Raw genomic sequence first — 52878 nt, 5'->3', positions numbered from 1 at the left:
AAATGGGGTCAACCTAGTGAGCGTATCCCGTCTGATAGTGCTCATATGACTAAACCCTTCCTTATTTTTAAAAATCATTATTTAAGAACAATTTATGGGAGCTTTAGAAGGATCGTCGGCAAATGATCCATAGTCCAGCTACGGAGATTTCCTGCTGCCTTAATATAGCAGAGTCTACAAAAGGAAGCGTACTGACAACAGTCAATGCCAAAAAAATAAATCATTATATACATACATATATTTTTTTATCATTATTATTATTTATTTTTCTTTCTTTTTTTTTTACACACACAAAACATGTTTGAGAATGTATAATAAAGGATGTTTATTAACAAAATGAAATGAGATTTTTGTTTATTTTTACATTAATATGTCAATAACCAGGAAATGTGTACGGAGACATCCTTTGTGATAATGATGTGACCTAATCTCATTTAAACCTAATGTTTTTTAGGTGATCGAAGAGCTCAATAAATTAATGGCCACCCTGAACAATTAAACTGCTGTCGGGCACCGATTATTGCAGATCACAAAACCCAAGAGTCTTTGTACAGCTGTATAGGACAGAATCATTAATGCAACTAATACACAGCTGACTATATAATGTTGTATGATTTATATTGACATATAAAGTATAAGGCGTGTCTATTGGTGGTCTGCAATCCTACCAACATTTATTTTGGGATTTCCCTTATAACTATTTCAAAAAATCAACATTTAATACTTGGCCCGCAACATTGTTCACACGAATATGTGAGAATAAGGGCTGTATTCAATCCGGGATTTCGTCTGTAGGAACGGGCGTGAACTCGACAATCCGTGGCCGTTTCCGACAAAACAGATCTGACTGGACTTAAAGTCGGATCTGGTTTGTCGGAATCCGCCTTTAATGTTGTTGGAAACGGCGGCCAAGATTGCAACACCTAGGGGGATATTCAGACACAGGGTTATGCCATACCAAGTTCCATTGTGCTCTATATACAGTCTTAGCGCAACTACCTCAACGTCAGCGCTGTGACTGAATCAGGCCTGAAGTGTGCGCCTGAGCGGTCAGTAGGAACACAGGGCGATGACATTCGCCTAGACGTTTATACTGGTTATACTTATCACATTTAAGCAGAAATCATGTAAGCGCTTCACACAAAAAAACTTGAGAAATAAGATGCACATTATTCAGTGTTATAAAGAGGACAAATTAAATATACAGACTACGCAGAAACACAACAGACAGAAGGAAGCTTGCAGACAAAGGGTACACAAAATGCAGATTCAATGGCACACTGCATATACTAAAGGGGTGGGTGGAGGGTCTTATATACGGCCTGAAGATTCCGCTCCTTTGCGGCTATTCCATTCCTTGCGTTCTCTTATCCACCCGGGTAAGGAACCCTTGGCCATTGACAGTGTAATCATGTATTGCTTTCTCTCGTCTCACTTGCTGCAGAATGGAAAGTTGCTGCAATTCTTTGGGAAGCGCTGAGCAGATCTGTAGATGGAGAATCAGCAAACGTCGGATCCTTTGACATTACACAAGAATCATACAATTACATTTTCACCAATTAAACTAGTATGAATTCAATCATTAAAAAAACGTAGACTAGAGATGAAACTTCTGTGCCAAGGTAATAAATATCCAGGAAAAAAATATCCAGACTAATGGGGTGATTCAGGTTGGTTTGCAAAGCACATTTGGTTTGCTACTGGTCAAAACCATGTGCACTGCTGGTGGGGCAGATGTAACATGTGAAGAGAGTTAGATTTGGGTGGAGTTTGTACTTCAAACTGATATCTATATTGCAGTGTAAGAATAACGCAGCCAGTATTTACCCTGCACAGAAACAAAACAACTCACCCAAATCTAACTCTCTGCACATGTTACATCTGCCCCACCTGCAGGCAGCATGGATTTGACAATTAGCAAACCAAATGTGATTTGCAAACCAACCTGAATCACCCCCTTAATTGTGTGCATATTCCAGGGGCGAAGTAGGTGTTGTTGGTATCCGATCGACAGTAACTAGGGTCGATCACCATTGGTCGACATGTTTTCACTTTTTTTTTTGTAAATAGACGTACTCTTACTTCACGATCCAAGCGTGCGACGAGTTCACAAAAAAACCATAGCAAACTTATGTCAACATTTTGCAGATGTTGACCATTTTCAAGTGCCGACCTATGACTGCCGACCAATAGTGGTCATCCTAGACACTGTCGACTATACCACAACCGTTTTGTTGTCAACATTCAAGATCTAAATTCCATGTTGACAGGTAGTACATGTCGACATGCTCATGATGTTGACAAGCACAATGTCGACTTGAAACATGTCAACTTTGACAAATTCAACCTTTTAAAAATGTTGGCAATCATTGTTAATTTAAACGTACATGTTTTGAAATTTACGACCATAGGAACAGAACGTACAGAACAAACAAGAGACCTGACCAATGTGTAGCAATGCCGGGAATATAATAAATGTGCCAAGGCTAGCAGGTACCACATCAGAAGACATAGGAAGGAGAGAAACTGGGGCAACTACTGTCAGGTTTTCAGGGCTTTGTTTGCGTTGGACAGTCAGAGTCTGAACAAGGACTTACTTTGGGAGACTTTGCGTGGGGGTGAGGATTGAAAACCATGCCACAGGCGGGAGACATTTGGGGGACCCCATAGGGAAGTTATAAGAAGATGACATGCTGACCAATTTTGGTGCAAGGCTGAGCGAACGGTCTGGGGAATGGAGGCTGCATTACCAATGGTCAGACCCACTGTGTGTCCATGAGACAGCAGCAGGGAGGAGCATCAGTAATAATTATTCACACAGAGCAGGACACAAGTAACACCCCCTCTTCACCCTCAAAAAAAAAAACAGGGGCAGCTGGGAAGCGTGGCTCAGGCAGAGCTTCCTTGGAGTGCTGCAGCGCGGTTGTGTGTGAGAGCACAGAGAGGAAGCTACCAGCCAGGTTCTATTAGTACTTGAGCTTCTCTGAAGTGAATGTCAGGTGATCGGAGGAGCGGTAGCTGAGTGACCAATCCAGAGAACAGGGGGCTGAGACGGTAAAGTGGACTTTCCTCCGCTGCAGGCAAGCGGTGGTTGTGTTACAGAGAAGGCCCAGAACAGCAGTGGGGTGGATCTGAGCCTTTAGCAGATTCCAGCAAGTGCATCTGCAGGCAGCCAATCAGGAGCCGCCGCTGCAGCAGATTCAGTCTGGTTCTCGGTCACCGCAGCTCTCCTGCTCCTCGGCTAAAAGGCAGACCGTGTCACTGGGGACCCATTCATTTAGTAAAATGGAGTCACGGGTCCACATCTGAGGGTAAAATAAGGCACAATAGGGGGTATTTCTGAGCACTGCCGATGTTACAAACAAATAAGGATATTATAATGATATATTAATTACTTCTTTAGATCCACAGAACTGAATATTAACTAGCTATAAAATGGCAAAACAAATGTGTGTATCACAAGACAACAAACCTAAAGCTGGCCATACATCTACAGATCGATTGTCAGATTCGGCTGGTTGGAACAAAATCCTGGTAATGGATGAAAGCAAATGACAGTTGACCATTTGCTTTGAATTGCAGGAAAACTGCCAAAAACGGTCATTCCGATATTACCAGGTTTTTGTTCCAACCAGCCCAATCTGACAATCGATCTGTAGATGTATGGCCACTTGACATTACAATTCATCCTACCTCAGCGCTGGCCAAATCATCCGCCGCTCCTTGGCTAAAAGTATTTAAATACCCATCAACCAACGATGTGAAATCAGCCAACATGCCATCCAGCATTGCTAGGCGCAGAGCCAAAAGGTGCAAGACTTCCAGAGCCAACACTTTAAGCAAGTGTGTAGACATTGGACGATCAAGCCATATATTGGGGTTCTCCTGTATAGGAAAGTAAGGGGCATGACGTTACAATCACAAAACAGAACATAACGAGTGTAAATTGATCATCAGCGACAAGATAAAAACCAAAAGGTATCCTTAAAGAATAACAAGCAAACACATTTTCTAAAGGCATCTTTGGAATTTTGGGCCTGATTCACAGTTAATCGGATGACTGCACATGCGTGAGCCAAAACAGCAACAACATTTTTTCCTGTGGGGACCAATGTGTTTTGCCCTGTGGGGATCTCATGGTCCTATGTAGTGAGCCGCAAGGTATGAAGGCTGAAAATCACTGCTATAAGGAATGCAAATAAAAGTACATTTATCAATCAATCCCCATGAAAACGCTAAGTACGCTATGCACCAATGCCTGCCGAAGGCTGGCATCACAGGACGTCATTCGCCCACCCAGTCTTCGGGCAGGCACACGCACATACGTCAGTTCAGATGGACGTCTTTGCAAAGCCAGGAGAAATCATGTGCGGGTCGACTAATTACTTCTCCTGCAGCGGAGACGTGCAAGGGGACATGCTTGTGTTACACATCCCTGGTACTGAGGGAAATCGGCGGCTTACCAACCAGAGAATTCACCCCCAGAATGTGTTTATTAGACTAAGTTAATTGGAAACTTCCCATTGGTTAATGTGTCCCTGGCTGGGGTTGGAGGGATCATTTTAGTTTAGGGAAATTAGACTCGCCGCAGCTCTCCCTCCCTGAATAGGATAAATCCAGCGGTTCTAGGTTTCTCCATATTTCACCCCCAATTGAATACGCCGCTATATACCTTTCTTCACATCACACTACTATGAGGATATGCATCATTCTGATACGTACAGAACTGTGGCAGCTATTACAGCACACCACAATGCTACGGTTGCATCTCACCTTTATTAACGTTTGCTTGTCAGTCAGGAATGAGACTTGTGATGACGGCATGTTGAGATGTCGAGTCAAACATTCCTTAACGGAACATGTGCGGTTGGGCAGGAAGCCTCCGGTTTCCATGAAAAACAGGTATACATCCCCAACCTGATGGAGAAGTACAGACACAAATACAGGATTTTGTTCTGTTACTTTTGATATTACAACAACGTATGACAATGGTCCTGATTCAGATGCAATGCTGACGCAGCAGTGACGATGGTCAGTGATAGAACTGCAAGTACGCAAGTGTAGCAGATGCCCACACATTAACAAAGACGCTATCGCAACAGACTTAGCAACTGCGTAAACCAACACATCTGCAACGGAGATGCGAGGAACATCGACTCCCAGAGTGACACCATGGCCATGCAGAGTGGCCATGCGAGCGGAGAAGCTGCGATATCAATGAATGATAAACAAAATTTCATCCCTGTACTCTGTATATTATATATATCCCTGTACTCTGTATATCATATATATCCCTGTATTCTGTAATGCAGTGGTTTCCAACCCTGGTCCTCAAGTACCCCCAACAGTGCATGTTTTCCAGGTCACCCAGCAGGTGCCCTCATTATTCACACACATTTTAAAAGAGCCACAGGTGGAGCTAATTATCTCACCTGTGATTCTGTGTGGAGACCTGTAAAACGTGCACTGTTGGGGTACTTGAGGACCGAGGTTGGGAACCACTGCTGTATATCATATATATATCCCTGTACTCTGTATATCATAACTTCAGCTGCAATATGGTAAAACAGATACTGAAGCATTACAGATGATCCGCAGTATCGGCGCAGGTACAAAGGCTGCCAGTTTGTACCCTTGACAATTCGTACGGGTCCAAATTTGGCCCAGTTTTTTAAGTTGAGGGAGTCTGTGCAATGTGCATGTGCAAATCCCCTGTGCCAACACCTTCGGAGAGTATGACACTTGCCGAGGAGCTCAAACTGGCATTGCCCTGCAGTCGCCGGGGGCGACTGCAGGGGAATGCCCCATGAAACCACTGGGCATTCCCCGGGGAACACAGGCAGTTTGATGGCTGCATGGAGTGGGCGGTTAATGTCAGATTAAGTCAGCGCGCGCTACATTCGGACTGTAGCGGCCATCTCAAAAGTAAGTACTGACTTCAGAGCGAAGGCTGCAGAAATCATTCGATGGTCAGTGGGCGTTCCCATAGGCAAATTCCCCGGCCCGCCACTCTACTCCGCCTCCTACCGGACTTCTATGTGCGAGCACTGTGGGAACTGCTGCACGAGCGCATAAAAACTTTTGCGCATGCGCAAACACACAGGGGACCGATTGAATAAGAATAACCCCACAAAGCAGACTAATTGAGAGCGTTTATTGATTATAATATGAGCACCTACAATTTGGAATTCAAAGTGAAAAACTAGTAGAATTTCCTGATTTTTGTTATTAAAAAAATTTCGCCATCCATAAAAGCGGTCGCTGCCAAAAATTTGATTCCAGCCACAAGTAATGGCCACCATAAATGGCTGGAAAACGCCAGCACCCCTTCCCCTCCGAGGACCTTATTTTTGTAATTGAATACCCCAGTTATTGTGAGCGTAAATAACCAACGGACGAAAGTTTTAGTTTTGGTTTACCTCGTTCCCACTTAAATTCTCCCCAACCCCCTATTTATTTATTCTAGCTATTGATTTGTATTACTCCACAACGGTAGACAAACCTGTGTATCGAAGACATTGCTCAGAACCACCCCATATTGGTGGGACAGGACATCCCCCAGCCAGCGACAGTCATGGACAACCTAAGATGAAAAACCACAATGATATTTGACCACAACGAGGGGTAGGTGTGCAGATGGCCTATCGCACACCTTATATACCCACCAAGCCAGCGCATGGCAGCCTTCATGAGCTACATATTCCAGCTACATAACAGTTGTCTTATTACCTTTAGGATGCTTTTGTCTTCAAGCACCATTTGTAGCCCGTTCCTGAAAACCCCTGGCCCCAAGAGAAGGATGTCAAAAAGGTAAACGCATCTTTTCGTTGCCACCTGTCAAAGATGCAAATTCAAAACAATCAGCAGGCAAATAGAATGTCAATTTGACACTTTACAGTACGAAAAAAATCTTCTCATGTCCGGTTATTGGAAGGTGAAGGACAACTGGCCACATTTCAAGAACATCAAGAGCATGGGTCCTCAAACTGCGGCCCTCCAGATGTTGTGAAACTACAAATCCCAGCATGCCTTGCCACAGTTTTGCTATAAGGGAGTGTTAAAACTGTGGCAAGGCATGCTGGGATTTGTAGTTTCACAACATCTGGAGGGCCGCAGTTTGAGGACCCATGATCAAGAGTGATGTACGTTCATGGCCGAACAGGGTCCCAGTGGTGAAAATGGTTTTTACGCCAGAAGCCTTTATCCATTTGTTTGTGCTTTACCTAGATCACTCCCAAAATGTCTACGCAAAAAGTTCTACCAAGTGATAGCGGAAAGGAAATAACCAAATCTAGTGAGAGATCATCTCCCATTGCAAACCTTTGGCGGTGTAGCATTTCCATTTGTAGGAGTCAGGCCAGATTGGATGAGGTGGTGTTGGAGTGTGTGGTCTTGCGCTTACAGCAGGCATGTCCAAACTGCGGCCCTCCAGCTGTTGTGAAACTACACATCCCAGCATGCCTTGCCATAGTTTTAGCATTCCCTAATAGCAAAATTGTGGCAAGGCATGATGGGACTTGTAGTTTCTCCTGGGAAATGGAGATCTTCTGGGCCATATTCCACTATCGGAGGTCCGGTTCTGGGCCCAATTATTTAGCTATAGAAAATGCGGTACAAAAAGACACTGGCGTTTTGAGATGGCTGATGGCAAACATTCTACCTGTGCCTCATCCTCTTATATGAAGTTGTCCAAAATAACGAAATATAATAATCTATAATAACAGCCATTGGCCTTCGCATTGTACATGGAACTGACCTGGCTCATGAGGGGTCATGCTGCACTACTGTTGTGTAGTGCGATATATGGCTTCGGACCCATAAAGTTCCCATATCATATTTCTTGTGTGTGTTCTACCCTGACCCTCACTTCGGGACAAATGCACTAAGCATCAAAAAGTGATAAAATGGAGAGTGATAAACAGCCAGCCAATCAGCTCCTACTTGCCATGTCACAGTCTGAGTTTGAAAAATGACAGGTAGGAGCTGATTGGCTGGTTGTTTATCACTCTCCATTTTATCACTTTTGAAGCTTAGGGCTTTATTCTAGTTCACTCTTTCTGACAAAATCCTTCTTAGATGGACAAAACCATGTGCACTGCAGGGGGGCAGATGTAAAATGTGCAGAGAGAATTAGATTTGGGTGAGTCATTTTGTTTCTGTGCAGGGTAAATACTGGCTGCTTTATTTTTACACTGCAATATAGATCTCACTTTGAAGTAAAACCCCACCCAAATCTAATTCTCTCTGCACAGGTTACATCTGCCCCACCTGCAGTGCACATGGTTTTGTCCATCTAAGAAGGAATTTGTCAGAAAGAGTGAACTAGAATAACCCCCTTAGTGCATTTAGCCCCTCATGCGTAGGCCCCTGGCAGGAATAAACACGCCTGCATTTAGGCAGATCCACCCCCAAACCCCCTGGTGCTGGGGGTGTACAGCAGACATCAGCCATAGTCCGAATTCAGACCTGTGGGAGTAGGTCTGAATCAGGCCCTTTATCACCTGCTATGAGACAGACGGATAATAACACTGTAATGAATCCCTATGGGGCGTTTGTCATACCTCCCAGTCTCTAGAACAGGGGTAGGCAATAGGCGGCCCTCCAACTGTTGTAGAACTACATATCCCAGCATGCCCTGCCATAGTTCTGCTATTTGGCCATGATAAAACAGTTGCAGGGCATGATGAGATGTGTAGTTCTATAATATCTGGAGTGCTGCTTATTGCCCACCCCTGCTCTTGAAGCTAAAGCGGAGTTTGGTTGCATTACGCAGAGACGGCTCATGTCCATTCCCGCTGTGGTATTTCCCAGTATCCATCGCTGCCACGTACCACAATGCATTCCTGGAGAAACCACATTAAGAACTAGTACGGCTGATGAAATCTGGGCAAGGGAAATGTCTATTCTTGTAAGGAATATTACGGTCCTCTTGTTTCTAAAGCTCTGACGTATTACACTATGCTGCACACTGAGGGGACTATTATACAAATCAATGATGTAATCACATGAAACTAAACCTAGGCCATAAAAAGCACAAACAGTATTGCTCTGACCAATCAGTAATTGTTGGTATTTTGTACATGCAGCGTGTCTGACAAATCCTCCAGATCAGCCACATGTGGCAGCATATGAAGCACTGTGGCGGCCTGCTCAACATTCCCGCTCTTCCTTCACAGGATAAAAACACAGTAACGTCCTATCATTAATGCAGATATCTCAGTATATAGCTACGTTTTCTGATGCGTCTCCGTGTGTAAAAACAAAATGGCTGATCGTCCGACAGACATTTTATGTCACAGTGTCTGCCCAACTTTAGATCAAAGAGGTAAATCTTATTTATTAATGACAAAACACAAATCTCTAAAGCAGTGGAACCAGACTGGGGATTACTATAAACGGGGCATTTTTTCAAACCCAGGAATTGGGATTAAAAAATGCTCGATCCCAAGATTCCCAGGATTGACATCCCTAAACAACCGCCCCCTGTCCACCACATTGACTTACTTGGGGGAGCAGTGAAGAAGGGCAGGCAGCAGCAGAGTGGAGGAGATGGAGGTGGGTGTGATGCTGGAAATGCCTGTGGGAGGCTGGGAGAGGTCAGATGGAGGAGGGTTCCGGCAGTGGAGGCACAGCGGTGCGGCCTGCGCAGCATGACCTATGACCAAGTTACGCTGGGTCGGGAACAGCTGGGCAGCGTCTGAAGGGGCTCACATGCTGCCAGGCATTAGATTGCACATGCGCAGTCTAGTCACGAAATCCCAGGATTGGAATCCCACACATTTTAGGGCCAAACCCCGGGCTCCCACCGATGCTGGGATTTGTTCGGTCGATAATTATCCCACCTGCTACCACAGATAGACATGACCCATACTTGTCTACATGTGAGAGAGCATCTCAGGGAGATTGTGAAGGAGACACCTAGAGGCGCGGACATGTACTGCGACATGCAAGTCATATAATGGACTTGCCTCTAAATGTACATGAGCCCCAAAGCAGTCAGTAAGATCCACTGTACTTATTACAGAAGTCACTGACACGTGTCAGGGCTTGTATTGTGTTTTACATTTAAGTGGCCATTAAAAACCTTATTTAAAAAGCATGAAACCATCGGAATCACTGGGGCAGATGTATTAAGCCTGAACAAGAGATAAATGCCAGGGTGATAAAGAGAGATAAACGGTTTTGCCCATTTTGAGAACAAGGGGCACATTCTGGTTGGTTTGCAATAGAAAACGCCTTCTTTAATGGACAAAACCATGCTGAACTGCAGGTGGGACCGATGTAGATTTGGGTGGGTTATTTTGTTTCTGTGCAGGGTAAATACTGGCTGCGTTATTCTTACAGCGCAATTTAGATTTCAGTTTGAACACACCCCACCCAAAATGTAATTCTCTCTGCACATGTTACATCTGCCCCACCTGCAGTGCATATGGTTTTGTCCAATTAAGGAGTTTGCTTTTGCAAAGAACCAGAATCACCCCCCAATCAGGTCTGAATTGGACCCTAATGCTGTGGACATACAGGGAGGGAGGGAGGGAGGGGCGGCGCGGTGAGGGAGCAGCATGGCCCTCATTCCAAGTAGAAATAGTCTGTGCTTAACAGTCTATACCTCCATTCAATTCCGATGCCGCGCAGATCGCACTGTATGTCCACAGCTTCAGTGTGTGTGATGTTCCACTCCTTAGGAAACAGCAAACTGCCGTATTGTAACGGAATTGCTGTGTTTGGCATGTGACCCACTGTACAATTACCTACAGGTCAGTTATTACTAACAGATATGAGAAACTAAAAACATAAAAAGGATAGGCACAAAATGTATTAAGATAATAAGCCAGGATTGTCACTAAGCACACCTCAGATGTATCCCCCAAATGCCCAATACTCAGTCAGTGCACCTTCAGTTCCTATTACATTATTGCCAGTGGAAATAGCCCGTCTCTATTATCTCAGCATTATTTCCTTAAATCACAGAAAGACCGAGGAGCAGGATGGGTCCGCTGCGGAAGTCAATTATATACTTTTTTGCATGTTTCATTTTCAACTAATTAAATCAACACATCCCATCAACTTTTCGATCAGTTGTTTTAAAACACATTTCCATCCATAAGAGATAAGGTGATAATACATTTTATATTTCAACAAATTTTATCACAGTTTGAATTGCCTAGATGTCATCATCAGCTCCTTAGCATAAATAACGCGTCACAATCAGCATGTGATGTCACAATGCCCAGTGTAAGCAGAGAACACCTCTGACCAACCATTTGGAATCATTTGCTGCCTTGGACTGACCCAGGAAGCATCATTCCCAACGTGCTGGAAACAGACCGTTATTATTGGATTATTATTGGCAATCAGAACCACCACAGACCACAACCAGTGTCATAAAGAACAGGACACGGAATAACAATGTGGAATTGCCTGTCATTCCCGTGCTGCCGGAAGGTGAACCGTCCAGATGAAGAATCATCAAGTGGCGCCCAGCGCACGGCTACCCAGAACACAACCACTGGAGAATCTACTGAGAGACGCTCACTGATTGGGCGCTTCAGAAATTTCATCACTAAAAGAAGAAGACAGCGCATAAATGGCCAGGTCGATATTAGCCATCTCGTGCATGAGAGCCTGAAGACTTCACTGTCATGTGTTGATTTAACAGCCCACACACAGGTCTCACAGGATACCTTGGCCAAGGAGCCTGACATTGAGCCTGCTGAAGAAGAGCAAGACCTCTCACCACCTGAATCCAGGACGGTGCAGGCATCCACCAGCGAGCTGCTGGCCTGTCTTGCAGAGTACCTCTGTCGCAGGTGTAAGGAGAAGATAACACCAAAACTTCTTGTTGATTGGCTGATCGATATAGACATTTCCATCAATAAACTCGATCAGACCATGGGCTTCCTCAATCCGGCCAGTGTAATGTTTCTGTACATGCTCTGCCGTGAAGTGATGACATCCGAGCTAGACACTCAGAAGGAACTACTGGTATGGCTGTCAACATGCCTCTATATAGCCTATTCCTACATGGGTAGTGAGCTCGCCTACCCAATAAGGTATTTCCTAGTCTACAGCTCCAGTGAAGACTTTTGGAGCCGTGCCTGGTCTATTACCATGCAAATGAGTGCAAAGATGCTCCACTTCCATCCTGATCCCAAATATTTCCTCCAGCTCTTTGAGGATCTTATAGCTGAAGGTGGACAGCAGGACATTTCTGTTGCAATGATTTAAAGCAACAGCTCTGGCTTGGGAACCAAAAAGAGACCCACACACAGGCTTGGGAACCGAAGACAAAGAGACCCACATACAGGCTTGGGAACCGAAGACAAAGAGACCCACATACAGGCTTGGGAACCGAAGACAAAGAGACCCAAACGCAGGCTTGGGAACCGAAGACAAAGAGACCCACACACAGGCTTGGGAACCAAAGACAAAGAGACCCACACACAGGCTTGGGAACCAAAGACAAAGAGACCCACACGCAGGCTTGGGAACCAAAGACAAAGAGACCCACATACAGGCTTGGGAACCAAAGACAAAGAGACCCACACGCAGGCTTGGGAACCGAAGACAAAGAGACCCACACGCAGGCTTGGGAACCTAAGACAAAGAGACCCACACGCAGGCTTGGGAACCAAAGACAAAGAGACCCACACACAGGCTTGGGAACCAAAAAGAGACCCACATACAGGCTTGGGAACCGAAGACAAAGAGACCCACATACAGGCTTGGGAACCTGAGACAAAGAGACCCACATACAGGCTTGGGAACCTGAGACAAAGAGACCCATCCCATCCCATCCCACTTCCCCTCCCCTCCCCCCCCCCCCCCCACCCGTGGCTGTTATTGCATGGCTATCGGGCGTGGCCCCTTGGCGATGGGGTTATCAGTTCTTTAAGAATTGGTAGTGGCAGAGCCACCATGGACCAACGCAATATTCATTGTTAGTGTTACGTTACAACAGTGTAATGTGGGGTACACACCACGACGACCCGCTCACAATGCACATTGTGAGCGGGTCGTCAGTGTTTCTTCAGACCCGCTCACGATGATGCGGGGGGGCACCGTGAGCGGGTCCGATCTGATGGCGACCCGCACCCGGCAGTATGGTCGTTATTCAGATCCTACCTGCAGCAGGTAGGATCTGAATAATGACCGACCCACCCGCGGGACCGCGCATCGGATCGGTATCGGTCCACACCAAGACAGAAAAGGGCCCAATCACCACACAATCTACATCCAATTGGTCGGAATTGGATATAGATTGAGGGGATCGGGCCCTAGTCGTCCTGGTGTGTACCAGGCATAAATATGCTGTCAGACTCGCTGTGCGATGTTACGGACAACTTTCAACTTCATTTGTAAAACATCTCTTATTCCATATTAAATAACACAGAAATCACCACCAAGAGTTGTGCAAAGATCAGGGGCCATTTCTAGGCCATTTGGCTCCCAGTAAAAAGGATTACATTTCCAGCACTTTTATGTCCCAAATGTCAACATCATACCGGAAATTTCTCTCATAACTTCTGGAATTGCAGATTTGTTAAGAGGTTTTGGTACAAACTTGTATACTTCATAAACCTTAACTTTCCTATTAATATTTGCTTTAACCCTATACCACTTCTTTTCGGAAACTTTGATGCATGGTCCCTCACACCGTCACAGGTCCATCTGATTCCTATTTTAAAGCTCACTGTCACAGTGGCCAAGAAAACCATTTTAAATGCTTGGGATAAAAACTCATGTACCAACCGTAACAGAGGTGGAATCCGTACTCCTAAAATATATGTATTACGACAGATAGGATACCCCAGACACTCTCCTTCAGCCTCATGGACTCCCCGACCCCCCTCCCCAACCGCCCTGACCCCCACGCTTGCCGTCCGTACAGGAAGATGGCGCCGCTGATGGCTGCCTAGGAACTGTGCACTCAGCCATATGTAACCCCGTGTCTCCCGTGTGATAACTGTACTGTCTCTGCTATAACTGTTACCGACCAGTGGCGCCGCTGATGGCTGCCTAGGCGCTGTGCAGCTCGGTGGGTATGTGTTCCCCACATGTAATGTATGTAATGCCCCCCTCCCCGCTTGATGCTGCACTATAATCCGCAAAAAAATCCTAGTGTGCGCAAGCATACATGGCCAATAAAGTTGATTCTATTCTATTCCAATATACCCTCTTCACGATTCTACTCGGTTTGGGGACCATTCATCAAAAGCCGTGATCCTACCCTAAGAGATTATATTTGTAAGCTATTTGAGACAAACATCGATGAATGTGAATTCAATTATTATCAGTGCCACCTTACACCACACTGGAAAGCTATTGGAAACCCCTTCCCCCCTTCTTCTTCCCATCCCCCCCCCCCCCTCCCTCTCGTTTGAAAATGAATAATAAAAATGAAGATTCAACGCGTACACTGGTTATATTTCTGGTGCAGCGAAGTTTATTACTGTCATTATTTGCCAAGCGGATAGTTATTACCAGACTTTGTGTATTGATTTAGTGCATTCTCTCCACTCTATCGTGGTATCTGTACTTGCTCTGTTGTAACAATACATGTTGGGGGTTATTCTGATTCACTCGCAAAGGCACAATCACTCTAATGGACAAAACCATGTGCACTGCAGGTGGGGTTGATGTAACATGTGCAGAGAGAGTTACATTTGGGCGTTTTAATATTTTTGTGCAGGGTAAATACTGGCTGATTTATTTTTACACTGCAATATAGATATCAGTTTAAAGTACACCCCACACCCAAATCTAACTCTCTCTGCATAGGTTACATCTACCCCACCTGCAGTGCCCATGGTTTTGTCCATTAGAGTGATTGTGCCTTTGCGAGTGAATCAGAATAACAACCGTTGTGACAATGTTCTTGATTTCACGTTGAGTCTGAATAAACATAAAAAAAAAAAAGAGACCCATTGGGAAGACTTGGGGTTTGAGGGGGGAGAATCACCGTTTATGGGCTTCAGTAAACAGTCTATCAATCAGCAAAATGAAATCAGCCCCTGAATGTCTGACCTGCAGCCAGCACAGCTTTCCATGGCGACACAAGTTCATCCCCACTGCGCCTAGGCTCAGGACTTTCTGGCTCTGTAGATGTCGAATCTAATAAATTAATAATAAAACAGAGCTAACCATTACAGTATGTTTTGTTATTAACATCCTTACATTTATGTAACGCCGGAATATACAAATATACCAATAAAACATTACAAATGTAAGATAAATAAGGAATTTGCCGAATCAGGCACTCCATTAAGATGACAGTATTATAGGTTTATAAATGCCATCCTGTTTCTATATAAAATCACAGGGGAGAGAAGATATTACCCTCAGAAAGTCATATGCCATTATAGCGTTCACGCTAGGCTGTTTTAGCGGGGCGCTGCGCCCTGGCCGATTTTTGAAGAAAAAAATGTGCCCTGCCCTTCTAGCAGCGCCCCCCCTAAAACATCCTGCTGCCTGTCCACACCGGAAGCCCAGCGCCGCTGTAGATGCCCAGCCCGCCACCTTCCGCAGCTGCGGCGGCCGGACTGGCCCCCTTTTGTGATGTCGGCGGCAAATGTTGGTGGGTCCGGCCAGCCACCTTTCGCAGCTGCGGCAGCCGGACCCGCCCCTTTTTGTGATGTTGCCGGCCATACACGCCCCCTTTTGTGATGTCAGCGGCCGGACCCGTCCCCTTTTGTGATGTCGGCGGCCGCAACCCACCCCCTTTTGTGATGTCGGCAGCCAGGCCGGGCCCGGTCTGCTACCTTTATGCTGTCCCCGTGCAGCACCACCCTGCCTAGTTCCAAGAAGGAACACTACATTATACATAGCCATTTCTTCATATGGATTATTCATATTCTCAGAAACCTCAATTTAAGTTGACTACAGTTGAGGGGATACATACGGATGACCAGCAGTGGGGATACCGGCATTCAGAATACCGACGCTACCATCCCTGCTCTCGCCCCTCCCAACCCTTACCCTCCCTGCCCACAGCCAAGCCCCGTACACATGGGGCAACCTGCTCAAGTACGATCGCTCAGTGTCCCACAATGCTTTGTGCTGAATGACCGTGCGCAGCGGGGCTTTACCAACTCCGCCAATGTTTCACAGAGTTGGTGATTGTGGATTGCATTTGGACCCCCCCTCTAGAAATCCTGTGCTTGCCACTGGTGGGGGCAATACGGTTTCACAGCGAGACCTTACCGGATGGAGCGGGATTTTGTGATCTCAATGTTATTATATACTTTGCAGATACCATGTAATGCGTATGAACTGTAATAAATTAGGATCAGAACTTACTGCAGGGCCGAGCATGGGCTGAAACTGGTCTATCACAACGTAGTTTATCTCTTCGTCCTCAACTGAAACAATAAAATACACATACTTTACATGAGAAGCCCAAACATGGCGCCACATACGCAGCACTGGAACTTTATCAGCAGAAGCACTTTGGCTGGCCAATTAATAAATCATACCTGACGGTCTGGTTGTGAACGGTAATCTCTGACCAAAGTTCTTGTGCAATATCCAGACACAGAGCCGTATATAAAGCAGCACTGTGCACAGAGGAAGTCCGCATATTGACTTCCTTTACGCACTCTTTATGAAGCTCAATAGTGACCATGACCACCTACGACTACGAGAGCGGTCTGCTCAGGGCTGGATATCCTACTAGGCCTGTGAGGCACGGCCCTAGGGGCGCCACCTGCTACGGGTGGCAGCTGCTGGTTCCAGCGGCTCACCCCACACATCGCTGCCACCTGACATTCGACACAGTTGGCAGCGTTTTGCCCCAAGCTAAAATGGCCACGGGAGGGCTGCTGCTCCTCCCATGGTCCTTTGCGGAGCGTGAGTGACGGCTTTCACCTTTACTCGCGGCTCCCTTTACCGGACTCCACATCCGCAAGATAACCAAGCAACTGTGCGGAGCCTGTACAGTGCCAGGCCTGCCATCCCAGAGAAAAAAGTTGTGCCTGGGGGCGGCCTGGCCCCTAAATCTCCCCCTGGAGCTGCTTTTCCGGATGAAGCAGTGTCCTGAACCACTGTGTATGAGGGGTTTGTAGAATTTCGGTACAGGACACGGTCTTTGGAAGACCAGAAGCGCTGCAGATGACCTGTGGTGGGGGTTGGCACACGGCTGCAATACTCTGGTGTAATATTTGTTTAAATGACTGCTTCAGAATATTGGGCATGATTCAAACAGGTGAACGGAGCTGCCCGCATCCCCTCGCTGGAATGCGAGGGGATGTGTACGAGAACACATGCGGCCGAAGGGGAGACAAATCACCCGATGGTTGCTGACCATCGAATGATTCCTCTCCCCTTCGGTAATAAAAGTTAGCTAGAACTGACTTTTATTACCGCCGTAGATCACCGTAAAGGGGGTGGTGCTGACGCCATGCAGGCCTCGTCCTGCCAGTGTTCCCGGGGGACCAGCCCTTGCCCGCCCCCCAACAATATAAACGCCTCGGCAAGTGCGATACTCGTCAAAGGCACATGCGCAGAATCGAGCGCGCAACAACCTTCAACATCAGAAATGGGGCCGAAGCAAATATCGGGCTCCAATTGTACAACTTACTGGCAAAGTACTTGGGGTATGACTTAATGATACACGATTCTACAATCACGTACCTGCCCGTTTAATGGCCTGTAGGACACCGTCATAAATCCCGTGCGGAGCAGGTATATCAGGCTCTCTCATCTCCCGGGCCGGGGTCCCAGCATCATCAACGCTCTCTTGTAATAAGGTTTTAGCTCTGCAAGAAATAGGATAAAGAACCACTGACCCGCACTGCTGATACTTCATGGACTAGATCACAGGAGTGCTCACTCACACTGGGGGGCAAGGAGATCCACTGAGGGTACAAACGGTAATGTGAGCGGGCAAAGTTATAAGGCAGCAGGATGCCGACAGTTATATTGAACCAGGAGCGGCACAAGGGATGGGGGGGGGGGGGGGGGGGTGCGGGCCGAAACTCGGGTGTCACTTTTCCAGGGGGCGACACCACTGAGTGGGTGTGAGAATTGAGAAGGAGTGATGGTGCACATGTGGCAAAAAAAACGGGGGATAAGGTTGAAATAATTATAGAGACAATGGGCCTGATTCAGCCATGTTCCCAGAGAGCCGTATTCCACCACCGTGCGAACAGGTCAGTACACGCCCCCTACCCCACAAAATCCCACCTTGCAAATTGGTTTGCAGGGGCTGCGAATGGATGTGCACCATCCGTATCCGGCCGCCTACAGGAAAATCCATTCGATCTGAACTCATCATCGAATGACTTTTCCTCTGGTCCTTGCTGTTTTGCTGCCGCCGTGTAGCTCCCGGACACTCCCAAAGTTCCATTGGACACGCCCACGTTTTTTTGCGGGCACGCCCATTAAATGGCGGAATCCACACGTCCACCCCAACACTCACCCTGCGATCGGCTTACAAATAGAAATATCTGCGGCAGCCGCACAGTGTCCCAGAGATCGGCCAGTGTCCGGATTCGCAGCTAACCGATCAGGTCTGAATCGGGCCCCATATGATAAAGACACAGCGCAGTTACAATGTCACAACACCTACAATGGCGCAATAACGTTCGCACCTCAGCGATCATGTCTGAATCGCCCCCTTATTACAAAGATGTTTAGAACAATTCAGACCCGTTTGTTCAGGTTCCAATTCTGCCTCGTTTTCGATGGTGGGGGTCTGCAGTTGCGCAAACACCTTAGACAAGCGCCACACTCACAGAAGTGTTTGCTTAGTAAGGGGAGTGAAGGGGGCGGCACCGGGGAGCGCTGGGAGTTTCCCCTGAGAACGCAGGTGTGTTGATGCCTGTGTGGGGCTCGCGGCTGACATCACATGACGCCAGCACCCGCCTCAAATTCGGAGTACAGAGGCCATCTGACAGTATAGACTTACTTTTCAGACCGAAGGCTATAAAAATCCTTTACCTGTGTGCTAGGCTGGGATTGGACGCAGCCCAGCGTCTCAATCCGGCATTAAATCCAAATTATGCTCTAAAAATCGATTTACACTTTAACCCCTTGAGTGGTGGGTTTTTCTGGGGCGGGACATACCTACCAGGGCAGAAATACCCACCACAGACTGGGCACCACTCCTTCTCCTCCACCCCCCAGCTTCGCCATTCACAGCAATGACCAGGCGGCAGGCTCGGGGACGGGGTGCCACGAGAGGTGATGCGCCGAGACAGCCCGCGGCGGCAGCGCAGCTGAGGATGGAAAATTTCCGGCCATACCACCGAAGAGATTAAACACACAGATGTTAGTGCACTACCTGTCGTCAGCTGTATTTTCTGGCTCCTGACTTGTAGGACCGGATGATTCCTCTTGTGGTTCCACTACAGAGAAAACACATAGAGAACAGGTCAGCGGGAGCCTCATCTACTTCTTATTCTTCACTGGAATTAAACTACAGCAAATACCAATATATTACACCACGGCTGGGGAACTTCAGGCCTTCCAGCTGTTGGTGAACTATGCATCCCAGCATGCCCTGCAACAGTTTTAGCATGGCCAAATATCAAAACTGTAGCAGGGCATGCTGGGACGTGTAGTTCAACAGCTGGAGGGTCAAAGGTTCTCCATCATCCCTGCACTGCACAATGGATGTTTTGACAATATGTCATCGTGATTTGGTTGAAATGATATGTTACATCTTAACCTCTGGGGGTGCTCCTCCGGTATACGGACTTTGGTCGACACATTGTCAACATGCATTGGGTCAACATGTAGAAAAGATCAACATGCCTAAGGACGACATGGTTGGAAGGTTGACACAAACATTAGGTCGACATGGGGTTTTAAACCTTTTTTTGAGCGGGCGTGTGCTGACAGGCGGTATTTCATGCCCTACCATCCACTAGGACGTGGAGGGAGAATAGAAAAGTGCGCCCGAAGCATTGTGATCGCAGCGAGTCATGTGAGGGGACGCTACACACTTTTATGGTGACATGTCAACATTCAGGGGAGAGAAAAAAAAAACCCTGAAAACCCCCTGAAAACCCCATGTCGACCTTTTGACTGTCAACCTAGCCATTGTCGACCTTCCAACCATGTCAACCTTAGGCATGTCGACCTATTTCATGTGCCGGCCTAAGCCATGTCAACATTCAGTGGTCGACCCAATGCATGTCGACACAAGACTCCTACCAGCTCCTCCTGATGTTATTTATTAAACACAGGGCCTAGTTTATGTTTGTAAGTAAACCCATGGTGCCCTGCAGGTGGCGCTGATGTAATACAGGTTACACAATGCCAGATATATCGCCGTACAGTTGACCAGCAGATATATTGCTGGTCCGCTTTCCAGTGTGCACCAGCAATACGTTTGAACAACATTGTTTAATAGAGGAAGGAATGGATCCAAGTGTATAATCTGAGCAGCTAGAGTCAGGGTGGCGGCGCCTGAAAGGATATAGAGTGGAATCGTTGGGCTCTCCAGTACAGTAGTACAGTATACACTAGAGTTGCTGCGTCTGATGCATTTTACTTCCTGTTGCAGTTTACTTTAAAACAACTGGGAAATGTTAATCCTCTTTCTTAAGGCGCGATGGTACCCAATTCGGATGAAACCAAGCTGTGAAATCGTATTAAATCACACATGTAGACATCCCGTGCGCATCAGATCGGCGTCATGAGATCGGACGAGATGCACGTAACATTTGCTAAAACTTATGTGCAGCCCAGAATCGGGTGGGGGGCGGCAATGGGCGGGGGATGTCTGCTACCAGAGAGCCAGGCAGCACCAGAGGCCAGAGCAGCGCACTTTACACTGAGCCCATACAAATTAATAGGAATCAGCCCCCTCCGCCCGGCTCTTTGGTCGTGGGCATCCTCCCTCGACCGCCGCCCTCCCGGGAGTTGCATGTGATAAAACGCATGCGATTCATCACAAGCAAAACTTGGCACATGAAGTGCCTAATCGCATGTGACCCCTGCAGGGGAGCTGCCGGGACAATAAGGTCTGACTTGTCCTTTACTTCTAGGAAAACCAAAATAGGTTGTTAGTCGACAGGGGCAAGATAAAATTATGATGTTGGGCTTTTTTTTTTTTTTAAAGGGCAATCATTTACAAGGCATTGTTTTGCATTGTAAATGATCGTCCCTTTAAAAATAAAATGTCTAAGTTCAGCAGGCATCCCCCCACAGTCGAGGAACACGGACTTAATGAAATCCAACCGTGGAACGTACTTTTTAGCTTAAAGCCAAATGACGTGCAGAGAAAACAATATGGTGGTATGGTGACAGGAATTCATATCGCGGAAAAAAACAAAAATATTAAATGGGTGGTTTCTTCCAGCATATATAATATTACCTTTCAGGATGGTATGCCCAAAGAAGATTTTTGTTCCAGGCACTTCTCTCCCAGTTGCTAAATCTTTAACTAAAATAAACAAAAAGTTAAATAAAAATAATTAGGGGACATTTATGAGTTACATCCCTAAGGGACACAAAGGGGGAAATTTACTAAGATGTGTATTCTACTTCACATGTAGGGGGAAATTTACTAAAGGAAATTTGTAAAAAATAGGTGTATTTGTATCTAGAAATACACTTATTTTTGACATTTACTATCCCGAAAATACGGCAATTCGTATTGATAGCACATCAATACGAATACGAATTGCCGTATTTTCGGGATAGTAAATGTCAAAAATAAGTCTCTTTCTGGATACAAATACACCCATTTTTTTTTTTACAAATTTCCTTTAGTAAATTTCCCACATATTGTTGCTATGGGCAACCAATTATATCCTGACTACTATCTTCTAGAGCCTTGATGGCTAACCTTGACACTCCAGCTGTTGTTGAACTACACATCCCAGCATGCTCTGCATCCAATTTAGCGTGGCCAAAAGAGCAAAACTGAAGCAGAGCATGCTGGGATGTGTAGTTTAAAAACATCTGGAGTGTCAAGGTCAGCCATCAAGGTTCTAGAGGTTGGTTGCTATGGGCAACACTATCTCTTCATTTTTTTTTTTTTTTAAATTGTGAGTTTTTATTGAATTTTTCATTAAACAATAATAGATAAAACAAAACAAAATACAATACAATAAAGTAAAGAAAACAAATAAATTTCAAGTGTGTGTGGAGTCTTTACAGTCATGTCAGTACATCAGGTCATATATATTAGTAGATAATAGCAATGACAAACATAAATAGTATGATCCGTGGGAATATCATCATGTCAGGCATTAATAAGACAAGCATTGGAATAAGCCCTTATTACAGTAAATAAACCCTACTGTATAAAGTATGACAGGCTATGTGCTAGATTCTTGAATATATAACGGAGAAGACGTCCAGGGGTGCCAGACCTTTTCAAATTTAGCTGAACATTTACGGTTCTTGTACATGAATTTTTCATGTGAAATAGTAGTGTTAGCAAGCGCTATCCACATATGTATAGAGGGTGCATTAGGACTCATCCATGCCCTTGCAATACACACCCGGGCGAGCATGAAGAGATTATTCAGATAAATTCTCTGAAATTTGGAGAAAGTCTCCTCCATTCCTAATTCAAAGATACACAGACGGGGGTCTAGGGTAGGTATTTGCACCTCTGTACCTCTAATCCTATCAAGTACCTGACTCCAGTAAATCTGTAATTGTGGACAACTCCAAAGAAGGTGTCAAAAATTCGCCCCTTCCTCCCCGCATTTGGGACACTCGCCACTTGCAGTACCCCCAAGTTGAAGCAGCCTATGTGGAGTCCAGTAGACCCGATGCAAAATATACATTTGGATCTGCTGGAATCTGGCATACGCCGTGGCTCGCCTAGGTGACCCGCACATATAGGACCAGTCCTCGTCATCCAAGGGTCCCAGGTCTACCTCCCATCTACCCCGCAATGCATCCAGCTGGCCAGTCCCGGCAAAGGTGAGGAGAACGGAGTATAGAGCAGAGACCCTTCTCCGGTCTGGGAGTTCACGGACCAATGTGCGAACCGGGCTGTCAGCTAGGTCAGGGGCAGTGTCCCTCCACTGCGTGTTTACCGCATGCCTTAACTGTAGATATTTATAGAAAAAATGTCTTGGGATACCGTGCGTGTTTTGCATCTGTTCAAAAGAGCATAGCACACCCTCTCGATAAATGTGTCCAATTTCAGTGACCCCATATTCCACCCATTCCCTACCCGTTCCCAACTTGCAGAGTTCAGGGAAATCTCTGTTACGCCATATGGGCGATCTGGAGTCCGTGACCTGGCCGCCTCTCACCATATCTCTTCATTTTTAGAAGTTTTAGTAAATGTACCCCTTAGGGGGGGTATTCAATCTGAGCTCTATTTTCCCGCTGGGGGAAATCGCGTCCGCCGTCTATTCAATTCTGCCCCTTCCGACAGCACTGGAGGCAGATTCCGACAAGACAGATCAGACTTTAAAATGTTTTGAGAGAAACGGCCGTGGATTGTTAAATTCGCGGATGTTTTCCGGCAATCCGCAGCAGTTTTCGCCGACATGCCCACTTTCCAACACTGGACCACTGGAACATTGAATTCCCGCTGTCAAACAGTGAAAACTGACGTTCCGACAGTCGGAATCCCGGGTTGAATCCCGCCACTCTGACCTATTGCTTTTTCCTCTACTTCCCGCTAATAGTTACCTCAGCCAATGCCACCGCCTCTTTCTGTATGGGTGGTATAAGCTCACAGCCTATTGGACGGTGCAATAGTCTTCTCCAAGCTACTTGTGGACTGTATGAGATATATAATTCCGCTTGCATCTTCGGTATACAGAACGTTAGATCTATATGGCTGACGTCAGCGTATCGGTCATTTGTTTTGTATAATTACCTTTTCTTAAAAGGATTGTACGACTGGCATCGATACTCATTGGCACGCCCTGAAAGCATCCATTGATGGTTGTAAATTTCATCATCTTCCCAATGAACTTGGTTAGGAAGCCGGTATCCGTTACTACCTCCATGCTGAACGTGTATTACCCTAGGGAACAAAAACAATGTATCAGCTCATGTGTGTCGGCCTAACCCAAAGCTGACTAGAGATGTGCGGATCCGGATTTACCCGGATCTCAAAACGGCATCTTATTGGCTGTCAAAAACATGACAGCATATAGCCAATAAGATCCAAATCCGGATCTGCGCATCTCTACTTATATGATCCACACCCAAAGTCATAACGATAAAAAAGAGAAAGTAAGTTTAGCCATATGCCCTAGATTAGCCCATGCCCATTTCTAGCTTATTTTTTTTTTTAAATATAATCTTTATTCCTTTTCAATCTTTCATACATTCAAGTAACATTTACAAAGTCTTAAAAAAACAGGATTTATACATTTATAGCTGTCAAAAATGTCACAAACATATTACAACAGTCCCATTTCTAGCTTATTTGGTTAAAACTATTTTTGTCAAAAAAAAAAAGTTTTCCTGCAAGATTTTATTTTTTCATAGTTTTTGGGGGTGGGGTATTCAATTAGCCTCCATTTTTCTCACCTTAAACAATATGAATTCTGGGGTAAACACACATTCTGTGTTAAGTTCACAGACCTATGGCTTTTTCGTGACTGAAAACTGGCATTTATCTGGGTTTTTTATGTTTTTGGTTTTTTTCTACAAGCTTACTGAGCTCCAAAAAAAAATAAAAAAACTCCCTAATAAATGCCAGCATCGGGCTGATTTCCATGCTAATTGTATAGCCCCAGGGAATCAATTAGTCCGTTGTAATTTGCTGCTAACTGTATTCCCCCTTTAGGCTGATTACATTAACTGCACGAGATCATATTAATCCACTGGGCTCCTACATTGTGGATCCACGCTCTGTAATATTCTGGTGAATTTATACTCTGCTGATTGGACATAATAATGTATTGCTAGTAAGGGTCTATAAATAGACAGACCTTAATTATAGGATTTGTTAATTGGGACATATTATTTATGATCAAGGACAATATTAATAAAATGTTATCCAGTCTGCGCACGCAGTTGTCACCTACCATAAGTAGCGGCTTGAAAGGGGAGGCATCTTCTATATAAATGTGTGTATATATATGTCACTTGCACTTTGGACACTGAGGAGGACACTAGCATCACCAGACCAGGAACTACAATATTTCCTGCTCAGGTCCATAGGCATACTATATGGTCAACTTGTCCTTTTAAGGACACATAGAAAAAGGCTATAAGTCTAAATTCCATTGGAGTATATATAAAAAAGAGTGATTAAGACCCACTCCACTCCACTCTTACATCTGGGCTACAGGAAAACACCCCCTGAATGGTCTATAAGTCTATTAGGAAGCGACACAAATAAACAGGGTCACGTCCATTCCGCCATATGTCTCGACTAGATGAAAAGGTGGACCACACTAATTAAGCCAAACATCTAGCACCCTATTACAGGAACAAAGTATATCCCTATATAAGATCTACTCTAATCCAGAGGTACCAGAAAGATCCAAAAAGAAGACACTACTTTAAAAGTCGTCATCCTTTTGAACAGAGATTACTGTTTTAATGTCTGTACCCCTGATGAAGTCTTGTTAAAAGACGAAACGCGCTGGGATTCATCTGTAAAAACAAAGAGTGTACTCCTATGATAAGAAGAACCTGATTTTAAGCAATTCGTGTTTTAATAAACAGCATTTTTATACACGTAAATATATGTATGGTTCTTATGGAATAGTATTGTGCGTATGGAAAGACAGAAATAATCATTGTAATACAGGGCGCCTGACACTATTGTGGTAGTATATATATATATATATATAGTGCACGATAGGCTGGCACACTCCCCTCCTGTTGCATCCGCCCGGGTGCCGGCAATTGTAGTAACACATATATTGACGAAAGAGCCGCACAGCACGGGACTTATTCTCCGCTTACAATAAATCAATAGGCAGAAGCCAGCTGTCTTGCAATAGGCAAGACAGCTGGCTTCTGCCTATTGATTTATTGTAAGCGGAGAATAAGTCCGTGCTGTGCGGCTCTTTCGTCAATATATATATATATATATATATATATATATATATATATATATATATATATATATATATATATATATATATATATATATATATATATATATATATATATATATGTAGAAGGCGGACTGGCGAAAGACAAGATCATCTTACTTACACGGTATATAGATGACCTCTTTATGCTGTGGAATGGGAGTGAAACTGAATTCATAGCCGTAATGAACAACATCAACCAAAGAAATTCACCTATTAAGCTCACTTTCCAGTCCTCTGATACAACAATCAGCTACCTGGACGTACAAATACATCTGGTCGATGGCAAGTTGCATACGGGGCTGTTTATCAAACCAACTGATAAAAATAATGTCCTTAAAGCCAGTAGCTTTCATCCCATGGCTCTCAGGAAGGCCCTCCCAAAATCACAAATGATCAGGGCCGCACGCATAGTGAGTGACAGAGAAGTCTTGCCCTCAGTCCTGGATGGGATGATCACTAAATATGAGAATCGAGGCTATAAGAGCCAATTATTACAACTTCAGAAAAGTGAAACCCTTGAAATTTCAAGAGTCGCTATTATCCAGTGGAAATTCCTACACCAAGAAAATGAAACAGGAACATGCATTACCATTTGTTTCACGTTATTGTACATCCAGCTATGTCCTCCCAAGAGCAGCCAGAGCCCTGTGGCCCATTATAAAGACCGACCACAGCCTACCGGGACTTAGACAGAAACAGCCACTCATCTGTCACACCCGAGGCAGGAACATCGGTGACAGGATCATAAACAATGATGTTACAGGATTCTCCAGTGCAGTTAAACCACCTCCTGGTAACTTCCTTACACGTGCAAATGGATGCTACAAATGCATCAATTGCACTACGTGTCAACACATGACAACTGGTTCAGCATTTATACATCCTGTCGATGGAAGGTCGTTTCCCATCAGACATGTACTGACGTGCACTACCACGCACATAGTATATGTTATCACATGCCCGTGCAGATTACTGTACGTTGGCAAAACGGTAAGGACACTCCGTACAAGGATGGCCACACATAGGTCCGCAATCAGCAAAGCGATAGCAGGGATGTATAATGAACAACCGGTGGCCAAACACTTCGCCTCTAAACAACACAGACTGTCTGATCTTAAGCACATCATCGTGGACCACATCCCAGAAGCATTACGAAGGGGTGACCGTGCCGGCACATTACTGAAACGAGAATCAGTCTGGATTCACAAACTCAATAGCATCAAACCGCATGGACTTAATGAGAAACTATCATTTGGGATTTTTCTCTGACTGTTTCTATGAATTTCTTTTGAGACACAGTGCCACTGATAACATACTTCTGGTGACAGTCTTACCCATCACTCTCCATCGTTCAGGACCACTGGTTGGCTTGGCTTCCTTCATCCACTCGCATCTTTGCTATCCCTTTTTGATACTTCAGACTGAGGACCTCTGGGATAGACACCCTTACAGGGAATTTTGTGTGCTTTTGTTTCCTCTGCTTAATCTCTTACTATCCCTTTACTTTTCTCATATAGCTTAATTGATAACAGATCTGCTAATATAGACAATAGGTGCTTACCCTATCACTAATATTTTTGGCTTATAGACAGTATGCACCGGATGGCATCAATAAAATAGCCACATCAGGCTCCTCAGACGTGCCTGACAGGCGAGCATGTTCCATTGTGTGCTTTTTCTTCCCTCCGCTTCATCTCTTTCTATCCCTTTAAACTTTTCTACTTGTTGTTTGTCAGTTATGAGACATACTTAAGACCAGACTAATCTTGACTTAAGCGACCATATACGATACCCAATCACTAAACCTACATTGCTAGAGACTGCACAGATCTCCGGTCCTTGTATCCCTAGATAAGCATCCAACGCATCAGTGACATTGGCCCTTATTCTGGTTGGTGCGGCCAGAGCCGCACACGGGGCTCCGGCCGCACAAACCAATCCCCGCCCACGAGACGGATCGCCACGGCCGTCCGTACACGGACGGCTGGCGATCCGCATAAAAATGGTGGAGGCGTACGCCTCCACCATGGTGGGAGCTGCCCCCTGCATTCGATGGTCGTCGACCATCGAAGGCAGGTCCGCACGCCCCAGCAGCTCCCGCAAGCTGAGACCACACGGACAATCGTCCGTGTGGTAGCTTGTATGGGGGCTGAAAGCTGACATCCGGCGACGTCAGCTTTCCGCCCCCATGAGCTGCGTCATGCCCTCATTTCCATGCATACGCCCCGCGTTTGCATGGGAACGCCCATGAAACGCGGGGCGTACACATAGGGAAATGAGGGGATGAAGCCCCTCACGCCCCTATACGCCCCCTTTGCGGCGGACGAAATACGTCTGCGGCGAAGGGGGCTGCACATGCGCAGAATGACCTCTGCGCATGTGCAGACTGTAAACATCGGCGGTACGGCCGCACGCGGGCCGTACCGCACGAAACAGAATAAGGGCCATTGTGCGGATGTTTAGGAAGGAATTCTGTACCCACTTGTTCTATCTCGCGCTCTCTCTTTCTATTCCACCTATTCACCTTACGGTGTTTCTCTTTATGTGTATGGGGTATTTATTTCCTTTTCACTTTTTTACAGTTTTACACCCAATAGCGACCACTTCATTTTTTATCTTTTTATATGCTGGCTCGCTTCTTATTGAATGCACGATACCCAATTAATTACACAGTTTTTGTACTTTATTGTCATCCATTTATGTGGTATACATCATGTACAATTTTATTCTGATATCTGCGATGTTATTCACGTTTTGTTATATCTGTTACCAGGTTACCGCGGTCTTAGCCAGACACACAGGCTGCCGGAGGGATTACACAGGCAGAACGGTGAGCGTGGTCACCTTGACTACCACACGGCGTGCGTTCCGTCCTGCGCTCCATGTACCGAAAACACGTCCTGATGACGCACAGGGTCAGTTCCGGCTCCCCCACTTCCGGACTCCCGGCACCCGTGCTCGGGCAACAGACGCGGTGAATGGCTAATCACTTACACTGTGTGCTATATAAGGTAAGCACTATACCATTTACAATTGTCTTCACTTGTACCTTGACAAAGGGGTGATCCGATACCCCGAAACGTTGGTTCCTGACCTATGATTTGAATACACTTTTTTGAAAAACCTTTGGAGTGCCGCTGCCTGTTTCCTGTTCGTTTATATATATATATATATATATATATATATATATATATATTTATTAACAGTTTCCTATATAGCGCACACATATTCCGCAGCGCTTTACAGAGAATAGTTGAACATTCACATCAGTCCCTGCCCCAGTGGAGCTTATAATCTATGGGCCTTATTCTAGTTCACATCCTTCTTAGATGGACAAAACCATGTGCACTGCAGGGGGTCAGATGTAACAGGTGCAGATAGAATTAGATTTGGGTGAGTTATTTTGTTTCTGTGCAGGGAAAATACTGACTGCTTTATTTTTACACTGCAATATAGATCTAACTTTGAAGTAAAACCCCACCCAAATCTAACTCTCTCTGCACAAGTTACATCTGCCCCACCTGTAGTGCACATGGTTTTGCCCATCTAAGAAGGTCCTATGTTCCCGACCACATGTACACGCGCACACAGACATTCTAGGGTTAATTTTGTTGGGAGCCAATTAACCTACCAGTATATTTTTGGATTGTGGGAGGAAACGGGGGTACCCGGAGGAAACCCACACAAGTACGGGGAGAATATACAAACTCCGCACAGTTAGAGCCATGGTGGGAACCGAACCCATGACCTCAGCGCTGTGAGGCAGTAAAGCTAACCATTACACCATCCGTACTGCCCCGTATATATAACACATGGTGGGGATAGAACCCATGACCTCAGTGCTGTGAGGTAGTAAAGCTAACCATTACACCATCCATACTGCCCCGTATATATAACACATGGTGGGGATAGAACCCATGACCTCAGTGCTGTGAGGCAGTAATGTAACCATTACACCGTCTGTACTGCCCCGTATATATAACACATGGTGGGGATAGAACCCATGACCTCAGTGCTGTGAGGTAGTAAAGCTAACCATTACACCATCCATACTGCCCCGTATATATAACACATGGTGGGGATAGAACCCATGACCTCAGTGCTGTGAGGTAGTAAAGCTAACCATTACACCATCCGTACTGTATGAGATAAATATATATATATTTTTTTTTTTTTCGAAGGACTTTTAACTGGTTTCCAGATAATTGCTTTACTTTACTTAGTAACAAATCTCTGCCACTCACAAAAGGAAATGTGATTCAGAAGAAAATCCCCAAACCAATGATCAAACACAATCAGAATCTTCAAAGCATTCATCTTCATATTTCAGGATTAGGGAAATGTTCTTCCTAATTTATGTTTAAATACAAGATAAGTATAATGTAGGGAATTAGGTTCTGTGTGCATCAGTTTTTCCTATGTTAAATCCGGTACCTTCTGTAGGGAAGATTATAAATGCCATCAATATGTAATTTGTTATATCAAAACGTGCGGGGGCTATGATCAAAGCAGTGGGACTGGATTTATGGTTCTATTAAATATCACAGAAAAGTTATATGCTAAACAGAACAGGAATTATCTCTAGACACAATAATACCACTTTAACACCTGAAATAACCCACGTTTTTGCACGGGAGTTGAAATATGACTGGTGGAGAGTATCTGCATTTCAATCCGGCTAGCGAGTCGGTGACGAACACTGATTCAACCCGGCTTGCGGTGCAGTGTAAACAGGTAAAACCTGGGCTGATGCAACCAAAGACTTCCATTGCAATTAAATGGCCAACACAGGGAGATGATCTCAGGCGGGTGTGCCCAGGCATTTTCAGGGAGGGTCCGTGACATCAGCTCTGGCCTCGATTAGCCTGACTATCGCACTGGCAGAATAGGTTCGGGGTTACACAGACTGGTACAACCATTTGATAGTGATCAAATTGTGAATGGATTTGCCGCTTTCTGCCGAGTGGTGATATTTCCGCAAACCATTCGCAGGCTTGCATGGGGCAGGTTTTCACTTGGTCTATGATCGCATGGTGCTGCAAAACTGCGCCGCTTTGACTAGGTCTGAACAACCTTCATGGTTAAGAGCCTCTGTGTTTGGACAGTACACTTGATATTTGCCCAAGTGTATTACCACTATACCACCAGCAGGGACTGCTGCCACACCGTCTTTATTCCCTACAATCGGCTTTGCCTAATTGAGATACATACATTATTTATTTACAGTTTCTTATATAGCGCAGCAGATTCCATTACAGTGTCTTATATAGCGCAGCAGATTCCGTTACAGTGTCTTATATAGTGCAGCAGATTCCATTACAGTGTCTTATATAGCACAGCAGATTCCGTTACAGTGTCTTATATAGCGCAGCAGATTCCATTACAGTGTCTTATATAGCGCAGTAGATTCCGTTACAGTGTCTTATATAGCGCAGCAGATTCCGTTACAGTGTCTTATATAGCGCAGCAGATTCCGTTACAGTGTCTTATATAGTGCAGCAGATTCCATTACAGTGTCTTATATAGCAGAGCAGATTCTGTTACAGTGTCTTATATAGCGCAGCAGATTCCGTTACAGTGTCTTATATAGCGCAGCAGATTCCGTTGCAGCGTCTTATATAGCGCAGCAGATTCCGTTGCAGCGTCTTATATAGCGCAGCAGATTCCGTTGCAGTGTCTTATATAGCGCGGCAGATTCCGTTACAGCGTCTTATATAGCGCGGCAGATTCCGTTACAGCTTCTTATATAGCGCAGCAGATTCCGTTACAGCGTCTTATATAGCGCAGCAGATTCCGTTACAGTGTCTTATATAGCGCAGCAGATTCCGTTACAGTGTCTTTTATAGCGCAGCAGATTCCGTTACAGTGTCTTATATAGCGCAGCAGATTCCGTTACAGTGTCTTATAAAGCGCAGCAGATCCCGTTACAGTGTCTTATATAGCGCAGCAGATTCCGTTACAGTGTCTTATATAGCGCAGCAGATTCAGTTACAGTGTCTTATATAGCACAGCAGATTCCGTTACAGTGTCTTATATAGCGCAGCAGATTCCGTTACAGTGTCTTATATAGCGCAGTAGATTCCGTTACAGTGTCTTATATAGCGCAGCAGGTTCCGTTACAGCGTCTTATATAGCGCAGCAGATTCCGTTACAGTGTCTTATATAGCGCAGTAGATTCCGTTACAGTGTCTTATATAGCGCAGCAGATTCCGTTGCGCGTTACAATAGTAGACAGTGATAAAACAAACTGGGTAACAACAGACAGACTTGGAGGTAGGAGGGCCCTGCTGCAAGCTTACAATCTATAGGGATACATTACATAGTTTCTTACTGAGGTGGGTATGCTGGTTTCTACATACATATACCCTATTAACGTCATACATGCCAAAATCCCATAGATGCACTGGGGTTTAGCCTATTGGACTTTTCTCCAATACCCGCTGGTATTGGGTGTTCAATGTTAAATACCCGATAAGCAGCTGCCTGGTCACCCACCTCTGCATCTGCCACTGCCGGGTCCAGCAGATCTTCCCGTTTGTGGTCCCGGTGCTCCTCCTGTTTGCATTAGAAATGTTTCTCACAAAATGGCCGCCCAATCACAGTAGACAGTTATTGAGGATGCTAGAGGAGACGGCCATTTTATGAGGAAGAACTGCTGAACCTGGCAGGTCAGCAGACGAGCAGCAACAGACCCAGTGACGGCCCCATTAGCGGACCAGAAAAAGCTCCCAAATTTACCAAGCGCTTTATTGTTAGGCCACTGAGGCTATCCAATAATTCAGTGGATTGTCACAGAGCGGGCATATACCAGCTGGCCTAGTTTTAGCTTGAGGCCCGCAGCAAGATGTCAATGTCCTTGAGCAGTTGTTTGCTACATTTTATATACAGTAGCACATAAAGTTTTATACAGCACTTTGTACAGAGTTCCCAGTTATAGTGTCACGCACAGAAACATCAGTATGACGGGGAAGTTACAGCTGAAAGCTGCGTTATAGTCTGATGCCCCATCAAAGGCCGGTTTTGGGGTTCGGGGCGATGTTATGGCAGTGTTAAGTTATTAATCCAAGTAGTTGGTCATTAGAGAACTAGCGTTCAGTGGTTATGGTATAAAGGATCCACAGCGTCAACACCTCCAGCAGTTCCAACCCGGGTTCTCTACTAGAGCGGTCCTGCAGTTGAAGTCGAGGTCCCTGGTACCCCATTCTCTGTACTGCTGGAAGCATCTGGTGAATTACATTATTTATACCCCTTTAACATCGCAATTATAACTCAGGTTGCTGCCTGGTTCAAGGTGCGGTGTGAAAGCACTACACTGAATGACCCGGGTTATAAGGTTTAAACCTGGGTCACCCTGTGTATAATGGGCAATCTGGAACGGGACCGAGATCCTAAGTCCGAGCCGGCGCAGTGATGTGAAAGCGGTAATTATCACTGGAAACTGGTGTATTGTGGCAGTGTCCAAGTTGTCCCTCTGTACCCCCTCTCTCCCCCATTGTTTAGGATTTGTTTATTTAGTACTTGTTTTGAAGTTACAAATTAAGGAAACCCCCCCCCACACACACACACACACACACACACACACACACAGTGTCCTTGCACTGCACTTTCATCCGGGGCTTCACAGAGGGATCAAATCAATTAGGGGCAATATGTTGGTGATGTATCAGTGTGACCGTGTATGACAGTCACAGCTCCCTACATTGCCCCAAATACACCCACACGTCATGAATTTCAGTTCAGACATTAGGGAATTCTGATATAATGCAGGGATTGCACTAGTCGGACAGAAGTGAGGGGTAGAGGTATGCGCTAATAACTCAATGTGTATTGCTGCTGCTGAGTACGGGTATACTACAAATACCTTAGGAAAAAAAGTGCGTCTGGTCAAGGGGGTGTACTCTGCGCCACAATGCACATGTGCCAGTAAAAACAATATACTCTTTGGTAATTTCAAAGTAAATACGTTTTATTTGGAAAAAAATACATATATATATTTTCTAAAAATCTCCACTGGGGGGTATATTTACAACAGTTGCTGGGGTGGGTTTAATAAAACCAAATTTTAATACCGGTATACACACTGGGGTGGGTTTTAGACAATACAAGACAAACAAACAGGAAACATGAATAATGACAGTCCAGAGTTGCTCCTCCTTTATAGGTGGTGGGTAGTAAAGTCTTTATACGGGGTTTGCTTTTCCCTTTTTAAAAGTCCCTTTTTATAGGTCTATGGAATCTGGTGTTCTCTGTAAGTTCAGGGAGTTCACCCGAATTGTGGTAGCTTACCAGAGTGCTGTGGGTGGTTTGAGGGTCTGCCGGCAGACTTCCCAGATGCGCTGTGTGATGCTGCACAGTTCCAGTGGGATCCAAACCTCGTCCAGGTCATCATGATCAGCGCATCTGGGAAGTCTGCCGGCAGACCCTCAAACCACCCACAGCACTCTGGTAAGCTACCACAAGTCGGGTGAACTCCCTGAACTTACAGAGAACACCAGATTCCATAGACCTATAAAAAGGGACTTATAAAAAGGGAAAAGCAAACCCTGTATAAAGACTTTACTACCCACCACCTATAAAGGAGGAGCAACTCTGGACTGTCATTATTCATGTTTCCTGTTTGTTTGTCTTGTATTGTCTAAAACCCACCCCAGTGTGTATACCGGTATTAAAATTTGGTTTTATTAAACCCACCCCAGCAACTGTTGTAAATATACCCCCCAGTGGAGATTTTTAGAAAATATATATGTATTGTTTTCCAAATAAAACGTATTTACTTTGAAATTACCAAAGAGTATATTGTTTTTACTGGCACATGTGCATTGTGGCGCAGAGTACACCCCCTTGACCAGAGGGATTGCACTAGCACTGGGTTTCTGCGCATTGCCCATACATTCAGGGGGTGTGGCTTAACGAGTTTCTCAGCTATGTCCCGTTACATCATGCCCAGCCCAGGTGAAAAAAAATAAATAAATCTGCACAGGAAATCCCAGGATTCAAATCCCAGCATTTATGGACCACAATCCTGGGACTGGCCACCCGCATCATTTTTTGCATACTTATCCCTACTACGTACTTAGGGCCTTATTCTAGATCACTCTTAGAGGCAAATTCCTTCTCAGATGGACAAAACCATGTGCACTGCAGGGGGGGCAGATGTAACAGGTGCAGATAGAATTAGATTTGGGTGAGTTATTTTGTTTCTGTGCAGGGTAAATATTGACTGCTTTATTTTTACACTGCAATATAGATCTCACTGTGAAGAAAACCCCCACCCAAATCTAATTCTCTCTGCACAAGTTACATCTACCCCACCTGCAATGCACATGGTTTTGTCCATTTCAGAAGGAATTTGCCTCTAAAGCTGGGTACACATATATACAATCCCTGTTTCTTGTGACCGTTGGACCGACCGTACACCCGTCGGACCATCCACAAACAACAGCTGATTACGCGCATACACACCTGTACAATTTGACTTGCGACGTCCGATGTACTCCTGTTCAAACCGTCGCAAGTAAAAGATTGTATCACCGTACACACTGTCTCGATTTGGGCTAATGACACATCATATGTGAACAAAATTATCATAATGGGCTGGGTTAGTAATTTTAGTCACCCTTTTACCCATTAAAAAAAAACAACGTGGGGTCCCCCCCCCCCCACTGCCAAAACCAACACCAGGCTGAAGAGCCGGGACTGGTAAAAAAAAAAAATCAGGAAACCCGACAAATAGGGCTTCCTTTATTGGGGAGGTCCCCACTCCCCCAGGGCCCCTGGCCAGGCTGACTGGTCGGTAGGTTAATGCTTTGGCCGCGGGACCTTATATAATAAGTGTCCCCTGGCTGTGGCATTACCCTGCTGGCTGGTTTGGCCTGGGGCTGGTTCTTAAAATACAGGGGACCCCTAGTCATTTTGTCCCCTGTATTTTGGGAACCAGCCCCGGACCTGGAGCTGGTTTTAAAAAAAATCAGCGAAGCCCTATTTGTCGGGTTTCCTGATTTTTAAATACCAGCCCCGGCTCTGTTAGCCTGGTGCTGGTTACGGCTGTGGGGGCGACCCCACGCCATTTTTTTTTTTTAGTCACCCTGCCAGAGATGATGCAGCTATGGAACGCCCACATGGGCGTTCCAGCTTTGGCAGTATAGTCGCAAGGACGGCAGCATATCGGTCGAACGTGCGTACACATTGCACTTTTGTCCCGATATGGGGCCGTCCTGTCGGATGAAAATTAAACTGCAAAGAACCATCGACCGACCGAGTATGGACGGACAAGACAGTTTTTTGCCGTTTATCGCTCGTACGGGACAGCGTACACACATATACACTTGAACGGCTGTCCGACCCAGAACGGAAGAACGGCCCGACAATTGTATATATGTGTACCCAGCTTTAGAGTGAACTAGAAAAAGGCCCCTAATGTAAACTCGCAGGGACACCCTGGTGGTATTGGAGGAGTCTATCATATTTTTCAAAGACTAATCCTGGAAACTGACACTATGTATGCACACGGTGACCGTCCCCAGAGGGCCGTCGCGAGGGGGGTACGTTTTACCCGGGTCTGTTTTGCAGGGAGCCGATCACAGTGGGAGAGAGAGCTGCTCAGTGCCGTGTGCTGAGCTGGCAGATTGTCGGCTCTCTCCCTCTTGTTTATTTTTTTTTATGGGGACGTGACCATGCCCCCTCCGGAGGCCACGCCTCACCCGGTATCCATGCCCCCTCCTTAATTTACCAGGGCCCGGCTGAGCTGTTGGCGCCCCTGGCTGCAGGCAAGGGTTCATAAGATCCCTCTCCTCTGAATACACCACCGTTGGCATAAAGCAGTTTACACCTAAAGAAGGCATAAACCATTCGTTCCGTACAGTGATAGGCTTACAATACTATCACTTTACACTGGAGCACTTGTGAAGTAAACGTCAAGCCTGTATTCTTATATGGTTTCATCAAACCACTGGAACACTGGGCCGACTCAATGCAGGAATATATATCTTCCCTGTCCATGTGGTGTCCCGTGGGTGCATCTGTGACAGCTGTCACCAGGGTAATAGATTCTAGCCTCCATGTATGGTCCAGGGATGTAATAAACAAAGTAACGGTCCGCACCATCCTGGGGGGCTGTAATCTCTCCCTCCCCATCTCCCCAGCGAAATCGGTCAAAGACAACCCGCAGATGGGACACCCTCTAGATGGCGATGTGCACTACAAGCTTCGGAATGGCAGTTTGTTGACTGGAGCCTGTCCGGTATTCCGGGTTCCGGTTTTTACCTAGTCCCTATCATTTACGTTTGTCCCAGTTTAAAGGACTAGTAGGGGAAGCCTATACATAGGGGTTAGAAATCAGTGGTAGCCAACCCTAGCCCTCGAGAGCTACCAACAGTGCACATTTTCCAGACAACCTAGCTGCTGCACAGCTGCACTCATTAATCACAGACACATTTGAAAAGATCCACAGATGGAGCTAATTAGCTCACTTGTGATTCTGTGAGGATAGTTGCAAAACATGCACTGTTGGTAGCTCTCGAGGACTAGGGTTGGCTACCACAGGGTTAGATCATTGTCCACATTTATAATAATTTATAATAATTAGCCTGGGGCAGATTTTTGTGAGATTTACTATTTATTTTTTTGCTGGAGTTACTTTGAATTATGCAAATGCCGTTTCTGCATAATATTAAGAAAATCCGTCTTGTTAAATAATTCTCTAAAATTCCAAACTTTTGTGTATAAAGCTGCGGCCACCGGGATCCAGTGGGGTGCCGGCAACGGCTGGTAGAGAGGGAGGGACACCGGGGTGAAAATCTATTTATACTTTCGATGTGAATCGCGACCGGGTGTTGCATAGCACGGTGTGATTTGCGCGATGCAATTTTAACTATATAGTCAAAATAAAAATTGTGCTAGGAAAGGACATCGCTAGGTTGGCCAATCCCGGGATTTGGCCCCCAAAACGCCGGGATTGAAATCCCGGGAATGGAGTTTCTGGGATTTCGGGATTAGACTTCGCATGCGCAGTCTAATGCCGGGCAGCGTCTGAGCTGGTGCTCAGCAGCTGCCCGGCTTCTCCCGTCCCGGGCAGCGCGGCTCTGCGCAGCGTGACGACATCAGAGGTCACGCTGCGCAGGCCGCACAGGCTGTCTGCCTCCATCCTGTCCCCGGACCAACCCGCCCAGCCGCGGACCAGCAGCAGATCTGCCTGCCCGCCCAGCAGCGGACCTGCACAGGCTCCATCACCCCGGCCGCACCACGCATCTGTAAGTAAATATGCGGGGCAGCCGAATTCCGGGATTGAAAAAAATGGCCCCGGGATCGGCTTCCCTAGACATCGAATCGCGATGTTTCACCACCATCAAAGTTTTTTATTTGATGGTAGTGTTTTTACCATTTTAATGGCAGCATTCTGATGTTTGCCGATTCGATGGTGTACCGATGGTCCCAACCCCCAGCCAGCCATGCTGCAGTTGAAGATGATTGAGCATGTGCAAAAAAGGGATGTTTTTGCACATGCGCCAATCATATGAAAAACATTTTCTATCAAATTGTTTTGATCCGATGGTCAGTGACCATCGCATCCAAATATTCAATGTCGGAAGCCCAGCCTTCATTTGATGGTGAGCTTCTGATGTCCATCCCTAGATTGTGCTGAGCGGAGGGACTGCGCGTCGTTATCACCGCAGGGCATACACACAGAGCGATCAGTGTTCCATTTCTAAGCGATTAGTGTTCATTCTAGCTCCCGCCATCTTTGAAAACCCTTGCAGTACCTGTTCACTGCCTGGGGTGTCTCTGTCTGCTGTGGTGTTTCTAGCACAGGTCTGGTTTCCATATCAGTGCCGATATACAGACCACACTGTGCTAGAAGCACTACAGCAGACAGCGACACCACAGGCAGGGAAGAGGAACTGCATGGGTTTGCAAAGATGGTGGGCGCTAGAATGAACACTAAGCAATCTAGTCTGCAATCGTCCCGTGTGTATGGTCCTTAACACACGTAGTAATAATCATTTTCAGCATAAAGATGTTAAGTTAATTTATTAATTAAGCATTCTTATATCAGGTGTAGACAGTTTGTAAGTGATCTACTGAGAGGGATGCAGTCAACAGGTTGACACTATTAAGGTCAATAGTCATGTTGACATTTGAAAAACGACAACATAGCTTATATCGACATAGTCCACACAACATGTCGGCATGGAAACAGTTGACATAAGTTTATCATATTTTGTTTTTTGGGGATTTTTTTGTACTTCACCCTGTAAGTGGACATAAGGTTCATACACACTAGATTATGCCCAGCGATGTTCACTATTAACTCTGGGGGGGCGTGCAGCAGCGCTCACCGCTGGGCCATACACACTGGGCGGCTTTCTGCTAGAAGTCGCTCAAACTCGCCCAGTGTTTGGGCCTATAACCATACCTCCCAACATGACCCTCTCCAGGAGGGACACATTGCTGTGCTCCTGGACTTCCCTATTAATGTATGATTGCCAGCACCTGTGTTGGAAGAACTTTCTTATCAATTAACCTGTTCAACACAGGTGATGGTAATCATACATTAAGAGGGAAGCCCAGGAACAGAGCATTGTGTGGTAAGCGTAGCAAGGCACCGGGCCCGAAGCGAAACAAGCCACACACACACACCCCGGGCAGCAGCTCCCCTGGGCAGTGCCATCTTCCCCATTGGTGTGGGCCCCTAGAACCCTTGGGCCCGTGGGCAACTGCCCATTAAGCCCAATGGGAACACAAGCTATGTCAACATTTTCCGTGTGTTGTTGACCTAAGGCCTGTGAACTAATAGTGGCCGACCTATTGACCCATACAGTGCTGACAGAACAACTGCTGCTGAGAAGTAAATGGTAACACGACATCCTACCCTCCAACATGACCCAGCCCAGAAACTACACCACGCTCTGCTCCAGGACAAATCACTGTGCACCAATGGGAAGCACCAGCAGCAGGATCACTGAGACCAGCAGTACCCACATATAACATTGCACAGTGACAGCACCAGCTGCATACTCACGGGCACAGGACCGAGCACAGGACCGGGCACAGCACACAAACCGCGGCAGCAACTTGCAAACGAACAGTCACGTGCTTTACAGGGCAGAGGCTGCAGATCATAAGCTCCGCCCCCGAAGAGGTAAGGGACCAATCCCGCCTCGGGCTTCCGCAACGTCTCACATAACGGCTTCTAGTTAGTGGGTGGGATATGCAAATAGTATTGTAATGAGCCGCGCCTCCCATGATGCTGTGCGAGGATTGCCATTGGAAGTATATACGGCTGCGCTGTGTCTGTGAGTGAGCACTGAGCGATGTGCTGAGGATGATGATGGGTCCTACGTCTACATGTGGAGAAAGAAGCCCTGCGGTTTGCCCGGCACTATATGGAGTATTGGAATCTCTTATTGTATATAAACATATAAGCCCTTATTCTGGTTGGTTCAGTCCTGATCTTTTGTGTCTGCGTTTCTGCGCATGTGCAGATGTAGGGTGCGAGTGGGCAGTGGCACCTAGCGTGCGGCCACAGGGCGGTGGCCGCGTAGGATGGACATCGGAAGCCAAGCATCAAATGATGGCAGTGCTTCCACCATTTAAACTTTCGATGCGATGGTAACTAACCATCGCATCAAAAGTATTCGATGGTGAAAACTAGTTATATGACTAGCGCATGCGCAAAAGCCTGTATCGCCATTTGTAAGGTGGTAATTGGGTTTGGTGACAGGGCCCAGGCTCCGAGCAACATATTACTTTATCACTGGACATTGTGTGTATAATATACATATATAATATTCACACAATGCCCAATGATGAAGTAGTATATTAATTTTGTGCACATTATTAACACTTTATCAGCAAGTAATCAAAATGTAATAAAATTAGATAAATTGTAAACTCGCTTTAGGTTTCACTATTTTTCCAGATAGGAAAATGTCTATTTATTAAGGCAAGTGTAACCACACACACACACACACACAAATAAGGAAGATGATGGTACAGTGGTCATCACATCATTTATATGGTGAGATAAATATTGGAAAGAGCAGGGCCAGCTCTACCATTAGGCAGCTGCCTAGGGTGCCAGGATCTGTGGGGGCACCACTAATAATGCTACACACTAGGCCAGTGGTTCCCAAACTGTGCGCCTAGGCTCCCTGGGGTGCCTTGGGAGACTTGCAGGGGTGCCTCGGGTTGGTTGTCCAAGACCAATTGAAATGATTTATGATCAATTATTTCTGGACAAAACCAGTGCTGGTGGCTGCCAATCATAAAATGTGTACAATCAGAACCAAATCCTGCTCTTTACCACATAACTGAACCTAAGAAGCACATATAAACACAGTCTACTTAATTTGATATATATATATTTTTGGGGACCTAGGGGTGCCTTGAAAAAATTCTGATACTCTAGGGTGCCGTGATTAGAAAAAGATTGGGAACCCCTGCACTAGGCAATTCTAGCTTCCATCGTCAGCTATATGGTCACTCAGTGACCATATTGCCGGTGATACCTAGCGCCCTATGCCGTGTGTGCGCTCCCACCGCAGCCCAGCGACAGTCGCTGGAACTTTCTAGAATCGCTTGTCACCAGTAAAATACTGATAACCAGCAAGTCGGTTACTGAGCGACCAATCGCTAGCGACCAGGTCACGTAATATAAAAAAATAGTTCACTATATATAAAAACAGTTAATGTGCCCCTACACTGAGGCGATTTGGTCCGATTTTGGCCAATTGCGACCAATCGACCCGTTAAATCGGACCAAATCGCCTCTCATTGACATGCCGTTGGGTCCCGTACGCATCGGACCCGACCATGTGGTCAGACCGGCAGGCCGTCCATGGTCCGACCACCTGTTCCTCCTGGCGGTGAGGCGGGCGGGAAGCAGGGACGCATGTGATCCATCACAACGGATGACATGCGTCCGTGCTGCCGGGAAGGTCTCAGCAGCTTGCAGGCTGTCGGGTGTCCGTACACTGCTGCGAGGCGTCGCTGCAGTGTATGGGCACCTTTAGCTTGGTTCATTCCACTGGTACCCCAGCACTGTGTATATTGTTCCTCACTATATTCACAGAAACAGACAATCTCTGACCAACACTTCACTGATCATGGTATAGCATACCTCCCAACTTTTTAAGTTGGTAGGTCGGAACGCGCGCGCTCCCGAAAAGGGGGCATGGCCTCGCGGGGTGACATGAACTCCGGCCACGCCCCGTTTTCGCTGCTCGTCGGTGTTGAATACACGCTGTGCACATGCGCACAGCGTCTTTTCTTGGCAAGCTGGGGGGGCTCCCATCTGTCCCCCCCACCGCGGGACAATGGCGGCCGCGGGCGGGACGCGGGAACGTCCCCGAATATCGGGACGTTCCCGTGGTAAGCGGGACAGTTGGGAGGTATGATATAGTGGTAATACTAATGCAGTTTATTAATGAGTGTTGTGTGTGACTGACATTCACAACTGTCTGTAGCTAGTTGTATTGTGTACTTATTATTATTGTAGCTTGCCTGAGCTGGTATAACATTCAGTGACGTCACTGTCTCCTCCTCTCTGATCCTCCAGAGCTCAGGGTTAGATTTATTATATGGCGATCAGGGGAATCTGCGCTATCCCCGTGCGTTATAGCAGGATGATAGCGCTTCCCCTGATCTATCACACCCGCCGAGCGTTTACTCTAACGCCGGCGGTGTGGGGCAGGAGGCATAGAGCAGGGTCGATATTTTGCACTGCGCCCCTGCCTCCTGCCAGATTTATGAATGGTCAGCATCGCTGACCGTTCCGCCGCCTGCAGCTGTCGACTTCGCCAGCTGCAGGCGGCGATGCCCTATACCTACAGCAGGGACAGCTCTGTCCCTGCTGCTGGCGCTGAGCTGCGCTAGGATCACGCGAGACTAGCGAGATCCCGCGCATGCGCAGTGAGCCGGCCGGGGGGAAAGGAGACGGTGCATCAGTATTAACTGATGCACTGTCTCCAGGAGGGACATCGCCGGAGGGGGGAGTTAGCGCTCCCCCACTCCGGCGGCAAGATCTTAATAGATCTTGGAAGCAGGAACTGTTATAGCGGTGCAATAGGCGCCGCTATAATAAATCTACCCCTCAGTGTGTCTGTGACATTTGCTGCTGTTTGAGTGACTGGCGCTGCAGGGTGAGGTTTGTGCTCTGATTGGCTCTCTAAATCAGTGAGAGCCAATCAGAACTAGCAGTGGGCCCTGTTGCAGAGAGAGTCAGACAGCCTCCAACGAACCTAGGAAGTTTCCCTGACACAGACACAGCAGCCAGGGGAGGCATATCTTTTGGGAATTACAAAAAATAAGCCACCATCGGTACACCATCGAATGATTAGCATTTGATGGTGACAAACATCGGAAGGACACTATTAAATGTCAAAACCACTAACATCGAAAGAAAACATCGATGTTTCTGAATCATCGACCATCGATGTCCATCCCTAGCCCGCGGGTGGCACATCAACCCATTGGAACGCCCAGTGTTTCATGGGTAGGGAATGGGATGGCCATCGTTGCCTTTGTCATCGGTTGCCATAGATGCCAAAAGTGCAACAGGCCATCGATGGTGTATAAGCTGGCAAAAAAAAAGATTCTCAGACAAGCTGGCGAACAACCTGTCAACCAACGACCCCGCGTCAGCTGGAGAGGCATACAAGCTATAACCAACTACAAGATCTCTCGAACCCCCTCCACCATGCACCAGAAACTAGTGAACGAGCTGAACGATTTCTACTGCAGGTTCGAGAAGGAAGCTACCTGCATCAGTCCTACCCCTGACCGGGGCAAAACGGCGTGCCCACCCTCCTTCCAAAACTGCCACCCCCAGACTCTCCAGGTGGACCAAACAGAGGTAGAAGGAATGTTCAAGAGGGTCAACCCTAGGAAAGCTGGAGGCCCAGACGGAGTGTCTCCATCTGCCCTCAAGACCTGTGCAACACAGCTCGCCCCTATCTTTACCAGGATTTTCAACACTTCACTAGAAATGTGCAAGGTCCCCACCTGCTTCAAAGGCTCAATTATCGTCCCGGTTCCCAAGAGCTCAACTGCGAATGACCTCAATGACTACAGGCCGATTGCACTAACATCGGTGGTCATGAAAGTGCTTGAACGTATGGTGCTGAACCACCTGAGAGTTGTTACAAATGCTCACCTCGACCCCCTGCAGTTTTCCTACCGAGCAAACAGAAGTGTCGAGGATGCAGTCAACCTAGGGCTGCACCACATTCTACAGCACCTGGACAGTCCAGGCACCTATGCAAGGATACTATTCGTTGATTTCAGCTCGGCATTCAACACTATCATCCCTCACATCCTGGAGCCAAAACTCCGTTCACTAGGAGTCCCAGAACCTACATGCTCCTGGATCACTGACTTCCTGACTGAAAGGAAACAGGCGGTGAAAGCAGGCGCATTCATGTCAAACACATGCACAATTAGCACCGGTGCCCCTCAAGGATGTGTCCTCTCCCCCCTGCTCTTCTCCCTCTACACAAACGACTGCACCTCAGCAGAACAGTCAGTAAAAATTATAAAATTTGCAGACAACACAACGGTTATCGGCCTAATCATGGATGGAAACGAGTCCGCATACAGACGGGAGGTGGATCGGCTAACTAAATGGTGTAGCGGAAACAACCTTGACCTCAACCCCCTCAAAACGGTGGAGATGGTGGTGGACTTCAGAAGGAAACAAAATGCCATGCACCCACTCATAATATCTGACAGAGTAGTGTCGAGGGTCGACTCCTTCAAATTCCTAGGAACAAAGATTTCCTGCGACCTCAAATGGGGTCCCAACATCATTACAACTGTCAAGAAGGCTCAGCAGCGGTTGTTCTTCCTGAGGCAACTCAAGAAATTCAACATCCCGCAGGAGCTGCTGCTCATCTTCTACACTGCCATAGTAGAGTCTGTCCTTTGCTCCTCAATCACAATCTGGTTCGGAGGAGCAAACGAGAATGACAGACGAAGGTTGCAAAGAGTGGTGAGGATGGCAGAAAAGATCATTGGGGCGGAGCTCCCCACTGTCCAAGAACTATACCTAGCCAGGGTCAATAAGCGTGCAGGAAAGATCTTGGTGGACAAGCTACACCCTGGCCACAACCTGTTTGAACCCCTTCCGTCAGGCAGACGTTTTAGGTCCATCCCAGCAAAGACGACAAGAACTACAAAAGGCTTCTTCCCAATAGCTGTCCACCAACTAAACCGTATTGAACATACCAAATACTAAATACTAACTCAAACTTTTCTAGATACATGTGAAATGTATGTGATGTATGTTTATGCCTCTCTTCCCACCCCCTTTGTGTTCCCTGATTGCTGCTGCACTGTTACCACAAAAAATTACGCAAGTATACCTGGCCAATAAAGATGATTCTGATTCTGATTCTGATAAGTATGCTATGGATGCCCATCGATGTTTTTACATATTGATGTTCATCCATTTGCTCTGGAAGATATGCCTGTGGGCCAATCAAAATACGGGGATGGGGCTTTACGGGTGTTGGGGCCCCTTGATTAAAAAGATAAAACCGAAACTATTCAGTTAAGCCTGACATCGATGGTGGGAAACCATCTGGTTCACCCCCATCAATATGAAAACTATTCGACATCGGCCATAAACCATCAATGATTTCTGATCATCGATGGTCGATGGCCATCCCTATTCATGGGTGGTCCCATGGTAATCGGGTGCATGGGGCAGGCAGCACACCTGTTTCCCGCACAGGGCGCTGGGAGATCAGAGACATGATGCCTTCCAGCAGCAGGTGGCTGAGGTCACCTGATGACAGCTGCCTGCCCCGTTCTCAGACCAGGGTGCCGCTAATCTGAGTCAACAGAGACTGACTTAGATTTGCGAGCGCTACAGAAATCATTCGATGGTCGTTTCGTGCCCACGTGCAAGCCTGCATGGATGTTTATGTAAAACATCCATTCGCAGTGCTGCGGAAAATTTTTCCGAATAGCGGGGGGGGGGGGGGGGGGTTAGGGATGGCCATCGACCATCGATGATTCAAAACAAAATCATCGATGGTTTATGGCCGATGTTTAATACTTTTGCCATCAATGGGGGAGAACCAGATGGTTTCCCTCCATCATTGGCACAGCAAATCCGCTGTTTTTCTTTTGTTTTTTTATTGCAAAGTGCCGGGAAACAGAGCATAACTCCGCCCCTGACATCCGCGAAGCCCTGCCCACGTGTTTTGATTGGTCCACAGGCCAAACGGTTAAACATAATGGATGGACATCGATATGTAAACCGTTGCATCAGTGCTGAGAGATCAGTCAGACATAGGGGGTTATTCTGATCATTTCTGTGCATGCGCTTACGATGGGTGTGAGCGGGAATGGCGAACTACTGGATCGCAATCCCATTCGCATCCGCCGGGTGTGGGGCGGAAGCGAGCAGACGCACCCGCGGGAACGCCCACCGTTTTGTGGGTGTTCCCATGAAAACACTGGGCGTTTCCATGGAAACGAGGCAGTGAACCGGATGTCAGCTGCCTGCCCTGTTCCATACAGGGCACACGCAAAACTAAGGCACCTGAGGCTGAACGAGTGGTGGGCAGTGTCTGAACCACGCACAGCGCTGCGAAATTTGCAGCGCTGCGTGTGCACTAGAATAACCCCCATAGGCCCCTATTCTGGTTGACATGGAAAGCTGCGAAATTCACAGCTTTCCATGTCACCAATGCACGCCGTGTCCCTTTACACGGGACTTCTTACCCAGGTTCTGACATGGGTAGAACATGGGTAGAGGGACCTGGGTAGAGGGCGGTGTAAATGGGTACGCCGGGTCATCCGGCTCCCATTTACAACAATGTGGTCCGTGGGTTGGACAGGGGGGCACAGACAGCCTGCACTGATGTCTGCTATACTCAGCAGCGGAGGAGGTGAACGGATACCTGTGTGCGGCATCCATTCACCTCCCGGACAACGGCTGAGGGGGGGGGGGGGTGCACGGGGGCTGGGGGCAGCCCAGCAGCTTACCTTGGTGCTGGGCTGCCCCCAGCACGGCGATCAGTGTTTCCGGCGGGGATCACAGCGGTCCCGCCGCTTGGAGATTATGTCATCTCCAAGCGCCGCCTCCGTCTACACTACGGGTGTGCAGTGTAAATGGTGTAAATCCCGGATCCGACCGGCTTGGATCCTTCTTCCAAATGCCGGGTCAGATCCGGGATTTTTGGTGTAAAAGGGGTATTAATTATATTTTTGCACCTGGGACCACAACCCACAAGCTCCTCCCACAAGCCCTATGGTGTAACACCAGCTAATGTCAGTGACTGATCCGTTTTTTTGTGGGTTATTCAGATCGCTGGGCTGCAATTCTGCAAGGCAGATGATGATGGAACAACGGATTGTGAGTCTGGTATCTGGTCTGTGTACAGGAGAATGGGTATTCCGTGCACTAATAACTAGCACATAGAGTCATATTTGCTATAGGGAGCGCAGGCAGCCAAAATGGCGCACGGAGCGGCATAGGGGGGCGGGGCAGTGGCGTACCGCAGTCCGAACGGCATGAGGGTCAGGGGGCAGGCAGGTATGCCTGACCCCCCCCCCCCCCCTTTTTCACACCGGGTGCTCCGGCCAGCCAGTCAAAGGCAGGGCCTTACGGCCATCAAGAGGGGCATAATTTAGCCACCGTAAAACCGTTTTTAAGGACATTGGCTATGGATTGTCGCGCGCAATGAAGTATAATGGACAGTTTAAGTCATTCCTGAGAGACCATAGGAATTCCTTTGTTATACGGCCAGAGGGCAGGTGAGTAGTTGCCATGGTTTTCACGGCAAGAAGTAGCCCTGCTGGCCTAGGAAGGAGGGGGGAGGTGGTGTCCCTCACCCCCCAGGGTGATAACAGCCACACAGATCCTATGCTGGGTCTGGGAGGAAGGGAGAGGGGGGGGGGGGGGGTTGTGTACCTCTCACCCCCCATAGTGATAACAGCCACACAGATCCTATGCTGGGTCTGGGAGGAAGGGAGAGGGGGATGGGGGGTTGTGTTCCTCTCAACCCCCATAGTGATAACAGCCACACAGATCCTATGCTGGGTCTGGGAGGAAGGGTGAGGGGGGTTGTGTTCCTCTCACCCCCCATAGTGATAACAGCCACACAGATCCTATGCTGGGTCTGGGAGGTAGGGAGAGGGGGGGGGTTGTGTTCCTCTCACCCCCCATAGTGATAACAGCCACACAGATCCTATGCTGGGTCTGGGAGGAAGGGAGAGGGGGGGGGGGTTCAGTTCCTCTCACCCCCATAGTGAGAACAGGCACACAGATGCTATGCTAGGTCCGGGAGGAGGAGGGGGGGCTGCGTTCTCCGCACCCCCAAAGGTTGGGCAATCTGTATCGCATATGCAGGGCCATAGGGTATGCATGGTTAGAGAGATCAGTACAAGTAATGTTCTCATGGATATCATGGCATTTCATGGAAGAGTTGGGAGGCAAGGGGGGAGTCCCGGCAGCGCAGCATCCCCTTGTGTGGAAGGGCGCAGGGGAGGGGCAATCAATCACCCCTCGTGCCACGGCAACAGCCCCAACATCGCTCGGCTGGAAGAGCCCAGCGGCATGCCCTTGTGCATGTGGAGCATTGGTAAATGGTCAGAACAGGGCAGAGCGTTAGCAAACAGGCAGGCAGAATGGATTAAGGAAAAGGGAGCGTGCCTAGAGATGGCAGCAGTCAGGTAAAAAATTGTTTTCAGCACAGCAGCGTAGGTCTGCAGCCACGGCGCAAGGGGGCACCACAGTGAGATGGATGGTTTTGGGTCAGTTACAGGGCACTGACCGGAGCTACCTACACCAGCCAAGGGGTAAGGGACATTGGAACATCGGCCGAGGTGTTAGTTCACTTACATGGCTTGGTAAGCCCGGATGGAAATGCAGGGCCCTTCTTTAAAGGGCATGCATGTTTAGTCTCCAGCGCTAAGAAGCACAGCAGACAAAGGGGATAATTAGCCAGCAAGAAAATCTGCAGCATCAGGGACTGGCAAATACATGGGCGGGCTTAAGCCATCAGGGAGATTAGCACGAAAATGGCATAGGGTAGGGAGGCAGCGCCTTACCTAACCCCGCCAATTTCGGTCCCAAGGGGTAAACCAGGGAGGCCCGGGCTCAGCCAGCACCCGTCATTTATTGACTCAGCGGTCAGGAGGATAAGAGCGCAGGGCCAGGGAGCACGGAGGCAGACGTTTAGACATTAATTCAGCTTTTAGGTTGCACCCTCAGCGTTTGAAGGCTTTTTAGCCTCAAAACTTTTAGCCTCATGGGAAGGAGCTTGACGTCTGTTTTCATAGGAAAAGGTTTGGTTAGAATTGCGACATCTCATGGTTTTCGCTACCAAGCATTCGGCTCCTTCCCGCAGGAGCGCATAGGGTCAAGGGCGATAGCATGCCTCCGATGAGATCCGGCGGGGCAGGGACCCCCCGGGTCATCGCTATGCTGTCACTTGCGGTGAAACCTACAGAATGCCAGTCCTGCCAGAGGCACGGGGGGGGGGGGGGCATTACGTTCCCCTCGTACCGGGCCACAGAAATTGACACGGTCATTCCCCCAGTGGGAGCCTGGGTAAAAGTATTAGGGCAAAGAAAGTCATGCCGCGGGCAGTCAGTATTGGGAAGTTTAAATTCCAGTTATTCGTAGATGCCGCAAGGGCCAGAAGCTGCGGAGCTGATGGTCCACCGGAAGAGCGGTGGCCGCTGAGGGGAAACCCTAGTGGGAGGCCATGGAGCAGCATGGAGCTATGCCCAATAGTTGTGCCAGCAACAACTTGGGCAGAGAAGAGCTCACCAACAGACTGAGTCAGTCTGGCGGGCGACAATCGGGCAGTTGTTCAGGCGGTGAACAGCCAGCAGGTAGCAGCACCGCCGCTCATTAGGTGTCCTGGTAGTCGGTCGCAGCATCCCGGCACAGCACCAATATTAAGTTTAGGCCAAAGGAAGGCGCCGGGAGTGGGAAACGGTAGGGAACGTATTATCCAGCCGTAGCTAGGAGCACGCAAGGTAGCAACTCCCCATGCGAGCGCAACAGAACATGGAGGGCGTACAAGTCTGCCCAGTGAAGCTGGATTCAAGTGAAGGGCAGCTGCAGGAGGTAAGCTTCCAGGCAGCGGCTTGCCTGATGATTCTAAAGGGAAAGAAGGCCGCCAAGGCCTGGGTGAGCGCCATGCGGGCGGCCATAGGTGTGCCGGGAATCTAGATTAAGACAATGCAGAGTCGTTTTCAGTGCAAGCAATAATAAGGGGCAGGACATGGAAAAAGGCAAGCATTCGAGCCTCGACATCTAGGGGTAGATATTCATGCTAGAAATGTCGACAATCCGGCCAGGTCACATTCAGTGAAGCAGCACAGGGGCCTTTAGCGATGCATGCCGGGTTACCGAGCCCCTAGCAAGAGCTAAGCTCGCTGTGGGGATGGCGGTAGCGCAAAAAATGTGGCGGTAAGCAGCAGCAGGGGCCAGTGCAAAGTGCATAGACACAAAACGGATTGGTAGGGTAGAAGCTGGGCGCAGCCGTACGGGTGCAACGTGGCAGCTGTACAGGAGCAACAAGGCCTCGGCATGCCCGGGGCAACCGGCCCCGACTACATGGAAATCAGGCCGCCGGGTGAGGAGCAATGCCGGTGCATAGCAAGGGCTCCCCCCCGGACAAGCGACAGTTTGCAGCAATTCCAAAGAGGGCATGTTGGCTAGCAAATCGAAAGGTTTGGCACACAACTCAGGCAAGCTATATGTGAGGCCGGTCATCAACAGTGCAGCACAAGCGTGCCGGGTAAGCACAGGGCCCAAAGAGGAGAGGCATGTACGGAGCGGTGGCCATTCCCGCATGAATAGGGTGGAGGCCAGGGCTGCAACTAGACCATATGGTCAGCAGCCTGAACTAAGGTATTTTTGGTCAGACAGGTGCACCTGTCGCTGGGCGATAGAGACCCGTTCGGCAATGCACGGCAAAGGTGCCGGGGGGCAAAAATAAGTGGAGGCGGCAGGGTGGGGGTTTTTCGGCCCCTGGGCAGGTAGAGGGGCCTCGGTGGCGGGAAGAAGCAGTGCGCAAGGCATCGGGACAGGAGGAGCCAGCTGAGGTTTGCAGATTCTCCCTCGGTCGGGCCGCACGCCAGCCTCCAGCTGTCGACGGCGGGCCAACCGGCTGCGCGCCAGCCAACGGGTGATCGGCGGGGGCTGGCTCACAGGTAAGGGGCGTAGCCAAGGGCCTACAGCGTAGGCGGGGGGCACGCCCCGCGGTTTAAGTCAATGTAGGCCATTGACAGGTTTCTTGCCTTGCCCACTGTTCTCTGTCCCTACCCTGCAAAAGGTAATTAAGGGGTGGTAAATAAACTGTGGCCAATGATTCAATCCCACGCACTGTCTCTGAGTATGATTTCGGTTGGGGTTAGGAGTGAGGTTACACGAGGGACACAGCACACAGCCCTCGCACCCTTATGGCACACAGGGGGATTTCAATCAACACTACGTACGTTTCCTTTGTTCAGCAGGTTCTCTGAGCACATTACAGTGTGGTAAATGCAATGCGAGGGGCTCAATACAACAAAGGATTCTACAACTCGCCATTGTACAAAGTGTTTATTTAGCTGGGGTAAACAAATGAGAGGATGCTGAGTTGTTCCTGTCTAATCCGTATCACTGGTGAATGCCGCCGTTCTATCCAACTTCCAGCGTCAGACGTATTGTGTATGATCTGCCTGCACTTGTGGCCAGAACTGTGTACAGGTCATTTGCATCTTGAATGACAGAAACTGGCTGTTACCATCATACAATCGCATTAACCATGTTAGGGCATTTACATATAAAGCTCCAGTTACCTGGTGTTATTGCCATCTACGTCCTGTATACAAAGGGGATGATTCTGGTTGACTCAGTATGCTGCGAGGATCGCAGCTTATCGAGAGCCAGAGAGCCCGCCCCAACGAAAATCCATCCAAAACCCCCCTCATTAGCATGGCCGACACTGGACCCCGCCACTGCACGCCCCCAGCCCGCTCCCTGCAATCGGTTTGACGACTATGCAAGTCGCCGAAGCTGTTCGCAAAGAGGATCAACACATGCGCACAAAAGATGCAGTCCACCAACCATCGGATTGGGGACGGATTCGCCCCGTTCCAAAGGTACTGGAATGACCCCCAAAGAAAGGACAACATGCTCCTAATACAAACAGCTGGGCATCCTTACTGGTTACTGGGGCCCATTTCTCATTAGTTATTTGTGGATTGATGCAAATATTTAGTATTGCCCAACTGTATGTCCGATCCCGCCACCCTAATGTATCCCAGATCCCACCATTCCCGACAGCAGGGGTTATTCAAGGCGGGCGATTACCAAATGACTGCGGATGCATCTAGACCACAATGCACGTGTGCGAAGCCAGCCAGCGGCAAACGTCAGCAACATTTTTATTCGCAAGCCGGACGCAGCTTGATTGACCTGAAGCAGCCGTTTGGGGGTTGTACCCGGCTGTTTAAGGGAGGACAGTAGCGATCAGGAGTGAAGCACCGCCAGTGGCTGCATGGGAGATGCGATACCATGGCAGTGTGTCGTTTTACCATCTCCTTCCCTGCAGCCTAACCCTAACCACCCGTCATCCCAAAGCCTAATCTTAACCTCCCCCCTGGACTGGTGGAGAAGACCCTTCAGGTGACGGCCGAGGAATAAAATTAAGACCTAATTTATTCCATGCTTGTCAGCTATCACCCGTCCCGATGTACTGTGTGTGTGTGTGTGGGGGGGGGGGTTCAGTTCTTGAGGTGACTGCCAGGTGGCTGTGCCAATGTAACTCACTGATGGAACCATAACGTTATGTACATTGTGCTACAGCGCCAGCCGGGCAGCCTAAAGCCAAAGTCTCCTTCACACGCCACAAGCATTATGTCCTACATGTGAGGTGTATAACCC

General features: G+C 47.4%; 1 protein-coding gene across 2 annotated transcripts; it reads right to left on the bottom strand.

The window, feature by feature from the left end:
- Window positions 1-310: 310 nt before the first annotated feature.
- EXD1 (exonuclease 3'-5' domain containing 1) lies at window positions 311-40160 on the bottom strand. 2 transcript variants are annotated; one of them, XM_083166366.1, is made up of 12 exons: window positions 40003-40160; window positions 23801-23950; window positions 21323-21391; window positions 19283-19346; window positions 17632-17756; window positions 16300-16361; window positions 15028-15114; window positions 6730-6834; window positions 6503-6583; window positions 4774-4917; window positions 3694-3885; window positions 311-1517 (listed from the first exon to the last, which is right to left on the bottom strand). In XM_083166366.1, exons 2-12 carry the CDS (start codon window positions 23931-23933, stop codon window positions 1410-1412), a joined length of 1170 nt encoding a protein of 389 aa, XP_083022492.1. In that variant the 5' UTR covers window positions 23934-23950; window positions 40003-40160; the 3' UTR covers window positions 311-1409. The 2 variants fall into 2 exon arrangements, with proteins under 2 accessions (XP_083022492.1, XP_083022491.1); XM_083166365.1 differs by having other exon boundaries at window positions 311-1486.
- Between the last annotated feature and the right edge of the window lie 12718 nt (window positions 40161-52878).

This window comes from Crinia signifera, chromosome 12 (assembly GCF_055691185.1).
Source record: "Crinia signifera chromosome 12, ASM5569118v1, whole genome shotgun sequence".
Lineage (NCBI taxonomy): Eukaryota > Metazoa > Chordata > Amphibia > Anura > Myobatrachidae > Crinia > Crinia signifera.
The sequence above is the reverse complement of the archived record's forward strand: the minus strand, read 5'-3'. Positions and strand labels throughout refer to the sequence as shown.

Bases quoted from the DNA above. Each gene is read 5' to 3' on its own strand.
- EXD1 (XM_083166365.1), bottom strand. From the start codon at position 23,933: ATGGAGGTAGTAACGGATACCGGCTTCCTAACCAAGTTCATTGGGAAG. The intron at 19,347-21,322 runs GTAATATTATAT...TTTTCTCTGTAG, and splicing joins TGGGCATACCATCCTGAAAG to TGGAACCACAAGAGGAATCA. The intron at 17,757-19,282 runs GTAGTGCACTAA...TATTTCTTGCAG, and splicing joins GAAAATACAGCTGACGACAG to AGCTAAAACCTTATTACAAG.